The sequence below is a fragment of the Schistocerca piceifrons genome, chromosome 4, assembly GCF_021461385.2.
Source record: "Schistocerca piceifrons isolate TAMUIC-IGC-003096 chromosome 4, iqSchPice1.1, whole genome shotgun sequence".
Lineage (NCBI taxonomy): Eukaryota > Metazoa > Arthropoda > Insecta > Orthoptera > Acrididae > Schistocerca > Schistocerca piceifrons.
This window is the reverse complement of record NC_060141.1, coordinates 64,967,039-65,039,127: the sequence shown is the minus strand read 5'-3', so window position 1 is coordinate 65,039,127 and position 72,089 is coordinate 64,967,039.

Sequence of the window (72,089 nt, the reverse complement as noted above, 5' to 3'; positions counted from 1 at the left end):
TGTGGAAGGGGCAGCACAAATCTTTTAACATGTTTGAAAGTTGTTTGATGTACTCCAGTGATAAAAACAATGACACTACAATACATTAGATACATTCATTGTGAAATTATGGTCACAAACCAATTGAAGAATTTCATCAATTTCTGCAGAGTCTGATGAAACATTTAGAGATATTATGCACATGGAAATTATCGAGCTGCAATAGAATTAGACAAGTGCAAGGATATAGAGAAAGAACATTGTCCATCACCTGTAGAGGTACATTGTTTGCGAAGGAACAGGCCCAATGCAATTTGTCACTGAACTGAATGGAAGGACCAAGGAATTATTTCTAAGGAATGTTTGCTCATTGTTCTCTTCAGATTGGTCTCATTTCCACCTCATTCTCATTCAATTGGTCCCATCCCTCATTCTCATCTCAATCTCGTTTGCTCATTCTCATTCATTGTTCCCACCTTAGTCTCATTTGGTAAGGCTCATTCTTTTCTGGTTTCTCACTTGTTCCTTGTTCCAGCTCCACTATTGTTCATTCAATTGTAGTTCCTTGCATTCACTGCTTTCATCTTTCCTTGTTCAATTTCAAATCACAGGTCCATGCATTAAAAGCACAAGCTTCAGATTTAGTTAATGTACCCAATTCCATTTAGTTTTTTGCTTAATTGCTGATACATGTCTGCAGTCCCAGTATTCAATGAAATTCCAGCATTGTAGCACCGTTGCACGCTGCTATGGAAACTGAAACAAAAGTACAGCACCCGCTAATAAGGGGAGTATCATGCAGAATCATTTTCTGTATTGGAGGGGGACCAAGGCTGCAACAGCCTACGCTGAAATTGGGGGAAGGGTATGGTAACAATGCACCATCCTATGACAAAGTGACACAGGTGCTTCAAGAGTGGTCCAATAAGACTGAATGATAATGAACAAAATTGCATACCATCTTTCAGAAGAGCAGTAGAGGCCATTGTAGCGGGACTTTGGAATTCGCCGCGCTACACTCATTCCCTCAGATATAAATTATATCGTCGCAGCTGTATGAGTGCTCGACGGCAGAGAAACTATTTATAAGAAAATGAAAGCACAAAAATTGTAACTCTTTTTGTTTTCTACCCACTCTTGTCTCTTGGGAGTGGAAGCTTAACTTCACTTATTCGGTAGTCTTGGTATGATTCAGACGTAAAAACATAATCATTAGTCTTGGACTGATTAAGACGTAAAAAACTTATTTATGTGCAGACATATTGTATTGTGGAAGCTTGTATGAAATTTGGAGGATGGAATCAGCCATAAAATACATTGCATTCAATATCAAGACGGTTTTAATTTGTAGACATTAGTAATTCCTGGACGATGAAATTTACTGCAAGTTTTTGGAGCAGCTATGACTTTTCATGCAGAAATGAATCAGGAGAATGTTGGAGAACAAGACCTGGATGCCACACGAGAGAAGACATATTAACTTGGTAAAGAATGAACTCTTCTCTACGCCATTTCCCCCTGTTAATCACATTTTGTTATTCTCTGTTCTCTTTCAAATAATTTTTGTAGTAAAAATTGGTTTGACTTTTGCTCAGAAACGCCGCAAGGACCACCGCAACAATAGCTTTTCTGAATCACAAAGAGCTTTTCTGTAATATGAAGTCTGATTTGCATTTCATTCTTTCCCTTTTTCACGATCATTAACGATTTTAAAACCCCCTTTTTATTCACCATTTCTTCCCACATTTTCAACATTTTCTTTTCTTTTCTTCTCTTTTTCATTTTTATTAACCACTACACCGTTGTGATCAAAGACAACTGAGGTGACTGTGGGAAATGTCAAAATCACTCTTCTACATCTTACATGACTGCACCCTCTGGCCTCCAAAACTACTCAGATTCATTCAAGAAGTCTGATGAGTGAAGGAATCAGCAGCAATGTTGCTAGTGTATAAGGCCAATCCAAGTGACTTCTTTAATTGCCTAACCATGAGAAACAATTGCTGGGTGCATCACTAGGATGCGGAAATGAAGGAGCAAACTGAGCTGTGACAAACACAAGAAAAAAAAAATGTGAAGTCCCTACATTGACTGGACGAGCTGGTGATGAGTGTTTTTTGGGAGTGTCACAGTTATGTTCATAACAAGCAAGCCACCAGGAGAGCATATTACTGAAATCTCCTAATGAGGCTATTAAGCCAAAGTGCTGTGGGCAGATGTGACAATAACCCAGCCCATTCTGCACAGGACACAGCCAAACACACTACTGTCAGATTTTGTCTCCCACCCCCCAATAACAACATTATATTCTCCTGTCAGGGCACACTGTGCAGTGCCTTCTTCCTCTTTCCTTGGGAGAAGAATTTCTGGAATTAGAGAAAGCTGATTTTTAAAGTGGAACATTTTCTGAATAGCCACAATGCAGATTTCTACAACAGATATTTCTAGTGAGCCATCCATCATTGGGTAAAATGTGTTGCATCAAAGGGTGAGTATGTAGAGGAGGACCAACACCAGCACCAATTGTCACAATTGAAGTTCGGTTTTTCTGAAGCAGCATTTACAGACCATGACAGTATGACAGTAGATAGCTTCATGCTAACATTTTTTCGTCCACATGCAGATGCTGAGCACCAAGAAATAATGGATGCAACAGAAAGCTCTGACCACACAAAGCATTTTCATACAGTAACATAGAGCATGCACAAAACACTTTATAATAAACACATATCTAAAAACAAAGAAGATGTGACTTACCAAACGAAAGCACTGGCAGATTGATAGACACACAAACAAACACAAACATACATACAAAATTCTAGCTTTTGCAACCAACGGTTGCTTCATCAGGAAAGAGGGAAGGAGAGGGAAAGACGAAAGGATGTGGGTTTTAAGGGAGAGGGTAAGGAGTCATTCCAATCCCGGGAGCGGAAAGACTTACCTTAGGGGGAAAAAAGGACAGGTATACACTCGCATACACACACATATCCATCCGCACATACAAAGACACAAGCAGACATTTGTAAGGGCAAAGAGTTTGGGCAGAGATGTCAGTCGAGGTGGAAGTACATAGGCAAAGATCTTGTTGAATGACAGGTGAGATATAAGCGGCGGCAACTTGAAATTAGCGGAGGTTGAGGCCTCGCGGGTAACGAGAAGAGAGGATATATTGAAGGGCAAGTTCCCATCTCCGGAGTTCTGACAGGTTGGTGTTAGTGGGAAGTATCCAGATAACCTGGACAGTGTAACACTGTGCCAAGATGTGCTGGCCGTGCACCAAGGCATGTTTAGCCACAGGGTGATCCTCATTACCAACAAACACTGTCTGCCTGTGTCCATTCATGCAAATGGACAGTTTGTTGCTGGTCATTCCCACATAGAATGCATCACAGTGTAGGCAGGTCAGTTGGTAAATCACGTGGGTGCTTTCACACGTGGCTCTGCCTTTGATCGTGTACACCTTCCGGGTTACAGGACTGGAGTAGGTGGTGGTGTGAGGGTGCATGGGACAGGTTTTACACTGGGGGCAGTTACAAGGGTAGGAGCCAGAGGGTAGGGAAGGTGGTTTGGGGATTTCATAGGGATGAAGTAAGAGGTTACAAAGGTTAGGTGGACGGCAGAAAGATACTCTTGGTGGAGTGGGGAGGATTTCATGAAGGATGGATCTCATTTCAGGGCAGTATTTGAGGAAGTCGTATCCCTGCTGGAGAGCCACATTCAGAGTCTGATCCAGTCCCGGAAAGTATCCTGTCACAAGTGGGGCACTTTTGGGGTTCTTCTGTGGGAGGTTGTGGGTTTGAGGGGATGAGGAAGTGGCTCTGGTTATTTGCTTCTGTACCAGGATGGGAGGGTAGTTGCGGGACGCGAAAGCTGTTTTCAGGTTGTTGGTGTAATGGTTCAGGGCTTCTGGACTGGAGCAGATTCGTTTGCCACGAAGACCTAGGCTGTAGGGAAGGGACCGTTTGATGTGGAATGGGTGGCAGCTGTCATAATGGAGGTACTGTTGTTTGTTGGTGCGTTTAATGTGGACGGACGTGTGAAGCCGGCCATTGGACAGGTGGAGGTCAACGTCAAGGAAAGTGGCATTGGATTTGGAGTAGGACCAGGTGAATCTGATGGAACCAAAGGAGTTGAGGTTGGAGAGGAAATTCTGGAGTTCTTCTTCACTGTGAGTCCAGATCATGATGATGTCATCAATAAATCTGTACCAAACTTTGGGTTGGCAGGCTTGGGTAACCAAGAAGGCTTCCTCTAAGCAACCCATAAATAGGTTGGCGTACGAGGGGGCCATCCTAGTACCCATGGCTGTTCCCTTTAATTGTTGGTATGTCTGGCCTTCGAAAGTGAAGAAGTTGTGGGTCAGGATGAAGCTGGCTAAGGTAATGAGAAAAGAGGTTTTGGGTAGGGTGGCAGGTGATCGGCGTGAAAGGAAGTGCTCCATCACAGCGAGGCCCTAGATGTGCGGAATTTTAGTGTATAGGGCAGTGGCATCAATGGTTACAAGGATGGTTTCTGGGGGCAACAGATTGGGTAAGGATTCCAGGCGTTCGAGAAAGTGGTTGGTGTCTTTGATGAAGGATGGGAGACTGCATGTAATGGGTTGAAGGTGTTGATCTACGTAGGCAGAGATACGTTCTGTGGGGGCTTGGTAACCAGCTACAATGGGGCGGCCGGGATGATTGGGTTTGTGAATTTTAGGAAGAAGGTAGAAGGTAGGGGTGCGGAGTGTCGGTGGGGTCAGGAGGTTGATGGAGTCAGGTGAAAGGTTTTGTAGGGGGCCTAAGGTTCTGAGGATTCCTTGAAGCTCTGCCTGGACATCAGGAATGGGATTACCTTGGCAAACTTTGTAAGTAGTGTTGTCTGAAAGCTGACGCAGTCCCTCAGCCACATACTCCCGATGATAAAGTACCACGGTCGTGGAACCCTTGTCCGCTGGAAGAATTACGATGGATCGGTCAGCCTTCAGATCACGGGAGTAGGATTAAGGTTTTTTAAGAAGGATTGAGATGCAAGGCTGGAAGTCAGAAATTCCTGGAAGGTTTGGAGAGGGTGATTTTGAGGAAGAGGAGGTGGGTCCCACTGTGACGGAGGATGGAACTGTTCCAGGCAGGGTTAAATTTGGATAGTGTCTTGGGGAGTTGGATCATGAGGAGTAGGATTAGGATCATTTTTCTTCATGGCAAAGTGATATTTCCAGCAGAGAGTACGAGTATAGGACAGTAAATCTTTGATGAGGGCTGTTTGGTTGAATCTGGGAGTGGGGCTGAAGGTGAGGCCTTTGGATAGGACAGAGGTTTCAGATTGAGAGGGAGGTTTGGAGGAAAGGTTAACTACTGAATTAGGGTGTTGTGGTTCCAGATTGTGTTGATTCGAATTTTGAGGTTTTGGGGGGAGAGGAGCAGGAAGTGGGAGATTGAGTAGATGGGAGAGACTGGGTCTGTGTGCAATGAGAGGAGGTTGAGCTTTGCTGGAAAGGTTGTGAAGGGTGAGTGAGTTGCCTTTGCCCTTCAGTATATCCTCTCTTCTCGTTACCCGCCAGGCCTCAACCTCTGCTAATTTCAAGTTGCCGCCGCTCATACCTCACCTGTCATTCAACAACATCTTTGCCTATGTACTTCTGCCTCGACTGACATCTCTGCCCAAACTCTTTGCCCTTACAAATGTCTGCTTGTGTCTTTGTATGCGCGGATGGATATGTGTGTGTATGCGAGTGTATACCTGTCCTTTTTTCCCCCTAAGGTAAGTCTTTCCGCTCCCAGGATTGGAATGACTCCTTACCCTCTCCCTTAAAACCCACATCCTTTCGTCTTTCCCTTTCCTTCCCTCTTTCCTGATGAAGCAACCGTTGGTTGCGAAAGCTAGAATTTTGTGTGTATGTTTGTGTTTGTTTGTGTGTCTATCAATCTGCCAGCGCTTTCATTTGGTAAGTCACATCTTCTTTGTTTTTAGTTATAATAAACACAGATTTTAATGATTAATTTATAGGCAAATTTGAGAGCAAAAATTATACTAATAAATAAATAATAAAAAATCACAAAGCAAAAATGATTATGTTTACCACTGGAGTTGGAGGCCTATCTCTTGAAGAGCGGAATGGTCCTTTAACATCCACCAAAGATGATCTCCCAATTGTAGTGGCATTTCCAAAGCTGTGTATGGTAAAGGACATCAGTTATACTTGTGTCAACATTCAATTCTCATTTGTATTTGTACCTTTAAGGCTAATGTCTAAGCCACACAAGATAAAAGGTAAATTTGTAAGTGGAGTGACAATACTTTGGAGGCAAGATAAATTGTTTCACTGCCCAGCCCATATAAAAGTAGGAGCAAGAGCGGGATAATTGTGGAGGTTTAAAAAGGAAGGGCAGATCACTCAGACTGAGGGTGAGAGAGAGACCCACCTGTAGAGAGGACAGGACTACAGGACTACTCACTACAGGTGTGTGTCTCAGCCTGGGTCTGAGTGACCTGCTCTTCCTTCTTAACCTTCTCCAACTATCCCTCACTCCCTACTAATGAGGGACCTACAAGTTCAACAAGCCAGGTAGTGTGCCACCTGTACACCTAAATCTACATGATTACTCTGCAATTTACAATTAAGTGTGTGACAGAAGGTTCATTATACCACCTTTACACTACTTCTCAACCATTCCACTCTCAAACAGCACACGGGAAAAATGAACACTTAAATCTTTTCATGTGAGCTCTGATTTCTATTATTTTCTCATCATGATCATTTCTCCCTATGTAAATGGACACCAACAAAATGCACTAATGTTCAGAAAAAACAAAACACCTATAATGACTAGAGAAAGGATGATCATATTCACAGGACATATACATTAGTATGATCTGCAGAAATGATTAGCATTTGAATCATGTCAGCCTCTTGGTTCAAGGTCAACATCAATATCACAGCGCAACACCACTTACGGGTAAAAAATGCCTGCGGTTTTTGTTGTCACTATAAAGTGAAGGTTATATCACCAGTGTGACTTGAGCAGATGTGCAGGATGCCTCACAGACATATGCACATAGCATACCATCAAATGAATGAGTTTGAAAGAGGGGGAGTTATTGGCATGAGAGAAAGTGAGGCATCTATCCAGGAAATTGCTGCTTGTCTGGGAAAAATACGTTTTGACAGTGCAACGGGTGTGTGCAGAATGGTTCATGGAGGCCACAGAACATGACAAGATGGGTCAGGTAGCACCACACAGACCACCCTCTGAGAAGATCAACACCTCATCTGGATGGTATTACAGGACAGATTTGTGTCCTCTGCAGCTCTTTCACAACAGTGGAACACTGTAATACATCAACGCTACCAGGGGTGACAGTCCATGGCCATTTATTATGACATGGGTTTCGTGTGCATCATCCACTTCTCTGCCTGCCTTTGATGAATGTGCAGGAACATGCTAGATGGTAATGGTGTATAGGATGATGTCAGTGGGAACAGGATTGGCATCAGACAGAGTTTTTGGATGAATTCAGGTTCTGTTTGTCTGAAAAAGATGGCTGTATTTTGGTTTGCCACAGACACGGGGGGATTGGCATCACAGTGAGTGCATTTTCACATGATATACGGAACAAACTCGAGGCCTTATGATGTGAAGTGCTATTGGGTACAACCACAAATCATAGATGGTGCATGTTCAGGACACACTAACCAATGTGATCTATGTGAATGACATCCTGTAGTCATACCCTTTCTGCACAACACCCTGGGTGCCATTTTTGAGCAAAACAATGCACGATCACATGTTGTTGCATGAACACATGCCTTCTTGATGTCTCAGGATACCAGCCTTTTGCCCTGGCCCATGTGTAGGTACATGATGAAAGACCCCAAGGATATCATAAAGTTAAAATTTATTAAAAATAAAAACGAAACACTGATCAACCATAAGCATTGGCAAAGTCGTTAATTATGAATGCACAGTAAGGTGCAGACAAATGAAAAAACATTCATTCATTTTTTTGTGCATGATTTTGTTTCTGACTCTCTTGTATGTAGATGTTCTGTTAAGAAGTGCCGTTTGGAATATGATGGGTTACAAGTGTTTTGTATTATACAAGTTTCAAAATAAGAAAAACTTTGATACCAGTAATAAATATTTTTTTATTCAAGTGAAGTGAAAACAAGTAAGGAGAATTTTCTTATTTATGATGCACACTGGCGTACTTGAAGTCCACTGCCTGCAACTACAATTGAAATGTAAGAGAAGAAGTCCGATAGCCTAAAATTCGTACAAGCACAGAACATTTCTAAAAATACAATTGTATTATCCCCTTTAAATGTCTTTCATATGCATATGTATTTACTAATCTTTATTTTATTTTATTACAAAACAACTGTTGACCTGTGTGCCAGGACTTCAGGGCACCGGTTGTGAGTAGGGTTTGTTAACTATTGTTACAGTAAGAAATTTCTACGACATTGTTATGAATCATAAAAGCTAATTTTCTGTATTTTTTGTTTGCGTGAATCACAATGAAGAGCATGTAAAGCAAAAAGACAAAAATTGAGGAGAAAATTTTGGAAAGGAATAAGAATTGGATACAGGTTACGTAAAATTTTCCATAGTAAGCTATTCCGTTTGGTGCAGCACAGGTAGGACAGCTATGCAAGTTGCTTGCATGGTCATGTCTGGTGGTGCCTCTTTTGATGTATATAAAAACCTTTTCCTCATTATTCTCTTCCTTGAATTTTATGGTAGAAAATTTACAGGAATTTTTCAGTGTGATACACATTGTCAGTAAAACATAAAGAATTGTGACACAACAGTTTACGTATGATTATAGACATAAAACTGTATTTGACATTGTATAAATCACAATTAGAATACGAAATTTTAATTTTTTTTTAATTTTTATTTTTGAATATTCACACAACATGGCAGAAAAATATATGTCCATTGTTGATAGCAATAACGAAAATGCAATCAGCCAAGACAGCACAGAAATGCACAATAGAACAATTGAAGTTCAGGCACCCTGCATGCCTATTGCAGAAGGTTTAAGTAGGACAGAGATAAGCGTCGCAGGTGTGACAAATGATAGTGATGCTCCACGACAGAATAACCTTGACAACATAATGTTTACAACTGATGATACAATGTCACGCATCTCCCAAAGTGACGTACCATTCATGAATGAAACATCAGAGAATGATACAAATATCAATCTTGACAACACATTACAAACACCACTTGTTCACAACACATACATTAATTTGGGAAGTACAGCTGACAGCAGCCACAATAGTACAACTGAACCACTATCATGGCAGTTACTATCTAACATAAATATGAAATTTGATAATATGAAAACCAATCTCAATGATATGAAACACAATATGAACACCAATTTCAGTGATATGAAACAAGATATGAATACCAAAATTGATAATTTGACACACAGTCTGAACATTGTCACCCAATATCTAAATGTAATGAAACAAGAACCAAAACAAGTATTCAAGGATTTGCAAGACATGATCTCACAGAAATTCAATGACTTAGCCAAAAATTTTTGCACTGAAATCTAAGCAAAATTGAATGATATGAATAAACAAGTAAAGAATGAAGTACTTTCTGAAGTTAACAGTAACATTTTGGAGTTAAAACAGAAGGTAGATCCTGTTAATGACCTTCATGATCAAGTAGAACAACAGATAAGGAAAATCACAGACGCAAACACAAATATTGAAGCCACACAAAACCAGTTGTGTTTGACAGTAAAAAAGGTAACCACTGTTGTTATGAAGGTGTACCTCTAGCTGTAGACAAGCTTACTTTAAAAGTAGCAACATCAGAAGTTGCCTTGGCAAGTGCTAAGAAGGAGAGGGAAGATCAATGAAAATCTGAGTGATATCATAGTCAAGCTGAAGCAGGTACATTAATTAAGGGTAATACCATTGCAGAGAAGTTAGTAACAGATTGTAAGTTATACACAGATGTAGTAGAAAGACCTAATGAGAAAAAAAAGTAAATGTAATTGTGAACAAGGTAAACCTTAACCTATAAGCTGTGGAAAATAGGATCCCCAATCTTTTAGAAGAAAATATAACCATATCTTGAAATATGCAAATAAATAATGCACAGGCAACAGTGAACAAACCTCAATCTGTTGGTATTCATCCACAAATTGTCACAAGTCCCACGTCAGGTTCCAGTGACAGTTGTAGAGCTCAAAATGTAAACAAACCCCCAACTCCACTACCTGAACAATTACCAACTGGAATTACAGGTAACTACAATAACAAACATAAATATGACCAAAAATGCCATGTGCTTATCAACTGTTTTGCAGATGAAGGTTTGCTGAGACATTGACAGTTTCCTACATTCACTACCGAAGGTAAAAGAATGAACCCAGTAGTATTTATCAGTGCTTTTCATCATGTATTTACAGGCAGCTGGATGGAAGCATAGAAAATCAGATTTGTCATGGGATACATGCAAGGTGATGTTATTTTATGGGCAACTGAAGTGGCCGAATGTTGCATCACTTATATCCAATTTCATCAAGATTTCTTCAACAAATACTGGTCTGAGGCAGTACAAGAAAGACACAGACACGAGGTATTTAACCCTGCACCATTCAATGGCAAATACAGTAGTCTACGTGGATACTTTGAAAAATACCTGAATGAACCCAATATCACAGGTAGATGTGTTAAAAATTTTGAAAAGTCATTTACCATCGCACATTAGAGAAAAATTAGTCACAATGTCAGAGCACAACACTAATTATTTTATATCAGTGCTTGATTCTATCGACTTAATCTATGAGGAAAGACCTTTACCCAATAGAGCAACAAAAATTCAGGCACAACAACAACATAGTTATGTAAATCAGTCAGTGCAATGTGATCTAAACACACAGCAAAGATGGTACACATAACAACAAAGTCACTTACCAACAGGAATAATTTCAATGCACAAGTGAATTACAATTCACTATCACAAGGCCCTATGCCAAACATAAATACAAAGTCAGCTACATGAGCTGCATGTGACGATTCGCATCTGGTAGACACCACACCCCAATGCACTCGCCACATTCAGTGCCATGTGTTTCAAACAGTGCTTCTAATGACAGTCACGAGCATGATATGACCACCACACAGGGAGCCACCCCACGTGTTGATAAACATTCCCCCTCTCTCATGAACCAGCCACGTGACTCAGCAGCCATCGCTGTTCCCAACGTGATGCCAATGCCTCTCTCATCCAGGCCAGTTACCTGAGGCAAGGCTGACAACAGACAGTCGCTGCGCATCCCAACTGGCTCTGCACTGTGTGTGCAGCCCACCTCTCCAAACAAGCACATGCCACACTCATGTAATAGGCATGTGACTTTCGTGGTGCCTTTTCCCACTCACGCTAATGGTTACACCTCGCCATGTCCTACTCATCCGAAAACTTTGAGTCAGGACAATGATTAGTCCCGTGTGCAGTTCTCAGTTTCTTCCATCACTGATGGAATGACACACAAGATAGTTACCACTGCCAGCCCTCCTATTAGGCACATGGTTAGATGCCTCAGCCCCATTAAATTGTGCACTGTCCGACAGCAAATCAATGAACTTTTGGAGGCAGGTATCCTGTAACCGTCAGACAGCAGCTGGTCTTCACCGATTCACCTCATCACCAAACGTAATGGTTCTTCCAGAGTGTGTGGCGACTACAGATGCTTAAATGCTTGTACTGTCATGGACAATTACCCAGTGCCGAACATAAACGATTTCACTCAGATGTTATCGGGTGCCACAATCTTCAGTGTTATTGACTGTAAATGTGCCTATCACCAGATTCCTGTAGCACCAGAAGACATTCCAAAGACAGCTATTATGACACCGCTTGGTTTGTTCCAATACAACTTCATGCCGTTCGGCCTGAAAAACGCGCCACAAACATGGCAACGTTTCATCGACTCAATCTTATGACAGTTCGAGTTTTGCTTTGCATATCTGGATGATTTACTCATTTTCAGCAACTCAGCTGAAGAACACGAAAATTATTTATCCAAGGTCCTCCAGACCTTGAACTCCAATGGTATCGAGGTCAACAAGGACAAATTCCAATTGCGCCAGTCTTCTGTCACATTTTTGGGTTACACCATCTCCGCAGACGGAATACAGCCTCCCAAATCCCATGTGCAGGCAATCATGTCGCTGCCGCCTCTGGCTTCTTGAAAAGAACTCTGACGTTTCTTGGGTACAATAAATTACTACTGTCAGCATCTGCCTTCTCCTGCTGCCGTGCAGACCCCACTGACAGATTCACTGTCAGGCAAACAGACTTCAGTTCTTAAACCAGTTCGCTGGACTGAACCTATGCTGGAGGCCTTCAAGGCTCTAAAAACTTCCTTATCTCACACTGTGACATTTGCCCATCCTGACCCGTTGGCTGAATTGTTCGTCACTACGGACGTCAGCAACATCGTGGTGGAGGCAGTACTACAGCAACGCAAATGTGACATAGTTTCTCTCCTTCATTTCTTCTCTACAAAACTGAACAGCTCAGAAGAAATATTCTACTTTTTATAACTTTTGATATGGAACTTCTGGCAGTCTATGAAGCCATCAAACACTTTCCCCCCACGTCGAGGGCCGTTCTTTCTTAATCCTTAATGATCACAAACCACTAGCGGACACTTTCTGCAACCCTCCCAAGGACCCACACCCTCGGCGTTTCTGCCACTTTGATTTAGTCTCTCAATTCACAACAGATGTTCGCTACATCAAAGGTACAGAAAACATCCCCGCTGATTTTTTCTTGTTGCTCAATACTGTCTCACGCATCATTGACTTATCCAATGTGGCCACTCTCCAGGCCTCTTTCGAGGAATCTCAAGCTCTCCTCGCAGATCCTCAAACATCTCTTGTGTTTACAAAAGCCAAGTTCTGTGGCATTTTGGATGAGGTGTGGTGTGATTGTGATTCTTCTACTGGCACCCTGCAGCCATTGCTCCTGCCCACAATGTGCTGGCAAGCCTTCGACACCTTGTATAACCTCGCTCACCCTGGCATCCATGCCAGCACACAATTCACATCTGAGGCATTTAGTTTGGAAAAATATTAAATGGGACTGTCAGACCTGGTCACGCAGCTGCATCTCCTATCAACACATTAAAATTGGCTGCCACACCTCCCCTACATTAGGCAAGTTCAATATTCCGCAAGGAAGATTTCGTCATGTACATATCGACCTTATCGATCCACTATCACCGTCGAAGGGCCACAGATATATTCTCTCCACAATCGACTGCATGTCTCACTGGGTGGAAGCTGTTCCTTTACTCAATGTCACTGCTGAAACTGTGGCCAAGGATTACGTTTCCTCATGGAATGCCAGGTTCAGTTGAGTCTGCCCTGTTCACCATTTTATGTAACATCTGTGGCATTAAAAATATCCATACAACAGCCTACCATCCACAAAGCAATGGGTTAGCTGAACAGTGGCACTGCTCCCTCAAAACTGCCCTCAGGTGCCATGACTGCCTCTGGTTCGAGGCACTTCCGTGGGTGTTACTCGGTCTCCGTTCGACCTTTGAGGGGAGCCGGAACAATCCACCTCCTCCATGTTAATTTTAGCAAATAGAAGCAACATTTTTTCTAAAACCATTAAACATATTGCTCTGAAATTTGGGCTACATGTTCAGTGAATATTTCTCTATAAAGTTATAATGTCCTGTGAAGAAATATTTATTGGTTTTTGTTTTATAATTTCTTATAAAAGGAGGAAGTACAAACATCTTCCGGGAAAATCAGGAATACAGAAATACAAGTCGCTGAGGAATGAAATAAATAGGAAGTGCAGGGAAGCTAAGATGAAATGGCTGCAGGAAAAATGTGAAGACATTGAAAAAGATATGATTGTCAGAAGGACAGACTCAGCATACAGGAAAGTCAAAACAACCTTTGGTGACATTAAAAGCAACGGTGGTAACATTAAGAGTGCATCGGGAATTCCACTGTTAAATGCAGAGGAGAAAGCAGATAGGTGGAAAGAATACATTGAAAGCCTCCATGAGGGTGAAGATTTGTCTGATGTGATAGAATAAGAAACAGGAGTCGATTTAGAAGAGATAGGGGATCCAGTATTAGAATCGGAATTTAAAAGAGCTTTGGAGGACTTACGGTCAAATAAGGCAGGAGGGATAGATAACATTCCATCAGAATTTCTAAAATCATTGGGGGAAGTGGCAACAAAACGACTATTCACGTTGGTGTGTAGAATATATGAGTCTGGTGATATACCATCTGACTTTCGGAAAAGCATCATCCACACAATTCCGAAGACGGCAAGAGCTGACAAGTGTGAGAATTATCGCACAATCAGCTTAACAGCTCATGCATCGAAGCTGCTTACAAGAATAATATACAGAAGAATGGAAAAGAAAATTGAGAATGCACTAGGTGGTGATCAGTTTGGCTTTAGGAAAAGTAAAGGGACGAGAGAGGCAATTCTGACGTTACGGCTAATAATGGAAGCAAGGCTAAAGAAAAATCAAGACACTTTCATAGGATTTGTTGACCTGGAAAAAGCGTTCGACAATGTAAAATGGTGCAAGCTGTTCGAGATTCTGAAAAAAGTAGGGGTAAGCTATAGGGAGAGACGGGTCATATACAATATGTACAACAACCAAGAGGGAATAATAAGAGTGGATGATCAAGAACGAAGTGCTTGTATTAAGAAGGGTGTAAGACAAGGCTGTAGCCTTTCGCCCTTACTCTTCAATCTATACATCGAGGAAGCAATGAGGGAAATAAAAGAAAGGTTCAGGAGTGGAATTAAAATACAAGGTGAAAGGATATCAATGATACGATTCGCTGATGACATTGCTATCCTGAGTGAAAGTGAAGAAGAATTAAATGATCTGCTGAACTGAATGAACAGTCTAATGAGTACACAGTATGGTTTGAGAGTAAATCGGAGAAAGACAAAGGTAATGAGAAGTAGTAGAAATGAGAACAGTGAGAAACTTAACATCAGGATTGATGGTCACAAAGTCAATGAAGTTAAGGAATTCTGCTACCTAGGCAGTAAAATAACCAATGACGGACGGAGCAAGGAGGACATCAAAAGCAGACTCGCTATGGCAAAAAAGGCATTTCTGGCCAAGAGAAGTCTACTAATATCAAATACCGGCCTTAATTTGAGGAAGAAATTTCTGAGGATGTACGTCTGGAGTACAGCATTGTATGGTAGTGAAACATGGACTGTGGGAAAACCGGAACAGAAGAGTATCGAAGCATTTGAGATGTGGTGCTATAGACGAATGTTGAAAATTAGATGGACTGATAAGGTAAGGAATGAGGAAGTTCTATGCAGAATCGGAGAGGAAAGGAATATGTGGAAAACACTGATAAGGAGAAGGGACAGGATGATAGGACATCTGCTAAGACATGAGGGAATGACTTCCATGGTACTAGAGGGAGCTGTAGAGGGCAAAAACTGTAGAGGAAGACAGACATTGGAATGCGTCAAGCAAATAATTGCAACTCTGAGATGAAGAGGTTAGCACAGGAAAGGAATTCGTGGCGGGCCGCATCAAACCAGTCAGTAGACTGATGACCAAAAAAAAAATTCTTTAAACAGATGCTCATTTTTTTCTCTAAATTTTTGCACTTTTTCTTCTATAACTCTTGAATTATACTATATTTTTTTACAATTTGTTATAAAAATGAAGGAAAAGAAGTAAACAATATTGTGTATAAATTTCATTGATATAATTTTAGCAGTTGTTGAGAAAATGTTCCTCAAAGATGAAAATTTTAAAGTTATGGGAAATGGCTTCCAATGGCTGCCCCATATGATGGATTATCAGCATCCTCTTCTTTTTCCAGTGTTAGTTTCCTTTTCACTGGTCTTTTTTTTCCCTTTTGCTGCATGTTGTAGGCTTTTGTCTCTTCTTCCTGCACCTCTTAGTCTTTCTTCATCAATTAGGCATATTGCGGAAATGGTGTTGTGTCCTGGTTGGAAACTTAAACATTTCAGCACATCACATTTGATAATGTTTGCTTCATTGTATGTTGCCACTGCATCATACACTCCAAAATGCAATGTTTTTATCTGTACAAATACTACTTTGGGAATCCTAATCCAAATTAAATTATTTGCACTTTCATTTGGATTTTGTGTTTTCCCATGTAAGCACTTTTCCAATAAACTTGGCTGTGATAAATCTCTGAATATGGGCTTAATTACATCAATTACAGCATTTGGCAAACTGTTCTTATGGGCATATTCCTTTCCTGATTGGTACTTACACCATGAGTCATCACTTGTGGGGCACAGTGCATGTTGTGGGTGCTCATTTGTTGATGCAGTATGAAAAAATAATGCCCATACTGCTCTCCTCATATGCTCAATGCTTCTTGTAGTTTGCCTAATTGCATACCCATAGTACCTCTGCAATCTATAAATTGCTTCATCTGTCAATCTTCCTCTTCCTGCAAGGGTCTTACCACCACTAAGCTTCTGGGATCCTAATGTCTGCTTTAGTTTGCACAAGCGAACCCCCATGAACTTCTGCACATATCCAATGCACTCCTGTTTTTTAATGTGTATTTCATTGCCATAAGGTCTGAGTTCCTCTACAGCTTTATATCCCTTAGAATCACCATCTCCTAGATAGTTAGTGTATCATACATTATACCACTCCTGTGATCTGGAAAAAATTGCTTTCACTCCCTCTACTTCCATCGCTCCGCTCGTGCCATGAAAACTTGCTTCGCGACCTTCACTATGTTCATCCATGGTATTGCCCTTACTTCTACAATGTTTTAAGAAAATAGCAACATCAATTACTTTGCAACTGTCTCCACTGGTAGCTGTCACAACTCCATTTAGAGATTTATGACCTCTACATTTCCATGATCCATCTAAAGCAACAGTTAAATCTCTACAATTCCCATTATCTGTCACAGCTTCTTCAACTGCTTTCTTCATTGTTGCTTGAGCAATACCTTCAGCAGTAGATCCCACTAATTTATTATAAAATCCAAACTTGGTTGGTGGTTTTGGCGAGTTCATAATTCCACATAACATTGTCTCTGCAGCACTGCCCTTGCCAATTCAACGCAAGCCATCCACTAGACTAACATTTATATCATACACTTTTTATCCACAATTGCCACTACAAGGAATACTGTTAGAATTAGAAAAGGAGACTTCTGCTGCACGTTTGTTACACTTCAATAACATTTTACATGCCAAACCAATGTGTGAAGTTTTTTCAATTCCAGTCCTCTTTCTTTGCAAACTTGGCACAACACATTATGTTTCAAAATATTAGAGAGCAAGGAAATGTTAATTACTTCATTCACATCATTACTGTTGCTTTCATTATTTTCAATTTTTTCTTTGCTGACACGTAGTTTCTTGCTGGAAGAAGCTCTATCACTTTCATTTGGAGTAGTCGGTGAAGCAGTATGAGCAGCATCTCCCTTCAAAACAACAAAAGATTTCTTCTTCCACTCATTGTGCCCTTTCTTAATTACTCAATTGCTGAAATGGGGCATATTGATATCCACAAACCAAATACATAAAACAGGTACAAGCAAAATTTGTCAAATACGCAAAATTGAACAGCTAAACAACACAAAGCAAACTCCACTAGTCAACACACACGGTATAGCATTTATGCTTACCAATATGAACAGTCAAGTGTCACAGAGATAAAGCCATACAACGTTGGAAAACAAAACACTGTATAATTCTGCAAAGATACCCTGCTTGCAGCCAGCAAGCGGTGCCGTCTGAGGTGACACCCCAAGTCACTACAACTGTTTACGCGGCACGTCAACTTTGAAGTGATAAAAAACACGATTAGAATTCACTTAGAAGGGTGAAACTTTATTTGTTTTATTCAGAAAACTCGAAATAATTTTATAATGAAAAAAAAAAACAAAAAACAAGGGGGGGCTGTGTGGCGTCAATAGGTTGTATCAACCATGATTAAGACCATCATTGGACTCTTATTGCTCTGTAAAGCCTCTATGTTGGTTTTTAGTTCTGTTCTGTAACTCAACCTGTGTGCACATTTATGACTAACTACAAAATATATCTCTATGTCGAATTTAATTGGGATAGTTATTGCATTTGACCGATAATCATATTCTGTTCCCATAATGTATTGTATCTGAATTAGGTGGTATTTTTGATGTAGATGTGAATGAGAGCCGTAAAGTAACTGAGGTTGGAAAGTATGAGACTGGTAGCTTACTGCAAATAAATGCAGGTGAGATAAGTGATTTAGATGGAGATGAAACTTGCATTGTTAGTGATGTTGTTGATGAGGTAATTTTGGAGAAATATGATGATGATGAGTATCAGGTATTTGTGGAGTTTAAGAATATTGAACTTTCAGAGTTATTTGTGAATGATATTGACAATACAGGTACAGTAAGTGACGTACATGATATTGCAAGTAAGAGTCATGGTATACCAGCCCAGTAAGAACAGTTTCTCACTAATGTAATGAAGAGTAATAATGCAATGAAGAGTAATGATCCAAACAGTAAAGGTGAGTTATCTGTAAGTGTATAGAGCAAAGGTTAAAATTTTTTGAAGTTTGTTTGGGAGCAGATTAATGATAACATAGATAAATGTGCATTCTGGAATAAGTTAGCTGTGGTTAGTCAAAATTTGTATCCCAATTGGTGGAATGAAGTGTAAGAAGATCTAAGCAGGATGTGTAAATTTGACAGTAATATACAGGGTGCCACAGAATAACGGGAATGTTGGAAATGAGTAGTGGCAGCCACGGGCAGATGGCAACATTGCAGGTTCATGGCATTAGCAAGTAAACAGTCCACCATTTGGGTTATCATGGATCAGTGGAACGGACAACAGCATGTGTTAGCCATAAAAATGTTTTACAAAAACAATGATAGTTTGGTAGAGGTGCAGAGGAAGTTATGAGGTTTTTATAATTTAGGATGCCATGATGCCATTCTGTCGAAACATGTAATAAAGTGATGGATTAACAACTTTGAAGAGACTTTACCTGCCCTCAAGAAGAAACCAACAGGATGACCAAGAAGTGTGTATTCTCCTGCAAACATTGATGTCATACGCAAATATATCTTACGGAGCCCATGGCGTTCAACTCATAAGCAATCAGTAGTGTTTGGAATGTCCCGGGAGAGTGCTCGCTGAATTCTTCATCTTGATTTAAAATTTCATCTGAACAAACTACAGATGGTGCAACAATTGAAGGACAATGAGTACCAGTTACGATTAGGATTCAGTCAACAAATGATAACAAAAAGAAACAATGATGATGAATTTCTAAACAAGTTCTGGATGTCAAATGAGGCACATTTTCATCTCATAGGTGAATAAACAGAACTACCATTACTGAGCAAACACAAATCCTAATGATGTACATGAGTACTCTTTACAAGCTAGTAAAGTGACAGTATGGTGTGGTGGTTCATCACATGGGATTATCGGACCATATTTTTTCGCAAATGAACAGCGAAACACAATAACTGTCAATACTGCTCATTACATGGAGATGTTACAAACTTTTGTTACACCTTCACTGAACAACTTTCCAAACGTCCAAGAAGCCTGGTTTCAACAGGATGGAGCATCACATACTGCACAGCAATCAATGGCATATGTGAAAGAATTGTTTGGCAACCATGTGATCTCATGATTCAGTAACATTCTGTGTCCCCCTACATAACCATATTTATTCGTCTGTGATTTTTTCTTGTGGGGCTACCACAAGAGCAAAGTCTACATGACTCAACAAAGAAACCTGGATGAGTTAAAACAGAGAATTTGATGCAATTCACAGTATCCCAACTGAGATGTTGCAGCAGTCAATGAAGAATCTAAACAGTAGATTCATGCAGGACAACACCATCCACAGCAAGTAATTTAAAAAAAAAATTATAAATGCCATCAATGTTTCATAAATGGAAAAGTTGTAAGGTCTCTATTACTATGAATGCAATTTCCTTCCTTCATCACTTCTAGTTTTATTTGATTGTGGAACTGTTCCTGTTTTTCTGTGTCACCCTGTATTTTGTGTTCATTCTTTAACAAGTGATGACAGTTGTACCATGGAATCTGTTCATTGTGTTCAATCTTTACCTGATAACATGAGAAACCAAAGTAATGCTATGATACCAGTACAGTTGATAAAACTGTGTGAAGACAGTGTAGATGCTGCATTTGATGAAACTGACAGTGATCTTTTGCATGGAGCGTCTGACAACAGAGAAGATGATTCAGTATTTGGGTGTCCTTACATTAAAATTAAGATTGACCAGTTGGAAGATAAATGTTTGAGTGATATGGGTACCTCAGTTTGTGGTGTATCTGAACAATTTAGAGACAAGATCCAATACAATAAGAATTTTGTGGAAATTTCTATTGCACAAGTAAAGATAAGATGAGCTACTGGAAAGCAAAGAAAATTTTTCTGTGGAAAAGACACTGATAAGGAAAAGAAAATGAGGAAAAGAAATAAGAATACAGGGCAATGGATGAGGATATAAAAAAATTGAACAGCTAGTTAACAAAGGCATAATCATCAACTGCTAACAAAGAAGTACCACTCAGTACATTTAAGTATGAGAATTGCAACAAATGCCCAAGAAAGTGTAGTAAGATCAACAGTGAGACTGTTGGGAGGGGAATTTTCCATGGATTCTGGAGGATGAAAGGCATAAAAAACAGCAGTGACAGCATTTAGGTCCACTTATTAAGGAAATGTCTACAGCAAAGTCACATTCTGCAGTTACACAGTCTCAAAAAACAGTGGTAAAGAAGTACTTTCAGCTGAAGAATGGTTGTGAAGTTCAAGCAAGTCTAGGATTTTTCCTGAGCACTTTCACTGTATGAGAAACATTCGAGCGATACATACAGAAGAAAAGAGATAGCAGCAAAATGATTTTTACAGTTGACAAGAGATGTCACCATCATCTATGTATAAGTGTATCCAATGAGACAAGGGAGAGAATAAGGAACCATATAAAATCGTTTCCTATTGTTGCACTGCATTACTGCCAAAAGAACACTATGGTCAATTCTTAGATCTGAATATATAAGCAATGCATGAAATACATAAGAAACATTCTGAAGCAGAACAGGTCACTGCTCAAAAATTTTGGCTCTATAGAGAAATATTTAATACAGAGTTTAACATAGGCTTTCATGTACCTAGAAAACATGTACGCAACCACTGATATCACTTTCAAAATCTCTATTATGAATATTAAGAGGCAGAGAAAAAAGACCTGCACTCAGAACACCTAAATGTAAAAGAGGTAGCTATAAATCTAAAAAAATGAAATGAAAGAATGGGTCCAAACAAGAGAATGCCATTTACTGGAATATGATCTAGAAGCTAAGGGGTACAGTCCAAACATAGCAGCTAAGGGCATTTTCCATCAAAGAAGACCAGCTTTATACAATCTCACATTATACAATACTTCGTGCCACATGTAATTCCTAGCTTTCAGGAAAGCTAAATGTAAAAGAGGTAGCTATAAATCTAAAAAAATGAAATGAAAGAATGGGTCCAAACAAGAGAATGCCATTTACTGGAATATGATGTAGAAGCTAAGGGGTACAGTCCAAACATAGCAGCTAAGGGCATTTTCCATCAAAGAAGACCAGCTTTATACAATCTCACATTATACAATACTTCGTGCCACATGTAATTCCTAGCTTTCAGGAAAGCTAAATGTAAAAGAGGTAGCTATAAATCTAAAAAAATGAAATGAAAGAATGGGTCCAAACAAGAGAATGCCATTTACTGGAATATGATGTAGAAGCTAAGGGGTACAGTCCAAACATAGCAGCTAAGGGCATTTTCCATCAAAGAAGACCAGCTTTATACAATCTCACATTATACAATACTTCGTGCCACACGTAATTCGTAGCTTTCCTGAAAGCTAGGAATTACATGTGGCACGAAGTTGAGGCTAAATGTGGATCAGCCAAAGAATCATCATGTATATTTCAAGAACTCCAGAAGATTGCAAATGGCCAGATAGTCGATTTTTTCTCAGCACCTGTGGAGGAGAGAAGCAATGCTTCTTTGATCCTGGCCTCTATTTAATGGATTGTGTGCCAGTATAGAGAACACTGCAAAAATACCTTAACATCTATGACCCTAGAGGATGTTATACTGTTTTTCAGACTGATTCAAAATAAAGGCTATAATAAATCACTGAAATGAACCAGAAGAACTTCCTGGATTTTGGTGCTATGCAGAAGGAACAGCTGAAAAATACAAAAATTGCCAATGATGTAAATCAAGTACGACAGCTTAATGTGATGAAGCTTTGATATTACAAAAGTGATGTTAATTAGATCTTCTTCAAACATTTCCATGATCAACAACTAAAATGTTTGGCAGTTTACAGAAAATTCCAAAATTCTGATACAGTCTTCCACTTGGAACTGAAATACCACCTTTTTTGTTTGCAACAAGTAGTATTACAAGATTTCTAATATTACACATATGTATTGTTGATGTGTGTCTATGTGTTAAGTGTACTGTAATGTTTATGTTGTATGATGATGATGATGATGAGAGAAGGGAGAGGGTGAAACCCAGTGCCACCACATGGCCTACTCCTCATGAATAGCACCAAGGAGGTCACCAAAATAAACGTCCACAGCTGACAGACGTTTCACCATCAACAATGTCACATGCCTTCAGTTCATCAGACACTGTGGATATTTTTGGCATTTAAATCACAACATTGGTGCAAAGTCTGGTGATCAAGAACTTGCTGCTACCATCTCTCCTTCCCCTGACAGACAAATACTGGCAGTGAAAATTTCTTTCCACCACTAGGTTTTGAACTGGCTTACCCCCCAGATCGAACACCACCATATAACCAAGCATTGGCAACCTTGGCCAGGGAGATAGGTTCTGGAATACCACTGGGCACTAAGATCTTCTGGAATAGAAAATAAAACACCTCATGAATCTTTGCTGTACAGGCATGATCAAGGACCAGTATCACACACTTCACAAAAATCTTCAAGAAGTGAAAGCTGAAGGTTAAGACCATGGAGGCAATGGTTGTGATGAAGTGAATGAGAAAGTGAACATTCAGTGGTGACATTGGCACAAATTCACTAACATGCTTTTGTTTTAACTGGAACTGATCAGTTTTTAATGTGTAAGTTTTTTTTTTCTATACTTTCTCAGAAAAGGTCATATCTCCAAAACATAAAGCCTCTAGTTATAGTAATTTACTTAGAATCGTAATGAGATGTCTCCATAGCACCATATTAAACAATAAATAATGGGGAACCAGTAAGGATTATTTTTTAAGATATATTCTCATCTGATAGCTTTTTAAGTGTATTCTTTAGTGGTGTAGAGATTTTTCAATAAAGCTTGTATTATGTCACTCAAACATGAAATTTACATGTTAAAATACCTTCTTTTACTTCTTCTGTAAAATCATTAAAAATGGAGTTATGTTCCTCTCATACTCACACAGCATGATGATATTCACATGGACAGAGCCTCCAACAGGACCTTGAAGAATTTAATCATGATTTTTGCATGAAAAGTACAAGTAATAACATAGAAAATGGAATAAAATTTGCAGAAAACTTTCAGGCAAAATCAAATAGCTGAATATTATTATTATTATCACTGTTATTATTATTAGCACTACACTTTCAGGGCTTGCCATTACTCTGAAACTTTATTCATCTTGTAGAATTCTGATACTCCTCTTTCCTTTAACATTAAAATTTTAAATGTTACTGCTACAATTTCTGGGTGACTATGATTTAAAATTAGTTTTTGAACAAAGAAAGTGAGGATAAACTTATGAAATGAGAGAAGACATTCTGGAGCCAAATATATTACTTAGTTAGTACCCTACAATTCTAAGAGCCATGCGTGACAATTTTCATATCAAGATCAGTAAAATGGAAAAGTTAGAATAAAAGACCACAATCCTACAGGTGTTTTTAGTGTACATAGTCCTATCTATTAAATGAGTATCTCCTCTTTGTATAAAAGGACTTCCATCTCAGTACTTTCTGTGTATATAAATTTGAAGTCTGTGAGTTACGGCATACCTTACTCCACGAAGTACTTGCAGTAATGAGTCAGACTGAAACACAAAAGTTATGAGTTTAGTTTATTTGCCACCAGGCTGTATCACACGATATCAGATATATCAGTTAAATACAAGCAATAAAAATAGTTTTGCATGTTGGAATTAGAGCTATACATAGGCTATATACATATATATAATAAGTCACAGCTGCAAAATACTAATGCGAATTATTTACAGATGAATGGAAAAACTGGTAGAAGCCAACCTCGGGGAGGATCGGTTTGGTTTCCGTAGAAATATTGGAACACGTGAGGCAATACTGACCCTATGACTTACCTTAGAAGCTAGATTAAGAAAAGGCAAACCTGCGTTTCTAGCATTTGTAGACTTAGAGAAAGTTTTTGACAATGTTGACTGGAATATTCTCTTTCAAATTCTGAAGGTGGCAGGGGTAAAATACAGGGAGCGAAAGGCTATTTACAATTTGTACAGAAACCAGATGGCAGTTATAAGAGTCGAGGGACATGAAAGGGAAGCAGTGGTTGGGAAGGGAGTGAGACAGGGTTGTAGCCTATCCCCAATGTTATTCAATCTGTATATTGAGCAAGCAATAAAGGAAACAAAAGAAAAATTTGGAGTAGGTATTAAAATCCATGGAGAAGAAATAAAAACTTTAAGGTTCACCGATGACATTGTAATTCTATCAGAGACAGCAAAGGACTGGGAAGAGCAGTTGAACGGAATGGACAGTGTCTTGAAAGGAGGATATAAGATGAACATCAACAAAAGCAAAACAAGGATAATGGAATATAGTCGAGTTAACTCGGGTGACGCTGAGGGAATTAGATTAAGGAAAGAGACACTTAAAGTAGTAAAGGAGTTTAGATATTTGGGGAGAAAAATAACTGATGATGGTCGAAGTAGAGAGGATATAAAATGTATACTGGCAATGGCAAGGAAAGCGTTTCTGAAGAAGAGAAATTTGTTAACATCGAGTATAGATTTAAGTGCCAGGAAGTCATTTCTGAGAGTATTTGTATGGAGTGTAGCTATGTATGGAAGTGAAACATGGATGATAAATAGTTCAGACAAGAAGAGAATAGAAGCTTTCAAAATGTGGTGCTACAGAAGAATGCTAAAGATTAGATGGGTAGATCACATAACTAATGAGGAGGTATTGAATAGAATTGGGGAGAAGAGGTATTTGTGGCACAACTTGACTAGAAGAAGGGATCGGTTGGTAGGACATGTTCTGAGGCATCAATGGATCACAAATTTAGCATTGAAGGGCAGCGTGGAAGGTAAAAATCGTAGAGGGAGATGAAGTGATGAATACACTAAGCAGACTCAGAAGTATGTAGGTTACAGTACGTACTGGGAGATGAAGCAGCTTGCACAGGGTAGAGTAGCATGGAGAGCTGCATCAAACCAGTCTCAGGACTGACGACCACAACAACAATACATACACACACACACACACACAAATACATAGAAACAAAAACACAAACAGAAATACAAGTACACATACATATAGAGTTTAATATACCTAATACCTATATGGTTTACCTTAATTGGTGTTTGCTCCTTGTGTTGTACATTTTATATTAATTACTTTCATGTAATATATAGTATTCAGTGAAATTTGGGTACCAGCAATGACAGTATTTAAATATGCAAAAAGCACATATCACACATATAGATGGTACACATGGCAAAATAGAGGGAAACATTCCACGTGGGAAAAATATACATAAAAACAAGGATGCTGAATCTTACCAAATGAAAGTGTTGGTATGTTGATAGGAGACAATAAAAAACACTATTGTGTGTTTTTTATTGTCTCCTATCAACATAGCAACACTTTCGTTTGGTACGTTTCAGCATCTTTGTTGAGTAGTAAGATTATGCTCTGACACTAGGTCTTTGCTGTAGATGTGGTAGAAGTGATTCACAAAATTACTCTCTAGTATCCTTGACACTGATTTCTTGTAGAATTTAGAACATATTCTGAGCTCAAAGATGATGAGATACCTTGAGCAGAACGACCTCTCCTTGCCAAACAACATGGATTCCAAAAATATCAGTCACGAGAAACCCAACTCATACTTTTCTCTTGTGACAAATTGAAAGCTTTGGAAAAGGCAGTCAGGTACTCACAGAATTTCTTGATTTCTGAAAAGTATTAGATTCAGTGCCATACGTACACTCATTGCCGAAAAGTAAGATCCAGTGGGATTTGTGACTGTATTGAGGACTTTTTGGCAGGAAGGATATAGTATGCTGTCTATGGTGGGAAGTCATTGTGAGAGTAACTTTGGTTGTAATCCAGAGAAGTGTGTTGGATTCTTGCTGCTCATGGTGTATATTATTGACAGTAATCAGAGACTTTTTACTGATGACAGTTTTCTATAAAGAAGTATTATCTGCAAGGAGCTGCATAAATATAAAGTCAGATGTTGATAAGATTAGTGGTACAAAGATTGGCAACTTGCTTTAACTGTTCAGAAACGTAAAACTGTGCACTTCACGAAACATAAAAAAAATGTAGTACCCTATGACTACAATATCAACAAGTCACTCTTGGAATTGGCCAGCTCATAGAAATACCTGGGTGTAGGGATATGAAATGGAATAATCACATAGGCTTACTCATGGGCAAAGCAGTTGATATGACTTCAGTTTATTGGTAGAGTGTGGGGAATGTAAGCAGTCTACAAAGGAGATTGCTTATAAATTATTCAAGCAACCCATTGTAGAATATTGCTCAAGTCTGTGGGAGCCATACCAAATAGGACTAACAGGGGATACTGAATGTATATAGAAAAGGGGAACATGAATGTTCACATGTCTGTTTGACCTGTGGAAGAGTTTGACAGAAATACTGAAGAAATTTAATTGACAAACTCTTAAATATAGACATAAAATATCCTGTAAATGTCTACTAACAAAGTTTCAAGAACTGGTTTTAAATGATGACTCTAGGAATATACTAAAACCCCTTACATATGGCTCACATAGGGATAATGAGGACAAGATTAGAATAATTATTTCATGCACAAAGGCATTCAAACAATCATTTTTCTTGCACTCTATAGATGAATGGAATGGGAAGAAAACCTAATAACTGGTACAATGGGACATACCCTCTGCCATGCACCTTATACTGATCTACAGAGTACAGATTTAGATGCCGAGGTAGATCCTCATAAGCATATTGAGAAGACACAAGATTTTCCACAATTTTATTGGTAAGACCTTCAGTAACAAACCATTTTATTAATAGGAAAATCCTTTACTACCTTTATGTATGATACAGGGTGTCCCTCATAAACTCAGTCTGCTTCAAGTACCATTTAATCATCTCTAGTCAGACTGGTTGTGTACTGGCAATACTGTCCTAAAATTTGGCTGCACTACATTTTATTGGAAAGCTGTGTGTTCGTGCAGCAGCTGTTGTCAGAAGCTTGTATTGTTGACTGTTACAGAAATGATGCTGTTAGCATTAGAACAATGAACTGTTATTGTGGAGTGAGGACACCTGAAACTTCAGACAGAATTTGTATGGACATTACAAGAAGTCCCTGCAAGTAGGTAAGGAGGCTATGACAGCACATTGCTTATCTAGTACATCATATCGTGTACTAAAAGATATGTAATGAAAAGCCTATCCTGTGAGCATGGTGCAAGAGCTGAAACTTGAGGATCAGGAAAAGATAGTTCATTATTATAATTTGCTGTTAATATCAATTGATAATGGTTACTTGAGCCCCTTGCTTTACTTGATGTTAGATAAGACCTGGTTTCATTTGTCAGGTTATGTAAACTTCAAGAATTGCAGATACTGGTCACAGGACAATCCACATATTCTGCATGAAAAACTCTCCACTCAGAGAAGATAGGTGTTCGGTATATGTTGTATGGTATTCACATTAATGACCCCATATCTTTCAATTACACCTTAAACAGTGCCAGATATCTAGAGATCTTTGAATCCTTCAATGCCCAATCAGCAGATGCAGTAGGGAAGCTGTATGCAGTTTTCCTGCAAGATGAAACAACCACTCAGACATTCAACCAAATTATGGCCCACATCACCAACATGTTCCCTGAAGACAGATGTATCAGTAGAGGCCTCTGGCCCACAAGGTTCACAGAGTTAATACAGTGTGATTTTTATTTATGGAGCGCACTAAAATGCAAAGTATGTGCTGACAATAATTCCATGAAAACTACATCAAACAGACCATTACTAGAGAAATTTACAACATCACAACTACAGAATTACATGTATGTTACTGGTAATGTCATCACATGAAGTCAGTGATGTCCAGATGCCCTTCCAGCATTTGTTATAAACAGGAAACTACAGGTTTTTTACTGTTGCTGTTATCTATTCTTTTTTAGTTAGTTTATTGTTATTTGAATTTCAGGCATGAGGTAAATCAGTTTTATGTGATATACCTTGTAGAACGAGCTTACATACTTGTGTATTTAGATAAAGTTGAGTAGGAAGGTCATTTAGAGGGATAGTATTATCTCTATTATGTATAAACATTTATTACAGAGTACATTCTGTTGTGGTTGTTCTATATATTTTTCTGAGATATTCCTTATGAGTTTCACACACTACACTTCCAGGAACAGAAGTAAATTTAATAGGAATAATTGGGGTAAAGAGTAAACCAGTACATGGGGAGTTATTCATTACATTCACATTAAATGATTATGCATTTCAGCAACCATTGGACATTGCTTAAGTTTAAATGTTTCCATAATCTTAGGCATAGACTGGCTTCCATACCAGAAGGTATCATTAAGTTTCCATAAAGTAACACCAACATTTCCATGTAGATAAGAAGAAGATATTTACTTATTTTCAAAAAATAACTACATACAGACTGGATTTAATTCTTATCACAGAATCTGAAATAGGACAAAATACCAAACACTAACTGTGGAATCTCCAGGTACATGGTTTATAAACACTAATTAAGCAGTTATGAGTTATAGAATACAAAAATAATGGAATCAACAATATAAATAAATTAAAAAGTCTTAAAACTGAAAATAAGGAATGATTACTTCACTATGCAAAGACATAAATGTGTTTTCAATGAGACCAGGGACTATTAAATGTTCTATTTGTACTTTAAAGGTTAAACAAGACAGACCATTCTTGATAAGACCATACTCAATAATGATATCTACAAATCCATTGGTACAAAAAGAAAATAATAGAATGATACAGTGGAATACAATTGAGTCAGCTGATAGTTGTTACAACACTCTTTTAGAAGTACTTAAAAATTAGATGGTACTGTGCAATTGGTATTAGAAGCATGTAGTGTCAGTAAAATAACTGAACTAGAAACAGGCTGGCCACTCACAACAAAGGAAATGTTAACAAAGTTTTCAGGGGCAAGACATGTAAACACAGTGGATCTAATGACAGGATACTGTCAAATTGTACTACACAATGATTTCAGAAAATAAACAGCATTTTTTTTTCAAAGAATGGTCATACCAACTCCAAGTGCCACCCTCTTGCCTAAATATTTCCAATACAGTAGTCATAGAAGCATTGGATAAAGTGATAGGTAACACTCACCACTACTAATTTACCCAAATTTCACTCAACCTGCCCATCTAGCTGTGGATGCATCAGGCTATGAGTTGAGATGTCACATATTTCAGGGATATAATACACAATATACAATAGAACACAGACCAGTAGCTTTTGCGAGTACAATACTTACTCAACGGGAATGGAATTACATTACAACACAAAAAGAAACTTTATCCTTAGCATGGACATTTAAGAAATTTAAGTACCTAATAACAGGAAATGAAAAAATAATACACACTGATCATGGGGCATTAACATTCCCATTGAAAAGCAAACTACCACATGGTACACACATAACATGGGCTATTTTTCTACAGGAGTTTAGATTTTCTACTAGATACTTAATAGGACAAGATAACATAGCACCACATGCACTACGTAGACGACCTGCAGTACTCCTGTCATCACAAAATGTAAAATAAAGGGGAAACATTGCGATTTATTTTTTTAAAGGTTAATAAATGTGAAAAGGTTGTGAGAGCTTTCTGTTAGAATTTGGAAAATGAACCACAGCAAGATGTACATTTTAGGATTGATATTGATAACTTGCAACAAAACAGCACAAACATCATGTAACAAAGGCTGTGGATTTTTTCCCTGTGTTATAGTTTTCTTCTCCTCTCTACCGCCACTCCAAAAGAAGAATTTATTTCTTTATTTGCAAATTTATTCAAAAGTCTCATTTTTATAACCCACGGACTGCACCAATAATCTTGAATAGTAACTCAGGGATTAGTCAATTTTATTATCCACAACATTTTTTTTGGTTAAGTGGAACTCATCGTTGTGATTAGATTCTTCAGAAACTGTGCTAATTATGAATACCAGTTATTTCAAACTTTGTTATTATTGTTCATATGTAAACATGTACGAACAGCCTAACTTTCAGATAAAGTATAAAATGGTTCAAATGGCTCTGAGCACTATGGGATTTAACATCTGAGGTCATCAGTCCCCTAGAGCTTAGAACTACTTAAACCTAACTAACCTAAGGACAGCACACAGATCCACACCCCAGGCAGGATTCAAACCTGCGACCGTAGCAGTCGTGCGGTTCCAGACTGAAGTGCCTAGAACTGCTCGGCCACCACGGCCGGCTGATGAGTATACCAAGAGTATATATAAATAAGTGAAATATCTATACATCTAATGCTGAAAATATGTTAGCAAATTCTGACCTCATTTAGTTTCAGAGTAATTAATATCTGTGGTTCAAATGTTGTTACTGAAATAGAATCCCATGGCAACCTAGACAGCATAATTCAACAGGTTTCACATCCGACACCATGACTACACCACCAAGCATTCTTTATGAAGATTTGGAGGCCCATCTCTTACAATCAGTCCAACACAACCTTCCGCCATTGGTTATTTCGCAGCTAACAGACAATGATCTATGATCTTTGACAAGGATAACCTCTACTTTAGAAACTCCACAACTACCGAGTGTTATGCAGTTACCTTAAACAATGGACTCAGGCTTTGTTTCACCGGATTACCCACAACAACAAGTGATAAGTGAAGTGAATGATCTGCTAAATAGTGTGATGATCGATCACTTGTACGAAGTTCAAAGGGACTGAAATTCACACATGTGCTTTGATCCTCTATGCGCCATGACGTCAGTTACAGTAGTGCCGTGTGCAACACTGCCATTACAGTTTGTCTACCTAATTGACACTGGTGCTGACATGTCTATCATACCTCAATCGTTGGCTCCTACCAACTTTTCACCGACGAAGTCTCTCCTACGAGCTGTCAACACATCAACGTTACAAACTGTCGGTTCTGTGAAAGTGATGGTGCACCTATCCCCTTCTCTGCATTTCCCGTGGACCTTCTACATTGTCAACATTGACAAACCTATCCTTGGTATGGATTTTTTGTCCCATTACAAGTTCTCCCCTAACATAGTCCAGTGTTCAGTGTTACACCAACCGTCTAACACTCAGATACCGTGACCGTGATCCGGCACCCATACTCCTCGTTCCATTTCTGCCACAACATGGGATTTAGTTCGCAAGTGTTCCACCCTCACAGGCAAGATTGTGACCTGTATCACTAACCTACTTTCAGAATACAACTCAGCGGTGCCCTTCCTCCGGGAGAACAACGAGCTGAAACAAAGCATTCCTCACACTTACAACGAGCTTGCTGCGGCCTGCACCTCGCTGTTGAAACTGAAATCCGCAGTACCTTCACTGGATCGAACTTCATCACCAAGCTCCATTTCGAACACTCATCAGGTTATTTCAAAAACATTCATTGCGTGTGACAATTCACGTTCAGTGACCTCCGCACTGCCCGAGCGCCCACTATGCACAGTGCCTCATGTTTCAAACAGTGTCTCTAATAACAGTTGCTTGCGCAGCACAACCACACCCACTATGCAGGCAGCTGCCCTGCTTAATAATAAACATTCCCCCTCTCAAGCGCACCAGCCGAGCAACTCAGCGGTCATTGATGTCCCTCACTCGACGCCAGTGCCTCTCTCGCCCGCGCCGGTTACCCGAGGCCAAGTTAACAACAGACAGTCACTGCGCACCCCAGTCCACTCCATGCTGTGCACACAGCTGACCCCTACAAACAAGTGCATGCCATGCTCACGTAATAGGCATGTGACTTTCATGCCGCCTTTTCCCATTCACACTAACGGTTACGCCTCATCACGCCCCACTCGTCCCAAAACTCCACGTCAGAACGTTACTCAGCCTCATGTGCAGTTCTCAGTCTCTTCCATCACTGATGGAATGACACACAAGATAATTACCACTGCTGGCCCTCCTATTAGACACAAGGTTAGACGCCTCAACGCTATTAAGTTGCGCACGGCCCAGCAGCAAATTAACGAACTTCTGGAGGCAGGCATTCTACAGCCATCGGACACCAACTGATCTTCACCAATTCACCACGTCACAAAATACGGTGGTTCTTTTAGAATGTGTGGTGATTACAGACGTTTAAATGCTCGCACTGTCATGGACAATTACCCCATGCCAAACATAAACGATTTCACTCATATGTTAATGGGCGCCACAATCTTCAGTGTGATTGACTGTAAACGGGCTTATCATCAGATTCCCGTAGCGCCGGAAGACATTCCAGTACAACTTCATGCCATTTGGTTTAAAGAAAGTGGCACAAACGTGGCAACATTTCATTGACTCAATCTTACGATGATTCGAGTTCTGCTTCGCATACCTGGATGACATACTCATTTTCAGCAAATCAGATGAAGACCACAAAGACCATTTATCCCAGGTCCTCCAGAGTTTGGCATCCAACGGTGTTGAGGTCAACAAAGAAAAATTCTAATTACGTCAGCCTTCTGTGACGTTTCTGGGTTACACTGTCTCCACAGACGGAATACAGCCTCCCAAATCCCGTGTGCAGGCTATCACATCATTGCCAGCCCCAGCTATGTACAAAGAACTCAGACGTTTCCTAGGTACTACAAATTACTACCGCCGTCATCTACCTTCTGTCGCTGCAGTGAAGGCCCCGCTGACAGACTCACTCTCTGGCAAACAAACTTCGGGAGTTAAACCAGTCTGTTGGACTGAACCCATGCTAGAGGCTTTCAGGGCTCTTAAAACAGCTTTAGCCCATGCAGACATACTTGCCCACCCTGATCTGTTTGCCAGTTTGTTCATCTCTACAGACGCCAGCAACATTGCGGTCGGGGCAGTATTACAACAGAGCAAAGACGACACAGTTTCACCACTTCATTTCTTCTCCAAAAACTATCTACAGCACAGAAGAAATATTCCGCTTTTGATAAAGAGCTTCTGGTGATGTATGAGGCCATCAAACATTTCCGCACTGACATCAAGGCCATCCTTTCTTCATTCTTACTGATCACAATCCACTGGCAGATACCTTCTGCAACACGCCAGAGGATCCTCTCCCCCAAAGTTTCTGCCACTTATACCTGGTCTCTTAATTTCCTATGAATGTACACTACATCAGAGGCACGGAGAACATCCACACTGATTTCCTCTCACGGATCAATGCCATTTCAAGTATCGTCGATTTATCTGACCTCGCCGCTCTACAGGCTTCAGACGAGGACACTCAGGTTCTGCTGACGGACCCACAGTCTTTGCTCATGTTTACCAAGGCTAAGTTCCCTGGCATTTTGGATGAAGTGTGGTGTGACTCTTCTACGGGCACTCTGCGGCCTTTGCTCCTGCCCATGCTGCGCTGACAGTTTTTCGACATCTTACATAATCTCGCCCACCCTGGCATCCAAGCCACCACTCACCTCATCACCGAGCGCTTTGTGTGGAAAGATGTGAAACGGGACTGTGAAACATGGGCACGCAGCTGCATTTCCTGTCAATGAAACAAAATAGGACGTCACACCTCTCCACCACTTGGGCAAGTTTGACATTCCTAAGGGACGTTTCCGTCATGTACATATTGACCTTATCGGACCCCTGCCTCCATCGGAGGGCCAGAGGTAGATCCTGTCCACAACAGACCGAATGTCTCGTTGGGTGGAAGCCGTCCCCTTACCCAACATCACAGCACAAACTGTGGCCAAAGTATTCTTTTCTTCTTGGATCACTAGGTTCAGCTGTCTGCCCGCCATCACAACCAACTAGGGTCAACAGTTTGAATCTGCACTTTTTATGATTCTCCGCAATCTTTTGCAGTATTAAAAAGATCCATACGATAGCCTATCACCCGCAAAGCAACGGGATGGTGGAACGATGGCTCCGCACCCTTAACACTGCACTCAGGTGCCACAACTGTCTCTGGTCCGAGACACTTCCTTGGGTGTTGCTGGGCCTATGTTCTACATTTAAACCAGATTTACATGGGACGATTTCCGAATTCGTTTTTGGCGAAAACCCAGTTTTACCTGGGGAACTAATACCCCCCCAAGATCCCGGAGATTCCCCCTCCTTCCCAGACTTTATCGGAAGGATGCATGCAGACTTTAGAAACACCTGGCTACACTCACCTGTCAGCCATTCCCAACCTGACACTTACGTGCTGACCGCACTCAGCTCTTGTTCACATGTCACGCTCAGGGACGACTTTGCCAGACAACGCTTACAACCCCCTTACCTCAGCCCCTTCGAAGTACTCCGGAGGGGCGAGACGACATTCGACATTATGATAAAAGATTGCCCGCAAACCATTTCTCTACACAGGCTCAAGCCTGCCTGCCTTCATAGACTCTGACACCCCTCTGCCATCCCCATCAGACTGCCTGAGCACATGTTCTTTTGACAAATCCGCTAACCTACGATTGGGTTTTCTCCATCCAATGATTCGCTACCACAGTTCACGGGTTCCTCAGACATGTCATCATCATCCCCATTCACAGGTTTTGAAGACATTTCTGGTAGTAGAGAGGTAGATGCTCCATCCTTTGTTTTGCGATGCAATGTACCACCTGACCGCATCGACAACATGTCAATTATAGTGTTGTACTGCTCACCGACAGCACAGACCCGACCCTCACCGAGGAACTCAATGTCAAGATAGTGCACAGCTTGTCCCCCCCACAAGAGTATGACCCGTCATGTGTTGGAGCTTTCATTTCTTCGGACGACTCAGTCTGCATTCGGGAAAGGCACTCTCACATACCGCCTCCTCTCCCGTACTGCTACTCACAAGTTAGCTGATGCATCATCCATCCCCACTGGTTTTCGGATTACAAGCTGGACCAGTGGCCGCCCTCTGTACCTTTGCACGCTGACCCAATGGAGATGGAGCTTCCAGTCGTGCACCTGCCACCACCTCACACCACTCACGCTGACACTGACACTCACTCGACCACCCCTCAGGTCTCATAGGCCATACTCTGTACTGCAGATTGAGTGATTGGGTGGGAGGGGGCGGGAGGGGGGGGGGGGGGTTCGTCAATAGGTCACATCGACCACACAAATTACAATCTTTGGAATATTAACTGCTCTGACAAACCATCATGTTTAATTGAGTCTGCCTTTGTACTTCATGCAGTGTTCATGTGTATCAGTCTTCATGGTAAAATATGTGTGTATACACTAAACTTGGAAACTATTTATTATGTATATTATGATCTGTATCCAGTACCCCATAAAGTTGTATATTAATGACCTTGTATACAATATTAATAGTAAAATCAGCTTTTTGCAGATTATGCAGTTATTTACAAATATTCCGTCAGAGCTTGATAGGATTTCAAAGAGTTGCAAAGATTGGCATCTTGCTTTTAATGTTTAGTAAGGTAAAATTGTGCACTTCACAAGATGAAAAAATGTAGTACCCTATGACTATAATATCAATGAGTCACTCTTGGGATTGGTCAACTCATAGAAATACCTGGGTTTAACACTTTGAAGGGATACGAGATGAAATGATCATCTAGGGTCACCCACGGGCAAAGCAGGTGATGTAACTTCAATTTATACTGGGGAAGTGCAATCAGTCTACAAAGGAGCTTGCTTACAAATCACTGGTGTGACCCATTGTAGAATATTGCTCAAGTGTGTAAGAGCTGTACCAAATCGGATTAACAGTGCATACTGAACGTATATAGTGAAGGGCAACGTGAATGTTCACATTTTTGTTTGACCCATTGGAGAGTTTGACAGGATTACTGAAGAAACTGAACTGAGAAACACTTGAACATAGATGTAGACTATCCTGAGAAAGTCTACTATCAAAGTTTCAAGAACTGACTTTAAATGATGACTCTATGAATATACTATAGTCCCCTACATATGGCTCACATAGGGATAAGGAGGACATGATTTGAATAACTACAGCATGCCCAAACGTATTCAAACAATCATTCTCCCTGCACTCCATACTTGAATGTATTGGGAAGAAACCCTAAAAACTGGTACAATGGGACTTACCCTCTACCAAGCACTTAATGGTGGTTTGCAGAGTATAGATGCAGACGTAGATGAAGAACGTGTTAATGATTTCTTGGATGCACAAGGTTTTTGGGTCGCTTCAGTGTTAGGTTACTGCACTCAAACAATCTCCTTATAACAGTTCTACAGAGTGTAGTATGTGACTTGTTAGATGAGACTCAATCTGCCTGTAAACTGTAGGTTATCCAACACCAAAGTGCTGTTAAAGTGTTTAAACTGTTAACTGTGTGGACCAGTTATTTAAAATAGTCCACAATCATTTTCCAGCCATATTCAATGGGGCACAACTACTAATGGGAAACTAGCACAGGTAAATACAGCAATGCTTTGACCAGTGACCAGTGGAAATTGCACAAGGGACTCTTATTTCACAGGAGGAGTAATGCAGAGAAAGTGTAGCATGTAGTACGTAGTATTATTAACTTGATACTGTAATGGGACATATTTCCCTAGCATTACTTTTTGTCAACAGTAATTGTCAATATCAGTATTAATTTTTGAATTTTTGATGGGTCAGTACTATCTCAGTTGTTTTCCTGAAAACTTTCAAATAATTTTATACACAGTATGATATATTCCAAGCTAAAATTTCTGAAAAGGAATTACTTCACAAAATATTTTAGTTTCAATGTTATAATCGGTTAGTACTAGTTCTGAATGTACAGCTAAATTTTTTTTTTTTTAGAAACATTTGAAATTACAAATTATTTTCACCCTTCAAATTTCTGTTATTAATTATGCAATCCTGTACTGTTCACTATGTTTATTTCTGTATTAATTTATGAAATAAGAATTGAAATTAATAAAGTAGAGGAGTAGTAACCTTGCCTCTGTTGTGAGCAGATGTATTTTCGTATAACAGGTGCAAACAAAGTAATTTATTTTGGATTTGTTACAGTGAAAATTCAAAGTACTGCATGATGTACTAAAATGTGACAAAAACCAGTGGAAAATATATTAAATATATTTAAAAATAATAATAATAATTCTGCGACAACAATTTTCAAATTTATTTAGTTCAAATCAACCATGAGGACCTGATGTTAGATTTTAGCTTCAAGAATAAGACCCCTAGGCAAAAAGAACTGGAGCCATCTCAACATGATAAGCTAAGTAAACTTGAAAGTTTATTGTAATATTCACCCCTCTCAAATCCTCATAAAAGACTTTGCTTATTAATTACTTGGACTGGGCATTGTTTAATGTGGACAAGAGGTAGAAAAAGGAAGGAGAGTGGGAGATTACAATACATACGTACATTCTGACCAAAAATGTATCATGCATATGAATAAGTATGATCACTTTAGAGATATGAGTCACCAGATAAAGAAATTATCAAAATGTTGTGGACTTGCCAAAAAGTTAAAATGCAAACTACTGTAGTACACACAATGCTCTATCCCACTATTTTGAGCATGCTATGGGAATTATTTGCACTAGAATTGCTACTGTCCACTTGCTAGAGGCCAGGAAGGAAAGGGTTTCATCTTTGTTGTGTTAGAATGCTGATCTAAGTTGTCCAATAAGCAATAATTTCTCAAGGCCGCAGTGGTACACAACCCCACAACAGGCTACAGCAGTCCACTCATCCCACTGCCGCTCCACACTGAACCCATGTTTATTGTTTGATTCGGTCCCTACTTGACCCGACCCCCCCCCCCCCCCCCCCCTGGAATGTCTCACACCAGACGAGTGTAACCCCAACGTCTGCGTGGTAGAGCAATTATGGTGTACGCATATGTGGAGAAAGTGTTTGTATTGCAATTGCCAACATGGTGTAACTGAGGCAGAATAAGGGGAACCAGCCCACATTCACTGAGGCAGATGGAAAACTGCCTTAAAAACCATCCACAGACTGGTGGGCACACTGGACCTTGACTCTAATCTGCTGGGTGGATTAATGCCATGGTCCACTCAGAAAGCAGTGCATTACACTGCACGGCTAACTGGGCGGGTGCTCCTAGTTATTACTTGAGCTCTGCCAGGCTAGAAGTCACTTCCAGTAGGTTGCATAAGCCACACTGCGGCTAGATAGGGAAGTGTTATACAAGTGATGTTTCTCTTAAGACGGCATCAGTCGCTGAGCAGCCGCACTTGCAGCAGCACTGACTCAGACTAGTGATGCTGTGTTATTATAGGAGGAGAAGGCATTCATGCCTTACAATATATAAAACTACTGATAATATTGCTATCAGTATGAAGAATGGAGTAGGTGTCCAAGTGATTTTGCATGGCCCTTCAGTCTTTTATGGAAGGAGGGGGCGGATTGCAATACGTACATATAGGTAATGCACAGTTTGACCAAAAGTATGTATCATGCATATGAATAAGTATAATCACTTTAGAGATATGAGTCACCAGATAAAGAAATTATTAAAATCTTGTGAGACTTGCCAAAAAGTTAAAATACAAACTACTGTAGTACACCCAATGCTCTATCCCACTATTTTGAGCATGCTATGCAAATTATTTGCACTGGAACTGCTACAGTCCACTTGCTAGAGTCCAGGAAGGATGGGATTCATCTTTGTTGTGTTAGAATGCTGATCTAAGTTGTTTCAACAGCATCCACCAAAAAAAGCAATGCCCATCAGTGTGATAATAAAATTGAGAGGTTGTTATTTTGCTAAACTTAAGGACCTATTATTGAACAAATGTAATGCAGTTCATTGCCAAATGGTTCAAGTAAGTTCTAGCATGGGTAAACGTAAATTGTATTTTAATCTCTACATACCATCCACAATGCAATCGTGCTGTATGGGTGGATGAGCTAGGCAGGTTATGCTGAACCTATTGTGTGAGCAGATGTACAAGGTAGACAGAGCAGATGTACAAGGTAGACAGAAATAGTAGTAGAATTTGAGGTCACAAAATTCTTCCTTGTGGAATCAGTAGGAAAACATGAAGAAGGAGAACAAATTCTGAGATGGGTTGAATGTTTGGAGGAAAAAACTATCAACCAACCAGCATCATACAATAATATTAATGAATTGCTAATAAGGGAGGCAGAGGAAAGGAAGAAGAGATTGTAGAGAGATACCTGATTACAATACAAGATAGGAGAATTTAATTCGGGTTAAAAATAATAAGAAATAGCATTAAAGTAAGAATAGCATAAGCAATTTATACACACTGTATGAGGAATCATTTCTGGTAATTGAAATGCCACCCCTGAATGCAATAGTATTAACTGACCCATAGACAGGGAAAGATAAAGGTATGTATAACATTAAAGATTCAAGACCATTCTTGACTGGATGAGGTAATAATAAGCAATAGAAAACATATTTTTCGACATTGTTAATATAAGATGTATATTCCAAAACTTATGAGAACTTACTAGGCTGTTGGGGAAAGGGCTGCAGTTTAATTTATAACAAAAAACATGGATATCATTATTTTAATATTACTTTGTATCAGGGAGAGAAGCCTCTGATTGTTTCCAATCCTAGTAGTGTAACCTTTAATTAGTAAGTACATTGTTTATGTGTCAGTATAGCAATAAGACTGAAAAGATACATTTTGATTAATTCAACTAGTGCCAAATGGAAAATTTTAAGATTGGCATGAAACAAATTAACAACAGTTATAAATCTCTCAAAGATGAATTCAGCAATAGCATTATGGACAAATGAGCTGTCTGTTTTATTTGTTTTCTTAATAACTATTTCAACACTCGGTGATAGTAAAACAACTTATATAGATATATATACACACATCAAAAGAAATTTTGCATCACCTCGGTTTCCAGAACTCCTGAAGATAGATGTTGACTGTGGGTATTGTCTCACAGACACAGTCCCTTTGCCTGTTCAGAGATGTCACTAAACCCACCCAAAGATCTAAACAACCATGCATGAGCAGCGCCTATTAGACAGAAGGAGTCTGACAGCTGATCAGTTTGTCATTCTACCTTGAAGGAGGTACATGGCTTGTGTTGTCTGTAGTTCAACCATGCCTAGAAGGTCAATACTGCAGTTTTATCACATCCACATTGTTACTTTGTGCCAGGAAGGGCTGTCAATGAGAGAAGTGTCCAGGCATATCAGAGTGAACCAAAGCAATGTTGTTCAGGCATGGAGGAGATACAGAGAGACAGGAACTGCTGATGACATGCCTTACTCAGGCCACCCAAGGGCTACTACTGCAGTGGATGACCACTGCCTATGGATCATGGCTTGGAGGAACCCCGACAGCAACACCACCATGTTGAATAATGCTTTGCGTGCTGCCACAGGACATCGTGTTATGACTCAAACTGTGTGCAATATGCTGCATGATGTGCAACTTCACTCCCAACGTCCACAGTGAGGTCCATTTTTGAAATCATGACACCATGCAGTGCAGTACAGATGGGCCCAACAACATGCCGAATCGACTGCTCAGTATTGGCATCATGTTCTCTTCACCAATGAGTGTTGCATATGCCTTCGACCAGACAATCGTTGGAGATGTGTTTGGAGACAACCCGATTAGGCTAAATGCATTAGACACACTGTCCAGCGAGTGCAGCAAGATGGAGGTTTGCTGATGTTTTGGGGTGGCATTATGTGGGGCCAATGTGTGCCACTGGTGGTCACGGAAGGTGCCGCAATAGCTGTACGATATGTGAATGCCATCCTTTGACCGATAGTACAACCATATTGGCTGCACATTGGCGAGGCCTTCATCTTTATGGATGACAGTTCATGCCCCCATCATGCACATCTTGTGAATGACATCCTTCAGGATAATGACATCACTCGACTAGAATGGCCATGTTCACCAGGCATGAACGCTATTGAACATGCCCAGGATAGATTGAAAATGGCTGTTTATGGATGACATGACCCACCAACCTCTCTAAGGGCTCTATACCAAATTGCCATTGAGGAGTGGAACAATTGGGACCAACTGTGTTGATGAGCTTGTGGATAGCATGCCAGAACAAATACAGGCATGCATCAGTGCAAGAGGATGTGCTACTGTGTATTAGAGGTACCAGTGTGTACGGGAATCTGGACCACCACCCCTGGAAGTCTTGTATAGTGGTACAGCATGCAATGTGTGGTTTTCATGACCAATAAAAAGGGCGGAAATGATGTTTATGTTGATCTCTATTCCAATTTTCTGTACAGGCTCCAGAACTCTCAGAACCAAGGTGATGCAAAACTTTTTTGATGTATGTATGTTCGTACGTAAAACATACAGACTTTTGTTGTTCTGTAGGGAGGAAAGAAGAATGTAATATATACAAGTGTAAGGAATAGTCATAAAGGAAAAAAGAAAATATATACTGGAAAACAGTCCAACAGCTGTAATGTAAATAATGGAAATTGTTTTCACGTTAATTTATTACTTATTAAATTTGATTAAGTAGTCTGATGCTGGATCATTTATGTGCTGTGGAAGGTGAGAGGGTACAAGATTTTCCATTGATTCACTGGAAAGAATTTCGTTATAATATATTTGATTAATAGGAAAATCCTGTACTGGCTTGATGTATAAATGAACATGCTTACATAGTTGTATGTTTGGGTAAAATTGGCACAGAAGGTCATTTAGAGGATTAGAAGTATCCTTATTACGTATGAAGATTTATTACACAGCATGTTCTGTTGTCATTGTTCTATTTATTGATTGGAGGTATTCCATATGGGCTACATACAGCAACAAGAGCTTTAGTGCTGTACTTGATGTTATTGCAAGTACAGCAAAGAAACTTCTGCACTGTACATGGCACCAAGAAATATCAAGGACACAAACATGACATATTACAATAATGTCAATATAATATGTTGGATCTTTCAGAAATAGCATTTTGTTCCATTGGTTGAATATCAGAGTGTGTGATGAATTTTGACCTCACATAAAGACAATACTAATGCCTAATCTCTTGTCTGATGTGTAATCAATGTATAATAAATTATGATTGTAACTCCAAGTTGTCAGAATAGTGATTAAGGAGACACTGGCATTGAATCAAGATTTAAGAAGATTTCATCTAATTGAGAGCAGATGTGTAGTTTATTTGTAACAGATATACTGACTGCACTTTCACATCATACAGCTTGGGCTTAGCTGCAGTGGTATTCACATAGGTGTTCTGATATACAGTACAGTCAAACCACACTCAGATACCATTTTAGTTTATGATCAAATACTGAAATAATTTTTATATCCTTTAAGTCTTGTGTGAACTTATTGTAAAAAAAATACACCCTCCTTCTAAAAGGTCCTTCCACATCAGATATACAATGTGTTCTTTTTAACTGAAGACATTGAAATATCTCAAACACTACACATCAGATCAAAAAAAGTTTGTCTTGGAGGGGGACATCCAATAATATCACACTCTACCCCATCCCATGCAAATGGCAAGAGCCAACTTTGAAATCTTCATTGAGAACCCCCATTTTTTATTCCAGATTACCATTCTACAGAAAAATCTACATATGTTTTGACTGAATTATTTTCTTTGTTTCACCACAGATGAAACTGTAGTCAGAGGAATAGATATAGGTACACAACCATAACTTACGACATGCTTCAAAATGGCTCTTGAATATCCAAGGGCACCTGGGACCCCACTTCCATGATGTAAGGGTAGGACAGGTTAGTATTTCATAACATCAAATTGGAAACCTTTTTCACAATGTTGTATTCCTCTAACATGTCAAAAAGGGGATGAACTATGATGTATCATAACAGGCAGTACACCGCAACCAGGCTGATGTATTGTGCAGCTGCAGAACAAATAGTGGCTCTAAACATTACAATACTTGCACAGTGTTTATTGCCTACACATCTAACTACCATTTGGAGAACAGATGTGCAAATAGGTGATGAATGTTGCAGGCACAAAATAAAAAATTGAAATGATCCTAATTTCAGAGAATGGAGGAGCAAAGTTGAGACTGCTGTTGCCTTGTATGCCAAGCATTTCACAGTGAGAGCTCACTTTCATTCATTTTTTCACAAGGTTGTGAACATCTTAATGTTTGACAGTAGTGTACTCACTGGCAAAAGGAAATGAAGCAAATATGTTCAGGAAAAGCTAATGAAATAGCTGTACCAGTGGCACTATGCCACAACCCATGTATAAGCACCCAGCAATCACACCGTCATTCCAGTATGTCTGCAGTAGTATTTTCACAATAATGCAACATTATAAGTATTGTCCATATCATGTGTCACTGAATCAAGAACTTCATGCCACCAATTTCCATAACCAGGTCATGTTTTGTGAATGTGCATGTCAAAAAATGCAAACGACTCCCACATCATTTGCTGAGGCATTATTTTCTGATGAGTCTATATTCATCAACCATGATAGCATTAACCAGCATAACATGCATCAGTGGAGTGTAGACAATTCCTGTTGGTTATGGTAAGTTGACTGTCAATGTCCTTGGTCAGTTAATGTATGGTGTGGTATCATAGGGAGCAAACTCACTAGTCCATATTTTATCAATGGCATGTTGAATAGACACAAATATCGAACATTGCTCCCTCTAACTACCACCTTTTTTTGTTAATGTGGGACAGCCTGACTGACCAGCACTTCCAGTCATGTGAAAAAGTGCAAAATTTGATCAATTCATGGACCTCCTCAAAAGATACCTGATTTTTCCACTGGGGGATTTGTAGACTGCCCAGAGGATCTACATCTACATCAACATCTACACAATGCAAACCATTGTGAGGTGCTTGGCAAAGATATGCCCCATTGTACCATTTATTATTGTTTCTTCCTGTCACATTCACATATGGAGCATGGGATGAATGATCATTTGAATGCGCTCTTTGCATGCTGTAATTATTCCAATCTTAGCCTCACGATGTTTATGTTAGAGAAATGTAGGAGGTTGTAGTACATCCACAGAGTAATCATTTAAAGCTGGTCCTTGAAGCTTTGTTAATAGACTTTGTCAGAATAATTTATGTATTTCTTCAAGAGTCTGCCAGTTCAAGTTCTTCGGTATCTCTGTGACACTTTCCCATGGATGAAACAGAACTGTGAGCATTCCATGTTGCCCTTCTCTGTATACATTCAATATCCCTGCTGGTCCTATCTGGTACAGATTCCACACACTTGAGCAACATTTTAGAACTGGTCACACAAGTGATTTGCAAGCAGTCTGTTTTGTAGACTGATTGCACTTCACCAGTATTCTACCAATAAAATGAAGTCTACCAGCTGCTTTATCCATGACTGAACTTAAGTGATCGCTCCATTTCATACAGCCTTCAAAGTGTTACACCCAGTTATTTCTATGAGTTGGCCCATTCCAACAGTGATTCATTAATATTCCATTCATAGGATACTACGTTTGTTCATTTTGTGAACTCCAAAATTTTACATTTCTGAACATTTAAAGCAAGTTACCAATCTCTGCACCACATTGAAATCTTTTCAAGATTTGACTGAATATTTTACAGCTTCTCTCAGATAGTACTTCATTATAGATACCAGCATCATCTGCAAACAGTCTGATATTACTACTAACACTGTCTGCAAGGTCATTGATATACAACATGAACAGAAAGTGTCTCAACACACTTCCCTGGGCACACCTGAAGTTACTTCTACATCTGAAGAGTAATCTCTTCCAGGACAATATGCTGTATTCTCCCTACCAAAAAGTCCTCAACCCAATCACAAATTTCACTTGATACTCCATATAATCATACTTTTGACAATAAATGTATGTGCAGTATTGAGTCAAAAGCTTTTTGGAAATCATTAAACATTGCATCTACTTGGTTGCCTTGATCCAATGCTTTCAGTATATCATGAAGTGCAGATTGGGTTTCACATGATTGATGTTTTCAAAATCCATGCTGGTTGGCACTGAGGAGGTCATTCTGTTCAGAATACCTCAAGACAGGAGAAAGTAGTGACCAGCAATGATCAGTGCTTTGAACTGTAACTTTTTTGTAAGTTTCTGATAGTAAAGCCTTGAACTTTCAGAAAAAAATGGAAATAAAGTTGTAGCTTAATATTTTATGACCTGTCTATTTTTCTGTGTCCCCCTAGCCACCTGTCTACCATATACGATGCACTTAGGTTCACCCCTTATTAACTTTTGGAAAATGTTCTGTTAGTAATCTCTGCTTTGCTTGTTGCCCTAGTCCCCATACCTAAGCTTTCAGGTATTAAAATATCATCCAGTGCAGTCACCAATAATTTGTCTTTTCATCCCATCCTGCCTGGTAAGTCTCCCTCTACCCAGGGTTCTGGGTGACTTTTCCATAACTCTCATAACTCTCCCCATTTCTTATACCTTGCCAATCCTTTTCTTTCATCTTTCTTCCTACCCCTTCAACCCTACTGCCAGAAAATAAGCCACTCACTCTGAAACCTTACATATAACTTTTTAATGTATTTTATCTTGCTGCCACCTAGTGAGTAGGTTTCTTATCCACCCAGTTATATTACATTTTCAAAAAATAATTATTTTCATTGATGAAGAATTAGTTTTGTTTGTCAGGAACAACATTTTCTGAAATTCTGATGATAATGTGCCAATACAAGATTTTCTGTGAGGTCTTTCATAATGTTACAACATAATATATATTCCAAAATCATACTACAAATTTATGTAATCAGTAACAACAGATCTGCTATGTATGGTCAGAACAGTGAATTTGCTGCTAGGAAAAGCATTTTGATGCCAGTTATTAAATAGTTTTAATTCTGTTTAGATTTTTCAGATGAGATGCAACATACTGAGTAATGGTTGACTTGCTCAATGCTGATATGCCACACATTTAAGATGCTGTACCTTTTCTCTTTCCTGAGAACTTCTTGATAAGGATCTAATAGAAAGTTTGCTGTGTGATCGTTCTGTGTCTGAAGTTCTTCTACGTTGCTTCAAATGATGATGTTTGTCTTCCATTGAATGAGGCTCTCGTAATTTAATTCGGACCTAAAACACAAAATGTCATTAACATCCATTATCACAAGAAATAAAGAATACTTTAACTCCATAATCAACACACATGCCATATAAACATCAAACAAGACTAACTTCACAGACCAGTATTTATTTTTGTAGATGTCCTTCTTACAAATAAAAATCAACAAGGTGTTCTAACTATAGTGGGGAATGTGGCTGCAAAGAATATCAGTATCTTTTGTCTGGTATAATCTGAAAACTTGAAACAATGATTCTTAGGTTTGGAAACATCAACAAAAAGACAGAAAATAATTAGTCTCATTTTATATTATAGTGAAGAAATTACCATTTAAATAATTTAAGGAGTAAAGAAAGAAACTCACTGGATAAGTGTGCTGAGTCACTGATAGAGACATAAACAAGTGTGTGAATATTGCTAGCAACATGCTCTGTTTTATTTATGTATCTATCAACAAAAAAGACCATCAACTATTCAGTGAGTTGTTACCTCAACTCCTTAAATTATTTACAATCCACCAAGGACTTTAAAATATCTTCCACATCTACACCCATACTCCGCAAGCCACCTGACAGTGTGTAGTGGAGGGTACCTTGAGTACCTCTATCGGTTCTCCCATCTATTCCAGTCTTGTATTGTTCGTGGAAAGAAAGATTGTTGGTATGCTTCTGTGTGGGCTCTATTCTCTCTGATCGTATCCTCATGGTCTCTTCTAGAGATATATGTAGGAGGGACCAATATAATGCTTGACTCCTCGGTGAAGGTATGTTCTTGAAACTTCAACAAAAGCCTGTACCCAGCTACTGAGCATCTCTCCTGCAGAGTCTTCCACTGGAGTTTATCTATCAGCTCCGTAATGCTTTTGCAATTACTAAATGATGCTGTAATGAAGCACGCTGCTCTCCATTGGATCTTCTCTATCTCTTCTATCAACCCTATCTGGTACGGATCCCACTCCAGTGAGCAGTATTCAAGCAGTGGGTGAACAAGTGTACTGTAAACTACTTCCTTTGTTTTCAGACTGCATTTCCTTAGGATTCTTCCAATGAATCTCAGTCTGGCATCTGCTTTACCAACGATTAATTTTATATGGTCATTCCATTTTAAATCACTCATAAAGCCTAATAATTTATGGAATTAACTGCTTCCAGTTGCTTATCTGCTACATTGTAGCTAAATGATAAAGGATCTTTCTTTATATTTGCAGCACATTACACTTGTCTACATTGAGATTCAATTGCCATTCCCTGCACCAAGCATCAATTTGTTGCAGATCCTCCGGCATTTCAGTACAATTTTCCATTATTACAACCTCTCGATATACTACAGCATCATCAACAAAAAGCCTCAGTAAACTTCTGATGTTATCCACAAGGTCATTTATGTGTATTGTGAATAGCTGTGGTCCTACGACACTCCCCTGTGGCACATCTGAAATCACTCTTACTTCGGAAGACTTCTCTCCATTGAGAATTACATGCTGCGTTCTGTTATCTAGGAACTCTTCAATCCAATCACACAATTGGTCTGATAGTCCATATGCTCTTACTTTGTTTGTTAAATGACTGTGGGGAACTGTATCAATCGCCGTGAGGAAGTCAAGAAACGTGGCATCTACCTGGGAACCCATGTCTATGGCCCTCTGAGTCTCGTGGACGAATAGCGCGAGCTGGGTTTCACGTGTTCGTCTTTTTTGAAACCCATGCTGATTCCTACAGAGTAGATTTCTAGTCTCCAGAAAAGTCATTATACTCAAACATAATACATGTTCCAGAATTCTACAAGTGACTGACGTTGGAGATATAGGTCTATAGTTCTGCACATCTGTTTGACATCCCTTCTTGAAAACAGGGATGACCTATGTCCTTTTCTGATCTTTTGGAATGCTACACTCTTTTAGAGACCTAAGGCACACCACTGCAAGATGGGGAACAAGTTCCTTCACATACTCTGTGTAAAATCGAATTGGTATCCCATCAGGTCCAGTGGTCTTTCTCTTTTTAGTGATTTTAATTGTTTTTCTATCCCCCTGTCATCTATTTTGATATCTACCATTTTGTAAACTGTACAACAGTGCAATCTTCCTCTATGAAACAGCTTTGGAAAAAGACATTTAGTATTGCAACCTTTAGTCTGTCATCCTCTGTTTCAGTATCATTTTGGTCACAGAGTGTCTGGACATTTTGTTTTGGTCCACCTACCACTTTATTTAAATTATCACTTAATATTTGGACATTAAAAAAAAAGCACAATTAAAAAGTGATTTATGTGTTTTACAGTAAATCTACATCTACACCTACTTGGTTACTCTGCAATTCACACATAAGTGCCTGGCAGAGGGTTCATTGAACCATTTTCATACTACTTCTCTACCATTCCACCGTAGAATGGCGCGTGGGAAAAAGGAACACCTAAATCTTTCCGTTCAAGTTCTGATTTCTCTTATTTTGTTATGATGATCATTTCTCCTTATGTAGGTTGGGTGTAAATAAAATATTTTCGCATTCAAAAGAGAAAGAGGGTGATTGAAATTTCGTAAATACATCTCGCCACAAAGAAAACAGCCTTTGTTTCAGTGACTGCTACCCTAACTCACTTATCATATCAGTGACACTGTCACCCTATTGTGCGATAACACAAAATAAACTGCCCTCCTTTGCACTTTTTCGATCTCCTCCGTCAAACCTACCTGTTAAGGATATCACACCATACAGCAATATTACAGCAGAGGATGGACAAGTGTAATGCAGGCTGTCTCTTTAGAGGGTTTGTCGCATCTTCTAAGTGTTCTGCCAACAAAGCACAGTCTTTGTTTTGCCTTACCCACAATATTATCTATGTGGTCTTTCCAATTTAAGTTGCTTGTAATTGTAATTTCTAGGTATTTAGTCAAATTGAGAGCCCTTAGATTTGTACAATTTATCTCATACCCAAAATTTATCAGATTTCTCTTAGTACCCATGTGGATGACCTCACATTTCTTTGTTTAGTATCAATTGCCACTTTTCCCACCATACAGAACTACTCTCTAGATCATTTTGTAATTGGAATTGATCGTCCGATGATTTTACTAGACAGTAAATTACAGCGTCATTTGCAAACAATCTAAGGGGTCTGCTCAGATTATCACCTAGATCATTTATGTAAATCAGAAACAGCAGATGGCCTACGTTGCTACCTTTCAGAATGCCAGATATCAGTTCTGTTCCACTTGATGATATACCATCTGTCACTACAAACTGTGACCTCTATGAGAGGAAATCACGAATCCAGTCACGCAACTGAGACAATACTCCATATGCACACAATTTGATTAATAGTTACTTGTAAGGAATGGTATCAAAAAGCCTTCTGGAAATCCAGGAATATGGAATCAATCTGAGATTCTCTGTAGACAGCACACATTACTTCATGGGAATAAAGAGCTAGCTGTGTTGCACAAGAACGATATTTTCTGAATCCATGTTGGTTACGTATCAGTAAGTCATTTTCTTCAAGGTGATTCATAATGTACTGAAAATTGAGGTCAGTGATATGGGTCTGTAATTCAATGGGTTACTCCTATTTCGTTTCTTGAATATTGGTGTGGCCTGTGCTACTTTCCAGTCTTTAGGAACAGACCTTTCGTCAAGTGAATGGTTGTATATGATTGCTAAGAAAGACACAATTGTGTCTGCATACTCTCAAAGTAACCTGATTTTTATACCATGTGAACTGGAAGACTTGCCTTTCTTAAGTGATTTGAGTTGTTTCGCAACACCTAAGATACCTACTTTTATGTCACTCATGCTAACAGTAGTTCTGGTTTCAAATTCTGGAATATTTACTTCATCTTCTTGCATGAAGGAATCATGGAAAACTGTATTTAGTAACTCCGCTTTAGTGGCACCCTCATTGATAACATTTCCATCACTATCACACAGTGATGGTATTGACTGTCTTTTGCCACTGGTGTACTTCACCTATGACCAGAATTTCTTTGGGTTTTCTGCCATATTTTGAGACAATGCCTCATTGTGGAAACTATTGAAAGCAGACAGATCTGCATTGTCAATAGTTTTCTGTAAAATAAATTAATAACAAGCATGGACATACATGAAATAACACACTACCATGATGCTTTATAATACTATACAAAAACACCTTGGAAATGTTTATTTATTTATCTACACATTGTTTTTCATAAACCATTACATGAAAGAGAGCCTTCAGCAACATGGAAAGTGTTGCTGCCACAGAGACTTCTACTGTAAAGCATGCAATCAACAAATTATGAATATTGTAAATCTACTCATATTGATAATTATGGGAATTAATTTTAAATTATTTATATGTATATTAGAAGCAAACAACACATAGTGAAAAAAATCCACTACCTCTCACCTGTCTCTTTTTGTCTAATACTTAAAAAAAAGTTTATTTAACTTTACCAAGTCCACTGTCAGCTTTCTAACTTTAGTGCGCCAACCACATTTCATCAGAAATGTGCAAAGTAGGAAGTGGTTTGAAGCCAGCTGCAGAGAAATGTGACTCTTATGCCTTACAAAATATAAAACAGCCATCACAATGCTGTACGGCAAGCTGGCACTATGAGGTGTAGAAACAGCCCAAGCAAGCACAGTTCAGAAGCATATAAAAACCTAGCCATTTGACACTAAAGTCCCATCTCTTAATATCAGAGCTCTATCATCATCAGGCTGTGGTGCTCAGATGCCATTCAGAATGTTGTTGGTGGACCACCGTTTGACTCTTCATCAGGGCAGTCCTCCCTGAAACTGTGGGAACTAGAGTTACCACCACATTGGGCTAGCATCAGCCCCAGGAAGTAGCTCACCAGCCATCAACATAGGGCAGTGGGTCACAGCCATTAGGTCACCTGCCTTGCACCTGCCAGATAGTGCAGGATGTGTGAGCTGTGTCACAACATATGTGGCCAAGGCGAGCTGAGACTGCCCAGACCCAGAGTTACCAATGACAGAAGCATTTGCAGCATCAGCCACTGCCCGGCCAACGCTGTGTGCTGCCTGCATTATGGGGTGACAATACATGCAAGACCACCAGATACCACAGATGTGCTGCCATTTCCTACGTTGAACCATGGTGGGGAGCTGTAATAAAAAATTTTAGAATTTCACGCCATCCAACTGTCACCACATGGCATCCCCCTGCACCACAGATCCACCAGCTACTTCAATATAACGGCACATAGTATGTTGAACATTGGAAAGTCCAGGATGGGATAACAACAATATGGAAAGAACGGATTGTTACTCAGCACTGAGAGGAGGCATTCTGTCACAGACACGCACATGGATTAAGTCTTTCTTAACACGTAAAAAAATCACACACGTTCCCACAAGCAAGTCACATGTTGTCATGGCCATTCTCATCTCCAGCTGCTAAGGCCCAAGTGAGCTTTCACGTCTGTAACTCAACAACTCCTTCATATGGTAGGTAGTGATCTACCCTGCTCCCATAAAGTAAGTTGATAATCCCATATGCAGGTCAATAAAATCAAATTTGATTTCTGAGTGAAAGGTAGGTACAGCCAAAGTTTTGCACAGGCCCTTCAGCACATGCCTGTGACCCAATATGTAAAGGAACCTACAGTGTTTCTAGTAAAAGCAAATTATTAGAATCCTGCATAGCTCACCTGCTTAATTGTCTCCATAAAAAAGAAGTCCTCCTTCTGTTGCCAAAAGGATACTATTTGCACTCCATTCATCACCTTTTCTTATAGCTTATGAAACCCACTTGCTGTTGTTCTTAGCAACATATGCACCCACACACAGCATCAGGTCTATTATTTCTCATTAGTTAAAGGCTGGTACAGAGAGGCCAACTGAGTTTGTCAAAAACATTTTCTCAAGCCAAGACCATTGTAAACAGACTGGAAATGGAGTGTTGGCCAACAAACTTTCATTTTTTTATGGTCTTAAATTTCATCTTTTTACTGACCACAAGCTACTCTTGTCAGTTTTTGGATTTAAGGCAAAACCATCAGTACATGCATCACAATGCCATCTTCGATGGGCTCTCTATTTGAAAAATTTCCTCTATCCCATCCCAACCAGAACACAACTATATCTAATGGCTTTGTATGGGTGACAATGTTACGTGGTTAATCTGAGAACATGCCATTTATCAGGAACACACCATCCCAGTTGATCTGTCTGTGGCTAGCACCAACACAGCCACGGGATGAGTTTGCATTGACTTTGCAGCCCCTTTCTTGGGGTCCATAAGGTTGCTATTGTAGACACATACTACCACTTCCCATATGTCATTTGACTCAAGCAGACAATAACAATGTCCACAGTGGGACCCTTTGTAATATATCTTCATAATAGAAGGTGCATCCCCACATTGGTGACTAACAATGGCACCAATGTGTAGCTACCAATTTCTAAGAGTTTTGCGTCCATAATGGAATTAAACATCTTAGCGTAGCCATCTGAAGCAACCTCAAATACATTTGCAAAACAGTTTGTTCATACATTCAAAATTCAAATTTTGAAATCATTGGTGTCTGCTAAAATGGCTTCAGTGTTAATCACCCTCTTAGCTTCTTAAGGGTCCGCACTCTTCATGTTCGAAGCCCAACAGAGCTACTATATGGTTGCCCTCATAGGATACTTCGAGGTCTCCTTTTTCCATCCCCAGAATGTGAAGCATACATAGTGACACCTTTCCATATGCATGTTCTAGTGTAGGCAAGAACATCTGGGAAGAATCCAAGTTGGATCCAAGGGTCCATGGTGGGATAGTAGGAATGCTAGGTAATGTGGGGGTCTACAGTGCGTGGAATATTGCCTGGCATCACAAGCAACTCCATTTGTGACTCTCTGACCAGCTGCCTCTCTTGTTGGGATGTCTGCTGTGGCAATCACACTGAGCATGAGATGTAAAAAGTTGGAGACTCCTCCATCCATTATATTTCCTACTCCCATGAATAAATAAAATTTCTTCAGGTTTTTCATTCTACTTTCAATACAGTTACATACATAATATGTACATGAATGTTATAAAATGTTATTTATTTATTTAACCACAGGTGATTGGGGCCATCAGGTCCTTTCTTACATAGGGCCAGGGTTGCACACATACAGTACCTTTTTTGCACCATAATAATTTTAATATGACAAGTAGTATTAAAACAATCTGAATGTCTATAATGACAATGTGAGTTAGTAATACTATTAACTAATGTAATTAATGCTGGTAGTGCTTGCATTTCTGCTGCTGCTGCTGCCACTAATACTAATAATAGGAATAAAAAATAATAATAACAATAATGACAGTGGCAGATATAAGAAGAATTTATAGGTATACAAAATAGATATTTTCTGATATAGTGAGTTCTGGGGATAGGAGATTTAAGGAGACTGTACCAGATAAGAATATTGGGAGATGATAATGAAAGTAGACAGATGGAATTTATGTTCATATAGATCAAATCCCTTAAAAGAAAGCTTTTGATATGTTTCCTCTACCAACCTACTAAAGTAGATGGGATCGCCTGCTTCAAAACCAACCTTTCAAGTCTTGAACTGACATACAAGCATGTACGAGGGTTATTCCAAAAGTAAGGTCCGGTTATAAAAAAAAAATCAAAACTAAAATGTTTTTTCAAAACAATTGTTTTATTTACATTCCTTACATCTTTATCTATTTTTCTACATAACTTCCATACTTATTTAAACATTTGTCACATCGTTCAACAAGCTTTTGAATGCCCATGTTATAGAAATCGGCTGCCTGTGACGATAACCAGTCCTTAACTGCTTCTTTCACTGCATCATCTGTGTCGAAGCGCTTGCCGCCGAGAAACTCCTTTAAGTAACGGAACAGGTGGAAATCACTTGGCGCCAGGTCCGGACTGTAAGGAGGATGGTCCATCTGTTCCCATCCAAATTTCTTGATCAGAGCTTGCGTTTCATTTGCAGTGTGGGGTCTGGCATTGTCATGCAACAACAAGATTCCAGACGACAAAAGACCACGTCGCTTATTCTGAATTGCACGTCGAAGTTTAGTCAGGGTAGCGCAGTAGGCGGCTTTATTAATCGTTGTTCCTCTCTCCATAAAGTCGACTAACAATACTCCACGTCTATCCCAGAACACAGTCGCCATAACCTTACGTGTTGAGATTGTCTGCTTTGCCTTGACCTTGACTGGCGATGACGTGTGACGCCATTGCATTGACTGACGTTTAGACTCTGGAGTGATGTGAGAAACCCATGTCTCATCCCCTGTGACAACATTGTCTAAAAGACTGTCACCTTCCTTATGATATCGCTCCAAAAAATCAAGAGCAAAAGCCATTCTTTTCATTCGTTGGGGCTCAGTAAGCAGCCTGGGAACCCAACGGGCACACAATTTGTGAAACTTCAAATGTTCAGACACAATTCTGTACAAAGTTGTTCTACTCACATTCGGAAAATGCATGTCTACGTCTGTAATAGTGAATCGGCGATTTTCACGAATTTTTTTGTCAACCGCATTGACCAAATCGTCTGAAATCACTGATGGTCGGCCACACCGTGGTTCATCGTGCACATTATCCCGTCCTTCATTAAAAGCTCGCACCCACTTGCGCACTTTACTGTCGCTCATTATGTTAGGACCGTACACTTCAGTAATCTGCCGATGGATTTCCGCCGCTGAATTGTTTCTTGCAGACAAAAACCGTATCACTGCCCTTACTTCACAATCGGCGGGCTGATCAATTGTCTTAAACATTGTAAAGTGACACTGTGAACTACACTCAGCAACAGTAACAAAGCGAATGGCGGCGTTTGACGCGCAAGGCTTGCCGGGAGTCGGCGCGCATGCGTGTTTTGTCATTGGCGCCAAATTTCAATAGTTACGGCGAATCGGACCTTACTTTTGGAATAACCCTCGTAATTACAGCTGGTGACACTAACAGAAATATACTACACAGTAGTCCTTCCAGCATGAAATTTTGAGCAGATACTTTCTTCTCCAAACATGTTGCTACTTCAGCTTATTTGTACCCATCATACAAACAGTAGTCACAGTTTCATAGATATATTTGCTAGCAAATCTCCATATAGGGTAGTTTGTACCTCTCAAATATCTGCACCTGGGATCTCTGTTCATGATATAATTTTCATGGCATACTCACTACAATGTTCTAGAACCACAGCTAACTACATACAGAGATGTCAGAGGCATTAATTTATCTCAACTTCAAATGAGGTTCAAGAAATAGTTCAGGCATAAATGAGAGACTTCATGGATTTACTAACAGGCTTACTCAGTTAGTGACAAACATGTTCCCTTAATGATTGCAAAAATTGAGAAGAAAACTTGCCTCTTGGCTAACTGAAGAATTAAAACAACTCATGAATCTCAGAGTCGCTGCACATCAGGCATGCAACCAGCACCCCATGTCTTACAGATAAAAGTGGAACTGAGTCGGTCAAGCTGTAAGAAATGCAAAACTCAGGCATGCCCATACATTAACCAATAACAGAAATAGACCAGCTGTCCTGTGGAAAAACCTGCGTGGTCTTGGTATAGTCAAAGTAAAAGCTGCAGCTGATACTGTTGTCCCAGCTGAAGAACTGAACTGCTACTTCACATTACCTACAATCACAACTATACCACAAATGAAACAGTGGCTCATTCATTACTTCAATGGGATAAACAACTGGCTGCAAAAGCTTCCCAATTACACCCATCTTTCATATGTGTGTTCTGTCACCACTTGGTGAGTAAATTTTTTTATCTATCCTATTAAATACTCCCTTAATTAAAGGCTATAGATAGTTGAAATTCCACTGCAGTACACAAAGGGAAAGCATTCAGAATTTGAGGTACTGTTACCACTCATTTGAAAGCAGACATTGTGACGACTGCAATTCTACCCTATCACTAAGTATCGCCAAAATACCCGAAAAGTACCGTGGTAACTAATGCAGTCAAAATCAAGTCGTATCTAAATAGACGTTTCTCCAAATTTTACTTCCCAACACAATATCTGGCCGTGCATTTATCCCAGTTTAGCATAGAATAAGCATATTAAATAAGATTTAAGGACATTGACAAAAAAATTTGCTTCTAACGTCAATAAACAAAAGAATACCAAAGTTGAGTGATGAACCCACAATTTTACATGACTCTCATTCAAAGTAATCACAACCCGTGTGGTTTGACAGCTACCCACCTTTGAATTACTCACTGTAGAATGTTAGCACCAATAGCAAGTGAGTTTCACTGTCATTGGTCGACGTTTAAGAAATTAATGGCGGGCGCCCTTCTCCAAGTAGCAAAGCATTACAGTACTTCTGGTAAATGTTACGGCACACGAACTTAAGACACATACCCTCCAAATATTATAAAAAATACACATACAGCGGCAATTGATTTGAAATGCAAAAAAATGGAAATAATTAAAAGAAAATGGCTACTGCTACTGAAAGTCAACAACGTCTACATAGAACACACCACTTCGTGGAGAATACTTTTATTCTAAAGAAGACAAATGTTATGTGAATGTCAGCCAAAAGGAAAAGAAATTACAAATTAAAATTGTTTGCAATAATTTTCAGTCTTTAAGAGGAGAGCGCTGCTTTTAAATCTTATCTTGTGTGTTTTGACAATGGTAGCGATATTGACCGCAGCTGGCTGGTCCTGGTGAAATGCTGAAATCTGCTCCCACGGTCGTGTGATTGCAGCTGATGATTTTTTCCTTGTAATCGGGTGGGCGAGGGTATTCATTAAGCTGCAAATCTGATTACAGTGGTGTTTTACAGGCCACAGTCTGGTCAATGTAATTGTTGTTACAGAAGTCCGTATGTGCAAGATGACAAAATGGTAGATATCGAAATAGACAACAGAGGGATAGAGAAACAATTAAAATCACTCAAAAGAGGAAAGGCCGTTGGACCTGATGGGATATCAGTTCGATTATACACAGAGTACACGAAGTAACTTGCCCCCCTTCTTGCAGCGGTGTACCGTAGGTCTCTAGAAGAGCGTAGCGTTCCATAGGATTGGAAAAGGGCACAAGTCATCCCCGTTTTCAAGAAGGGACGTCGAACAGCTATGCAGATCTCTAACATCGATCAGTTGTAGAATTTTGGAACATGTATTATGTTCAAGTATAATGACTTTTCTGGAGACTAGAAATCTACTCTGTAGGAATCAGCATTGGTTTTGAAAAAGACGGTTGTGTGAAACCCATCTCGCGCTATTCGTCCACGAGACTCAGAGGGCCATAGACATGGGTTCCCAGGTAGATGCCGTGTTCCTTGACTCCTGCAAGGCGCTTGATACAGTTCCCCACAGTCATTTAACAAACAAAGTAAGAGCATATGGACTATCAGACCAATTGTGTGATTGGATTGAAGAGTTCCTAGATAACAGAACGCAGCATGTCATTCTCAATGGAGAGAAGTCTTCCGAAGTAAGAGTGATTTCAGGTGTGCTGCAGGGGAGTGTCATAGGACCGTTTCTATTCACAATATACATAAGTGACTTTGTGGATGACATCGGAAGTTCACTAATGCTTTTTGCAGATGATTCTGTTGTGTATCGAGAGGTTGTAACAATGGAAAATTGTACTGAAATGCAGGAGGATCTACAACGAATTGACGCATGGTGCCGGGAATGGCAAATGAATCTCAATGTAGAAAAGTGTAATTTGCTGCGAGTACATAGAAAGATAGATCCCTTATCATTTAGCTACAAAATAGCAGGTCAGCAACTGGAAGTAGTTAATTCCATAAATTATCTGGGAGTATGCATTAGGAGTGATTTAAAATGGAATGATCATATAAAGTTGATCGTCGGTAGAGCAGCTGCCAGACTGAGATTCATTGGAAGAATACTAAGGAAATTCAATCCAAAAACAAAGGAAGTAGGTTACAGTACGTTTTTTCACCCACTGCTTGAATACTGCTCAGCAGTGTGGGATCCGTACCAGATAGGGTTGATAGAAGAGATAGAGAAGATCCAACGGAGAGCAGCACGCATCGTTACAGGATCATTTAGTAATCGCAAAAGTGTTACGGAGATGATAGATAAACTCCAGTGGAAGACTCTGCAGGAGAGATGCTCAGTAGCTCAGTATGGGCTTTTGCTAAAGTTTTGAGAACATACCTTCACCGAAGAGTCAAGCAGTATATTGCTCCCTCCTACGTATATCTTGCGAAGAGACCATGAGGATAAAATCAGAGAGATTAGACCCCACACAGAAGCATACCGACAATCCTTCTTTCCACGAACAATACAAGACTGGAATAGAAGGGAGAACTGATAGAGGTACTCAGGGTACCCTCCGCCACACACCGTCAGGTGGCTTGCGGAGTATGGATGTAGATGTAGATGTAGATGCACAGTTTTAATGTTTCTGGCGCACACAATTTAAGTCATGAAAAAGCATTCTGGGTGGGAAAGAACTCACACACAATAGACATTTCGCGTAAGTTCAGAACAACTGTTAGTGATTATCAGTGGCGTAGCGTGGTAGTAAAGGTTGGGGAGGTTCTTCTGTTATTAGAGGAAGACAAAATAGTGCAATAAACAATTTAAACAAATGAAACAAAATGCATCAACTAAAACAACAACTGCTACTACTACTACTTCTACCACTGCCACTAATAACAATAATAACTAACTTGTTCAAGAAACGATGACAAACTTGTAAAACTCCAGCAGCAAGAGATTTTCTTGTACACAAGTGCAATGCACCTGTCTTTTCTTTCCACGAATAACTCTATAACTCGGTCTACAAAGTACTGATCACTCAATAGCTCTCCAAGTAGTGACTTTTCTATTGCTAACGTGCTGAAACACGACAGACAGATGTTGGACATTGAATTCCTTAAATAATTCTTCATTCGTTTAAGTGTACTCATGCTTTGTTCACAGCTTGCTGTAGTTGCGGGTAGGGTCAAAACCAAATGCAGGAACTTCATTGTTTCTTCATAAAAAGAGTCTAAATCATTGTTGACAATGTACTTTAAGAGGATTCTTGGAGATAAGCGTTTTTTCTCATCAGCGTATATGTTACACAGTTCATTTTCAAGTTGTTGTTTGAAGAAAGGGTACTGTTCTAATAACTGAAGCAGTTTCAACTTTGGGAATTCTTTTCGATAGTTCAGGAAACACTTTTCATTCAAAAGTTCAACAAATTGAATTTTGGCAAGGTCTTGAAATCTTCTTTCCATCTGAACAATTTGCAAATCAATTATATCGTCAGTTAGCGCCCTGAGAGATGTATTTTGACTGTCACAGAATAAGTTGCCATTCAAACACAAGCTGCATTTAATGGATTCATCAACGAATGTTTCCGTTCTTAATTGTCGTAAGTTTCCCAAAACAGTTCTTATTTTGTCATGGCGAGCAGTTATACCGACACATTTTGACTGAAGAACATTAAAGAGATGATCAACATAAACAAAGCACCTTCGGTAGAAGCAAACCAAGTAGACAAACAAAGGATCATCCATCCGTCGTTTCATTCCCACAGCACAGCTCAAAGATTCTGCGTCCCACTGAGAGTCTGTATCATCAATTATATAATTAAAAACACTATATAGCTCTGAGAAATAACTAGATATTTTTGAAACTGCCCTGGAACAAAAGTTCCAGCTAGTGTTGTTTGTATGTGGCAGTTTAAATCCTTTCTCAGATAGCAATACAGTTTGTTTTGATGATTTGCTGAAAAACGAATGGAATGCAATAAGATCACTTACAAACATGTGTACTTGTTGTATTATTTTGGAGGCATGTAACAGTACCAAATTCAGTTGGTGTACGTAACAATGAATAAACAGCGCATAGGGACAGAACTGCTTACCAATTGTTGTAGTCCTCTTTCTCTGCCCGCCATTACTAAAGCGCCATCATATGTTTCACTAACCACTTCTTCTTTCACACTCCATTCTTCCAATACAGCATGAATAATGTTTGACAAACCTTCAGCAGTTTTACCTCCAGAAACATCATAAAACCTAACGAATCTTTCCTCAATTTTGTCTGCAATACAGTACCTGAATATTATACTCATTTGACTCTTGCATGACACATCTAATGTTTCATCAGCCTGAATCAAAATGAATTTCCAGTTCTGAATTTCAGATTTTATTTTCTCATTAACTGCCAGAGTTATCATTTCCAATACATCATTCTGTATATTTGTAGAAGTTCCTTTAAAGGTTGAAGATGATGACAGATGGTCTCGGATTAACTGCCCTCCTTGACCTAGTAAATCCAAGAATTCCAGATAGTTACCTTTGTTGCTGGAGGATTCGTCTTCTCGATGGCTGTGAAAGGCTAGTTCTTGTTTACAAAGAAATACAATTGCCTGAATAAGACGAGCCAATACTCTCCTGTTGGATGCAACTTGTTGGTTGCATTTTATTGCTGTCAGACGAGCGGCTTCAGAAAGGGCGTGCTCAGTTCTACTTTTTCCCAATAACTGAAATGATTGTTTGTTCTGCAGGTGACATTTTGATGTCTGATGTTTTTGTGCTTTCCTGTCAAAGTTCTGTATTGTACAAATGCCCTTGTTGTATCATTCCTTTCCACCACCAAACAGAAGACACATATAACAATATGCATTCGCAGTCAGTAAAGCATACTTTTCATACCAGGCTGTCTGAAAAGTGCGTTTTTGTTTGGCTCCACTTAAAACTGCACTGAGTACAGGAATAGGTCATTTGTCCTTCAATTCGCACTTTTTTTGTACGTTAATGTAGAAAAAGGCGTTTTTAATAAAAATTCTATAAGGTGTATAGTTGCTGGCTCACTCATGTTGGCAACACAACGAAAATATGCACTAAAATCACCCAAGAATGACTATGAACACAAACTGCGTGGCTGTTCACTTGTGTGTTAAAAGCCAGCATAGAAGCAGCAGAGACTAGTCTCAATACCTGCTAGCAAGTCCAGCGCACCGGCCTTCGTGGTAGAGGGGAAGTGGAGGGGAGCACACAGCCAGGTAAGGGAAGAAGAGACTGAGAGCAGCCGAGCCTCAAGCAGGCAAATACACCGATACTCAGGGTGCGGTACGGGCTACAAAACTGATGTCTTCGCACATTTAGAGCTCTTATTAGAAAGTTGTTTATATTTTGGTATGAATTACTATTGCATTTTTTAAGCACGAATACAAGGGAGCCTAAGTCTCAAAGTCTCCTCTCACGTTACACCACTGCTGATTATAGGCGTCCGGTAGTTCATCGAAACGCGAACGTAAGTTCGCAGTACTTGAGTGTACGAAAACACAGTCAAAATACAAGCGCAGTTCAATTCACAGACACAGAGCTACAATACCGTCCATTCTCGGTTGCATTGTCATAGTTACTTCATCTCATGGCACAGTCTCAGTATTTACTTCACGCAGTTTCTACACTCACTATTATCATATCACGTCCTGGTATAAAACAGTCATTAAAAACGTACATCGCTTGCCACTAAACTCAATCTTCACCAGCTCATAAAAGTCACCACTCCCACAGTAAAACATGTGTCCTCCTCTCTAGCTACCCAACAACACCCCCCTCGCTTTGTTGGATCAACTCTCGATATTGCTCTCTCTCAATACTCTCGCCCACAGTTTATACAACAGCAAAGTAAATTACATATATCTTTACACAACTATTTTCTACCAAACTTATTACAGTAAACGAAAAAAAAAAAATTAAATTTTAAAGCTTTCCACAATCAATAAACTCTAAACATATTCATCTACTTACAAAAAAGAAATAATTTCCAGTTACATATAACATCTAAAAAACAATTTTTATCTCTATATTACAGGACAAAAGAAAAATACGCTACAACATCAAAGATTATGATCAGACGGAAAAAAGGAAGAAAAAAACAATATAAATATATTTCTATCACAAATAATGATGTCATCACAACATTCCACTCTGTCTGATAACATACTTTAAATTACCTGAAACTAATGAAATTATAAAATAAAAGATACCAAATTCTCAGACCATCATAATTTCCATTGCCAATTTTACGTTCATGCTTGCTAACTTATAAACTTTGATACTGTACTTTTGTTGCTATAATTTTTCTGAATCAGATGACATCCCTCACTAATTAATTAAGTCACTTATTATGATTATCCACAATTTAACATACGGCAAATTTATTTTCAAGATTGATGCCATACTTGTAGTTAGGGTATTCCCAGTGTGGAATGATAAGACAGTTCCATACACTTTTATAATTTACTAACCTTCATGCTAGAAGGTTGTATATGTGGAAGAGGCCTGGAGACACTGGAAGGTTTCAGATAGATTATGTAATGGTAAGACAGAGCTCCAGGAAGCAGGTTTAAATTGTAAGACATTTACAGGGATAGATATTGACTCTGACCACAATATATTGGTTATGAACTGCAGATTAAAACTGAAGAAACTGCAAAAAGGCAGTAATTTAAGGAAATGAGCCCAGGATAAACTGAAAGAACCAGAGGCTGTAGAGAGTTTCAGAGAGAGCATTCAGAGAATGGAGCAAAGAAATACAGTAGAAGAAGAATGGGTGGCTTTGAGAGATGAAACAGTGAAGGCAGCAGAGGAACAAGTAGGTAAAAGGAGGAGGGCTAGTAGAAATCCTTGGGTAACAGAAGAGATATTGAATTTAATTGATGAAAGGAGAAAACATAAAAATGCAGTAAATGAAGCAGGCAAAATGGAATACAAACACCTATAAAAGGAGATTAACAGGATGTGCAAAATGTCTAAGCAGGGATGGCTAGGGGACAAATGTAAGGATTTAGAGGCACATATCACTAGGGGTAAGATAGATACTGCCTACAGGAAAATTGAAGAGACCTTGGGAGAAAAGAGAACCACTTGTATGAATATCAAGAGCTCAGATGGAAAAAGATTATAGAGGGTCTATACAAGGGTGATGTACTTGAGGGCAATATTATGGAAATGAAAGAGGATGCAGGTGAAGATGAAATGGGAGATATGATACTGCATGAAGAGTTTGACAGAGCACTGAAAGACCCAAGTTGAAACAAGGTCCTGGAAGTAGAAAACATTCCATTAGAACTACTGATGGCCTCGGGAGAACCAGTCATGACAAAACTCTACCATCTGTTGAGCAAGATGTGTGAGACAGGGGAAATACCCTCAGAGTTCAAGAAGAATATAATAATTCCAATGCCAAAGAAAGCAGGTGTTGACAGGCGTGAAAATAACTGAATCATCAGTTTAATAAGTTAAGGCTGTAAAATACTAATGAATTCTTTACAGACAAATGGAAAAACTGGTAGAAGCCAACCTCAGGGAAGATCAGTTTGGATTCTGTGGAAATGTTGGAACATGTGAGGCAATACTGATGCTATGACTTATCTTAGAAGATAGTTTGAGGAAAGGCAAACCTACATTTCTAGCATTTGTAGACTTAGAAAAAGCTTTTAACAATGTTGACAGGAATACTCTGTTTCAAATTTTGAAGGTGGCAGGGATAAAATACACAGAGCAAAAGGCTATTTCCAATTTGTACAGAAACAAGATGACAGTTACAAGAGTGGAGGGGCAAGAAACGGAAGCAGTGGTTGGGAAGGGAGTGAGACAGGGTTGCAGCCTATCCCCGATGTTATTCAATCTATGTATTGAGCAAGCAAACAAAGGAAACAAAAGAAAAATTTGGAGTAGAAATCAAAATCCATGGAAAAAAAAAAAAAACTTTGAGGTTTGCCAATAACATTGTGATTCTGTCAGAGACAGCAAAGGACCTGGAAGATCAGTTGAACAGATTGGACAGTGTCTTGAAAGGAGGACATAGGATGAACATCAGCAAAGGCAAAACGAGGGTAATGGAATGTAGTTGAATTAAATCAGGTGATGCTGAAGGAATGGTGATGGTTGAAGTAGAGAGGATCTAAAATGTAGACTGGCTATGGCAAGGAAAGTGATTCTGAAGAAGTGAAATTTGTTAACACATCGAGTATAGATTTAGGTATCAGAAAGTCGTTTCTGAAAGTATTTGTATGGAGTGTGGCCATGAATGGAAGTGAAACATGAAGGATAAATAGATTAGATAAAAAGAGAATAGAAGGTTTCAGAAGGTGGTGCCACAGATGAATGCTGAAGATTAGTTGGGTAGATCACATAACTAATGAAGAGGTGCTGCATAGAATTGGTGAGAAGAGAAATTTGTTGCACAACTTGACTGAAAGAAGGGATTGGTTGGTAGGACATGTTCTGATGCATGAAGAGATCACCAGTTTAGTATAGGAGGGTAGCATGGAGGGTGAAAATCATAGAGGGAGACCAAGAGATGAATACACTAAGCAGATTCAGGAAGAGGTAGGTTGCAGTAGAAACGTGGAGATGAAGAAACTTGCACAAGATAGAGTAGCATGGAGAGCCGCATCAAAGCATTCTCTGGACTGAAGACCACAACAACCACCTTCAAAATTTTTCATAAACTGAGAAGACTTATAGCCCATTCAAAACAGCAAAATCTAACCTAGCCAATATTCAAAACATTATGTAGTTTCTAAGTTCAACAAACATCTGTATGTCAGGCATTAAATAACCCAGCACACCCAAAAAATGCCGGTCTTCATCCAAAATTAAACACATGATGTATGGATCTAAGAATCTGGATTCAGACACAAAAAGTGTAACAACTACATCAGTTAGAGTCTGTAACCAGCATGTAATCATGTAGCATCACTATGTCAGTTTGTGTCAGAGTATGGGTGGTCCAGTCCTAATGTTAACCTCTCATTTAAGTCTGTGATTGTCAAGCAACTGCATAATATGTAAGCATCTAAAAACTCATGTGTGACAATAAACATACAACTTAGAAGTGTGACTGTGTCATAACACAATGGTTAGTAAATCTATACTACTGCATATTTTGAGTTTTTGCTATTTTGAAAATGGAAAAGAAACCCAAATCTTTCAAGTTTAACCAGTTTCAGACATTTACGACTTAATGTGTACTTGGTTTTAAAAGTTTTGCTAGTCCACGCCTTTCATACTATAGTCAATTTTAGTGCTAAGTATTGTAATGTTATGAGAACTATGTAATGTATACAGGGTGAAGCGAAATTCGCACACTCGGCTTGACAGCAATACTCCACACACGCCAATGATAAAAAAATCTACTGCACAAACTATACAGCAGGAGTGATAGGTGCTGACAGAGGGAGTTAGCAGACATATGGTAACAGTGTTGCCAGACTGCCAGTCTTTAATGTCCTTTTTCTATCCGTTGTACTCACCAGATGAAATTTTGTGAAAGTCATTTTTTTATTGCTGGCATGTGAGTAGTGGCGCTGCAAAGCCTGAGTGTGCGAATTTCGCTTTATGAAGTAATGTCTATCATTTGCCATAAGTGAAACATTTTTCTTAGACTTAAATTAGTAGTAAAAAGTAAGTCTACTAAAGTAGGATATTTTGTCTGATTCCTTCATGTACTGTGGCGGAAGAGAACCACCTCCAAGGGAACTGATCGCTGTGCATTTCCTAACTAACAGCCTCTTGGACCTGTTGAAAACATGGACAGCTTGGTGAGAAAGTGTGTTAAATCACATTGAAAAAGTAAAAGTGCTTGTGAAAAATACTGAACATTGAGTAAGTGAAATTTTCTATCTAAAAATAAAGTGAACTGTAATGCACAGTATAATTTTTTTTTCTTTTTTTTTTTTCAACTCATGAAGATTTATTTGGTTAAGCAAGACAGGACTTGCATAAAATGATAGGTATTTTTAAATGTAATCTTTGCTTAGCAAAAAAGACATCACATATGATGAAGATGTGTGCTTATCGTTAAAAGTATAATTTGTGGATATTTTGTGATACTGTACAACAATAAAATGTATGTAATTATTTTGTATGGTACTTTTTGTATGGCCAATTCAAATAAGTTAGAATTTGAAAAACGTGTGTCCTGCAATTTTTGATAAGATTTCTTGGGTAATATTTTTTGTGTAGATTTTAAACCCAATTCCTGACATCACTTGTGGTCATATAATTGTGCATGTAGCTATTTGCAATATCTATCTGGTCAATCCAATGAGGGGATGATGTGACAAAGCAAGGTGGGATATTTTAATTTCCTTCTTGTTTCGCCATTTTCAGCCTTAAATTCATTTTTTTCATTTTTTGGACTAATTAAGATTAACATCTACATCTACATTTATACTCCACAAGCCACCCAACGGTGTGTGGCGGAGGGCACTTTACGTGCCACTGTCATTACCTCCCTGTCCTGTTCCAGTCGCGTATGGTTCGCGGGAAGAACGGCTGTCTGAAAGCCTCCGTGAGCACTCTAATCTCTCTAATTTTACATTTATGATCTCCTCGGGAGGAATAAGTAGGGGGAAGCAATATATTCGATACCTCATCCATAAACGCACCCTCTCGAAACCTGGCGAGCAAGCTACACCGTGATGCCGAGCGCCTGTCTTGCAGAGTCTGCCACCTGAGTTTGTTAAAGATCTCCGTAACGCTATCACGGTTACCAAATAACACTGTGACAAAACGCGCCACACTTCTTTGAATCTTCTCTATCTCCTCCGTCAACCCGATCTGGTACGGATCCCACACTGATGAGCAATACTCAAGTATAGGTCGAACGAGTGTTTTGTAAGCCACCTCCTTTGTTGATGGACTACATTTTCTAAGGACTCTCCCAATGAATCTCAACCTGGTACCCGCCTTACCAACAATTAATTTTATATGATCATTCCACTTAAAATCGTTCCGCATGCATACTCCCAGATATTTTACAGAAGTAACTGCTACCAGTGTTTGTTCCGCTATCATATAATCAAACAATAAAGGATCCTTCTTTCTATGTATTCGCAATACATTACATTTGTCTATGTTAAGGGTCAGTTGCCACTCCCTGCACCAAGTGCCTATCCGCTGCAGATCTTCCTGCATTTTGCTAAAATTTTCTAATGCTGCAACTTCTCTGTATACTACAGCATCATCCGCGAAAAGCCGCATGAAACTTCCGACACTATCTTCTAGGTCATTTATATATATCGTGAAAAGCAATGGTCCCATAACACTCCCCTGTGGCACGCCAGAGGTTACTTTAATGTCTGTAGATGTCTCTCCATTGATAACAACATGCTGTGTTCTGTTTGCTAAAAACTCTTCAATCCAGCCACACAGCTGGTCTGATATTCTGTAGGCTCTTACTTTGTTTATCAGGCAACAGTGCGGAACTGTATCAAACGCCTTCCGGAAGTCAAGAAAAATAGCATCTACCTGGGAGCCTGTATCTAATATTTTCTGGGTCTCATGAACAAATAAAGCGAGTTGGGTCTCACACGAACGCTGTTTCCAGAATCCATGTTGATTCCTACATAGTAGATTCTGGGTTTCCAAAAACGACATGATACTCGAGCAAAAAAACATGTTCTAAAATTTTACAACAGATCAACGTCAGAGATATAGGTCTATAGTTTTGCGCATCTGCTCGATGACCCTTCTTGAAGACTGGGACTACCTGTGCTCTTTTCCAATCATTTGGAACCTTCCGTTCCTCTAGAGACTTGCGGTACATGGCTGTTAGAAGGGGGGCAAGTTCTTTCGCGTACTCTGTGTAGAATCGAATTGGTATCCCATCAGGTCCAGTGGACCTTCCTCTGTTGAGTGATTCCAGTTGCTTTTCTATTCCTTGGACACTTATTTCGATGTCTGCCATTTTTTAGTTTTTGCGAGGATTTAGAGAAGGAACTGCAGTGCGGTCTTCCTCTGTGAAACAGCTTTGCAAAAAAGTGTTTAGTATTTCAGCTTTATGCATGTCATCCTCTGTTTCAATGCCATCATCATCATCCCGGAGTGTCTAGATATGCTTTTTCGAGCCACTTACGGATTTAACATAAGACCAGAACTTCCTAGGATTTTCTGTCAAGTCGGTACACAGAATTTTACTTTTGCATTCACTGAATGCTTCACGCATAGCCCTCCTTACGCTAACTTTGACATCGTTTAGCTTCTGTTTGTCTGAGAGGTTTTGGCTGCATTTAAACTTGGAGTGAAGCTCTCTTTGCTTTTGCAGTAGTTTCCTAACTTTGTTGTTGTACCACGGTGGGTTTTTCCCATCCCTCACAGTTTTACTCGGCACGTACCTGTCTAAAACGCATTTTACGATTGCCTTGAACTTTTTCCATAAACACTCAACATTGTCAGTGTCGGAACAGAAATTTTCATTTTGATCTGTTAGGTAGTCTGAAATCTGCCTTCTATTACTCTTGCTAAACAGATAAACTTTCCTCCTTTTTTTTATGTTCCTATTTACTTCCATATTCAGAAATGCTGCAACGGCCTTATGATCACTGATTCCCTGTTCTGCACATACAGAGTCGAAAAGTTCGGGTCTGTTTGTTATCAGTAGGTCCAAGATGTTATCTCCACGAGTCGGTTCTCTGTTTAATTGCACGAGGTAATTTTCGGATAGTGCACTCAGTATAATGTCACTCGATGCTCTGTCCCTACCACCCGTCCTAAACATCTGAGTGTCCCAGTCTATATCTGGTAAATTGAAATCTCCACCTAAGACTATAACATGCTGAGAAAATTTATGTGAAATGTATTCCAAATTTTCTCTCAGTTGTTCTGCCACTAATATTGCTGAGTCGGGAGGTTGGTAAAAGGAGCCAATTATTAACCTAGCTTGGTTGCTGAGTGTAACCTCCACCCATAATAATTCACAGGAACTATCCACTTCTACTTCTCTACAGAATAAACTACTACTAACAGCGATGAACACTCCACCACCGGTTACATGCAATCTATCCTTTCTAAACACCATCTGTGCCGTTGTAAAAATTTTGGCAGAATTTATCTCTGGCTTCAGCCAGCTTTCTGTACCTATAACGATTTCAGCTTCAGTGCTTTCTATCAGCGCTTGAAGTTCTGGTACTTTACCAACGCAGCTTCGACAGTTTACAATTACAATACCGATTGCTGCTTGGTCCCCGCATGTCCTGATTTTGCCCCACACCTGTTGAGGCTGTTGCCCTTTCTGTACTTTCCCAAGGCCATCTAACCTAAAAAACCACCCAGCCCACGCCACACAACCCCTGCTACCCATGCAGCCGCTTGTTGCATGTAGTGGACTCCTGACCTATCCAGTGGAACCCGAAACTCCACCACCCTATGGCACAAGTCGAGGAATCTGCAGCCCACACGGTCGCAGAACCGTCTCAGCCTCTGATTCAGACCCTACACTCGGCTCTGTACCAAAGTTCCACAGTCAGTCCTGTCGACGATGCTGCAGATGGTGAGCTCTGCTTTCATCCTGCTAGCGCGACTGGCTGTCTTCACCAAATCAGATAGCCGCCGGAAGCCAGAGAGGATTTCCTCCGATCCATAGCGACACACATCATTGGTGCCAACATGAGCGACCACCTGCAGATGGGTGCACCCTGTACCCTTCATGGCATCCGGAAGGACCCTTTCCACATCTGGAATGACTCCCCCGGTATGCACACAGAGTGCACATTAGTTTTCTTCCCCTCTGTTGCTGCCATATCCCTAAGGGGCCCCATTATGCGCCTGACGTTGGAGCTCCCAACTACCAGTAAGCCCACCCTCTGCGACTGCCCGGATCTTGCAAACTGAGGGGCAACGTCTGGAACAGGACAAGCAGCCATGTCAGGCCGAAGTTCAGTATCAGCCTGAGACATAGCCTGAAACCGGTTCGTCAGACAAACTGGAGAGGCCTTCCGTTCAGCCCTCCGGAATGTCTTTCGCCCCCTGCCACACCTTGAGACGACCTCCCACTCTACCGCAGGTGGGGGATCAGCTTCAATGTGGGCAGTGTCCCGGGCAACCAGAATCGTAGTCCGATCGGGGGATGCGTGGGACGAGCTGGCCATCCCCGACAAACCCCCATCCGGACCCCCACAGTGATGCTCATTGGCAACAGCCTCAAGCTGTGTGACCGAAGCCAACACTGCCTGAAGCTGGGAGCGAAGGGATGCCAACTCAGCCTGCATCCAAACACAGCAGTTGCAGTCCCTATCCATGCTAAAAACTGTTGTGCAAAGAACGTCTGAACTAATCTACAGAGAGCGCAAACAAATTGACACAAAATTTAAATGGTTATTAAAATACAAGATTGCCTAGTAAATGCAGTAATGCTGCTACTTGCGCACTGCTGACACACTGCTCGGCGGTGGAAGGAGACTAGGCGATTTTACACTATTCAGGTACTAAAACGCGATGCTACAACCCTCAAATACTATAATATGCCCGAAATTTATGAATTAAACAATGCAAGTACCAAAAACACGCAAAGAAATTAAGAATTAAACTATGTAACAAATGAGTGAGCTAGGAGTATACGACTTGCTGCTGCAGCTGCTTATCCAACAGCGGCAGGGAGCACACATATGTGAGTATAATCTGCATTTTCATAAAAGAAAAAGGCTGACCCTGAGTTTTAAGGAATATAATGCCAGATCTAATTTTCTGCTCAGTTTTATGTATATAATTGATTCTCTAATTCATTTGGACTATGCTTAGTTTGTATGATTTGTTATAGGGCAAAATCAGTAATTGTTTTGTAACTTAAATTCTATTGTTGATGTATAAACAAATATAAATTCTGTACTAATTATAAACATTTGGAAGACAAAATTTTAGTAATCTTAAAGTATTTATTTGGCCTTGCTCAAAAGCCTGTTAGCAAAGCCAGACCTTAATTAATTCCAAAGCAATTAACAGTTTAGTCAAAAGTATTGTTTACATAACTATATTTGTTAATTTCACAATTTAAACAATTAATTCGCCTTAACCCTCATAGTAGAAGCATAAACTTAACTGTGGAATAAGTGTTAAACGATTAGGGCATGTGTAAAAGTAATGACAGTGTTTGCTCCATACATACCTGATTATTCTTCAAGAACTGTGAACTTTGTGGCTAATTTTTACTACTCGTAGATGTTCAACAGGAAAATATTGTAGCAGTATGTGGATGTTTGCCTGCAAACTACTAATGAAGCTTATGGAAAGTTAAACAGTAATGCACTGGCCATATAAATGTGTATATGGGGGTTTGTGAAAAGTGAAAGTAAAAGACAGTGAAATGCAACTGTGCATCTCTTGGCTACATCATTTTAAGTAGTCCGTGTTTGACTTCCACACCCCATTTTTCAGCCAGTTCATTGACACCAAGGACAACAAAAGAAAAAAAAGTGGAGGTGGAACTGCTACAAGGGGCACACCTGTAATGATCAGTCTAGCTTTATCAACAGTTGAATTACTGGATCTGCTGCATCCTGCAGTGACTCCTCCTTTCCCAGAGCTCTCCAGGCATGTGAAGAATGCTCCAGATCCTAAACCATCATCACCAGCAGCCCCAGACATCTCTCACAAGCCTTCCATCACCACATCACCCAGCCTGCCAACACTTCCAGCACATCATCATCCCCTATAATGGGCAATCAAATTACAGCCCTACATGCTGGTTCAATGGTGAAAGGATACAGTTATCTCACAGGATATCCAAATGGAAGATGCATACATATCAATATGCATAACATCACTCACATCTGGTGAAGAAGGCATCTAGATCAGAGGCAGGTTATATGAAAACCCTTGCATTTGTGAACTAACAGAAAGTTACATATGTTGTTACAGAATGCTAATTA